At 36.7% G+C, this 72089-nt stretch overlaps 1 protein-coding gene across 4 annotated transcripts; it reads right to left on the reverse strand.

Annotated features, from left to right (window-relative positions):
* Positions 1-25231: 25231 nt before the first annotated feature.
* LOC121997219 (non-structural maintenance of chromosomes element 4 homolog A-like) lies at positions 25232-29425 on the reverse strand. Of its 4 annotated transcripts, none has more exons than XM_042551516.1 (7): positions 29023-29425; positions 28857-28937; positions 27445-27676; positions 27210-27300; positions 26452-26668; positions 26274-26365; positions 25232-25789 (listed from the first exon to the last, which is right to left on the reverse strand). In XM_042551516.1, exons 1-7 carry the CDS (start codon positions 29198-29200, stop codon positions 25550-25552), a joined length of 1131 nt encoding a protein of 376 aa, XP_042407450.1. In that variant the 5' UTR covers positions 29201-29425; the 3' UTR covers positions 25232-25549. The 4 variants fall into 4 exon arrangements, with proteins under 4 accessions (XP_042407450.1, XP_042407453.1, XP_042407451.1 ...); XM_042551519.1 differs by having other exon boundaries at positions 26327-26365; positions 29023-29424; XM_042551517.1 differs by having other exon boundaries at positions 25584-25775; positions 29023-29422.
* Positions 29426-72089: the final 42664 nt, after the last annotated feature.

Consider the following 72089-nt stretch of genomic DNA (forward strand, 5'->3'; position numbering starts at 1 on the left):
TGAAGACCCAAGCAGTGTGTCTCAACGAAGCCTTCTCAATCGCGAGGTGCCCTTCAATTCTAAAATCTCAACTACCTACTGATTGATTGACCTCATGGTCTGATCTAACCTTTTAGTGAGACATTTTGCGGCTTTTCCCAAGGAGGCTTAGCTCCAACAAAGCATGAGATGATCTTTCCTATTAGGTGTGGAGCTCATCCAGACACCCTGAGCAGTTACCTTTTCAATGCAGCTTTAAATCCCTAATTGCTCCTAGAAACTCATTTTCTTTGTCACTAGATTTCATGTTTGTGCAATGGTCATCATTCTTGTGTTGTTTAGTCTTATCATTGATGTTGGTATGTGTTTGAGATCAGTAATGGATATTCTATGCCTTTTATTTGTTTATCGAAAGAAAACTGGTTGTATTATCTTTCAAGCTGTTTGTTTGTTTATCCTAAGGAGCTCACAGAGAATGCTGAAGATTATTGATTGAAAAGTTAAATCACAGACTAGAGTATCTATAGATATTATATATAGTTTTAATGTAATATATCGAAAATAATAAACATAAATAGGGTCATAGAGATAAACCAACAACACTTGTCTTGCTGATTTTCAAAGATTAGCAACAAGAAAAATCAGCAACACCGTATTGCTGATTTTTGAAAATCAATAGCAATATAGAGTTGTTGATTTCTAAAAATTAGCAACACCTTTGTTGTCGGTCCCGAAAATCAGCCATGTGCTGCTAATTTTCAGAAGCTGAAAGTTATGGTTTCTAAAAATTACATCGGCAACATGTAAAAAACTAGCAAGACTGTGTTGCTGATTTTCAAAAAGTAGTACCATAACATTGGCTTTTGAAAATCAGCAATACCATGTTGCTGATTTCCAAAAATCAGTAACACAATGTTGTTGACTTAAACTTTAAGGGACTGTAACTTTTGACTTGTATTAAACCATGGGACGCATAATATACCAAATCAAAGATTGTTCAAATATCTTCAATTTGATATATTGTGCGTCTTGTAGTTTAATCCGGGTCAAAAGTTATCATCTCTCAAAGTTTATAACAACAACACATTGTTGCTAATTTTATGCTGCTGAAAAATCAGTAACACAATAAATTGTGTTGATGATCTTCAAAAGATCATAACTTTTGACTAGAATTAAACCACAGGATGCATAATATATCAAATCGAAGCTTGTTCAAAGATCTTCGGTTTGATATATTGTGTATCTCATGATTCAATCTCAGTTAAAAGTTATGGTCTCTCAAAATTTAAGTTAGCAATAAGGTTCTTGTTGGTCTTTGAAGATCAGCAACATGTTGTAGCTGATCTTTTGAAGATCAGCTATGATTTTGTAGCTGCTACACCATACTGTTGATCTTTGAATGACCAGCTACAATGTTATTGCTGACTTAAATTTTGTGAAATCATAACTTTTGACTGAGATTGAATCACAAGACACATAATATATCAAATCGAAGATCTCTGAACGAGATTAGATTTGATATATTGCGTGTCTCATGAATTAATCTTAGTCAAAAGTTATGATCTTTTAAATATTAGTAATAAAATCAGCAACACAATGTATTTATAGCTGAGATTAAACCATGGGGCATACAATATATCAAATATAATCTAGTTCAAAGATCTTCAATTTGATATATTATGCATTTCATGATGCAATCCAAATTAAAAGTTATGATCTCTCAAATTTTAAGTCAACAACACGTTGTTGCTGATTTTAAAAAAAAACAACACAATGTATTATGTTGATGGTTTTTCTATTCATCCTCAAATGACCATAACTTTTGACTAGTATTAAACCACGGAATGCATAATATATCAAATCAAAACTCATTCAAAGATCTTTAATTTTATATATTGTGTGTCTCATAATTTAATCTCAATCAAAAGTTATGGTATCTCAAAGTGTACATTAGTAATAACGTTGTTGTTGGTCGTTCGAAGATCGGCAACACGATGTAGTAGATACAAAATCGTAACTGCTACAACTACAAGTTATAACTTTGAGATGTCATTGTAGGACCGTTGGCGGCCGGCTAGAAGGGGGGGTTGGATAGCCTGCAAACACAAAATAAAAACCAACCCTTCTCGAACTGTTAAACTAATACTTGCATAAAGAATAAACAGAAAGTAAATAGAGCATTAAAAGAAGAGGCACAAGTATTTACTTGGTTACAACCAATGTGGTTGTTAATCCAAGGAAGTTGAAGTACTAAATACTCCTTCAGGCGAATAAGCCTCTTACAACATTGAAGGGCAGAAAACAGAAGTTTAACTCTAAATTACAACACACAAGCGTTGGAAGTGAATTTCTGAGTTCGTTGAAAAGCTTCTGACCAAGGCTATATTTATAGTCTTGATCGGGGCGCCTGGAAGGGTTCCAGGTACCCTAGGGGATAAAACTTTATCCCCAATGTTCAGATCGAGTCAAAGCTCAATCCTGTGAGAAAGTCAACTACGGGCGCCCCGGTACGTTCCGAGCGCCCCGGTACGTTCTAGGCGCCCCGGAGGGGTCCGAGCGCCCCAGTCAGTTTCGGGCACCCTGGACCCAAAAGTTAACTCTAGTTGACTTTTTCGGTCTGGGTCCTCTGCTCCGGCTCTGGTCGCCTCGGTCCGGGTTTTCAACTTCGGATCCGCTTGCCTAGATGCTCTCGGACATCCGGAAAAGGGCTCACCCGAACCCAACTTCCGATCTTCTCGAGCAGGCTTCCGCTCTGGCTTCTCGTCCCTCGGAATCGCTGCGTGCATCCTTCTCGTCCGCCAGCGTACTCATCCGCAGTCTTCGTCCCTCGGTCGCACCCCGTGCCGACCTTCTCGCTTGCTGCGTCTCTTGCTCCCCGAGCAATCTTCCGCTCCGGCTTTCGTCCCTCGGAACCACCGCACCCTTCCTTCTCGTCCGCCGGTGTACTCTTCCGCAGCGCCTCATCCCTCGGACGCACCGCGTGCTGTCCTTCTCGGTAGTTGCATCTTCCGCTCGACTACCTGTGCTCCTAAACTCCTGCACACTTAGACACAAGGTTAGAAACACACAGGACCTAACTTAACTTGTCGATCACACCAAAACAACCTTGGAGTTCCAACAACTATAACTTTTGATTCGGATTTACTTACAAGATGTATTATATATCAAATCAAAGCACATTCAAATATCTTTATTTGTTTCTATAACTTTTTTTAATATCAAATTGCTTTATATTGTTAATTGTTGCTGGGTCAAAATTATTGTGTCTTCTAGTGTATTATTGTTGTAAAACTTAATAAAACTATTATTGTAATTTTATGGTATAACTGTCAAACATCATCTCAAATTATTCAGAGAACTTCAATTTGATATATTATGTATCCAATAGTTTATATTGTTCGAGTGTATACTAAAAGTCTAGCTTTTGGTATAAATATTTATCTAGTTATAAGAATCACATTGGTCAAGTGTCTACATTTATATATACCAAATGTAGATGTTCAATTAATTTATATTGTAGATAACATAGTGTGTGGTGTCACACACAGAAGATCGTGTTATCGGTTCTTTATAAATTATAAACAGTAGCTCACGACTAAGATGGAAAGGAACAAACCATTGGAATAGTCGTAGTGTAATTAGGTATTAGTTTATCTTGACTAATAGATTACACTAGTACACTCTAAGTGTATTGAGTAGGACCATTTAAGGTAAGCTCTTTTTATACTGATTTAATAAAAGAACTAGACCTTAGTTATTATGGAAGTGTGTGCTCTTAATCCTAATATAATAACAAGCACATATATTTAATATTTATTTCTTTGACTTATCAAAGGGTGAGATTTAGCTCGATAAATCAAAATGCCCGATAAGTTGGGAAATGATGTTACTTATAGTGTGACTTGTTGATTATAGAAGGAAACTGTGTCCTAGTAATCTAGGTTGATAATGTCCCCAAGAGGAGCTTATAAAGATTGTCATGTTAAACCCTGCAGGTGGACTTAGTCCGACATGACGATAAGGTTGAGTGGTACTACTCTTGGACTAAGATATTAATTAAATGAGTTGTCAGTAACTCACTTAATTAGTGGGCATTCGACATCTTAAACACAGGGAGACTAACACACTCATAATAAGAAGGAGCCCAAAAATGTAATTTGGGATTGGTGTGGTAGTTCAATAATAGTTTTTTAGTGGAATGAATTATTATTGATAAAATTAAGTTGTGTGTTCGGGGCGAACACTGGATGCTTAATTTCATCGGGAGACCAAAACCAATTCCTCCTCTCGGTCCCTATCGTAGCCTCTTGTATATAGAGATTTATATCCACCACATACCCACCTTCTTACCCATCCGAATGGGGTCGGCCAAGCTAGCTTGGAACCCAAGCTAGGGCCGGCCAAGACCAAGTGGATGAGCCAAGTTGGTGGCCGGCCAAAGCTTGGGTCTCAAGCTTAGGTGACCGACCACTAGAATATTAAAAAAGATTTTTATTAAAATTATTTCTTATGTGGATATCATGGTTTTAAAAGAGAGTTTAAAATTTAAAATTTTTCTTTTATAGCTTTCTACAAAATATTAAGAAAAGATTTGAAATCTTTCCTTATTTGTAGATTGAAAGGAGATTTTAATTTTGAGAAAATTTTCCTTTTTAACCATGATCATAATTTAAAAGAGAGTTTTAAAAATTAAATATTCTCTTTTATTAGTTTCTACAAAAGATTAAGAAAAGATTTGATATCTTTCCTTATTTGTAGATTGAAAAGATATTTTAATTTTTAGAGATAACTTTCATTTTTGGAAATTATCCACATGTTTAAAAGAAAAATTTTAATTTATAAAATTTCCTTTTTATAACCCACCATGAAGGGAAAAATTATTGGAAATTTTTTTTATAAATTTCCGGAAACAATTAGGAAGTTTTAATTTTTGTTTTAATTAAAACTCTCCTTGTTTTGGGGAAATAAGTGGTCGGCCATTGATATTAAGAAAAGAAAATTATTTTTTAATTAAATAATTTTTTCTTTTTCATGGCAAAGGAATTAAGGAAGTTTTTATTAAAATTTCCTTATTTGCCAAGACCAAGGAATATAAAAGAGGGGGTAGAGGTGCCTTCTACATGAACAACTCTATTCTTTTCTTCCTCTCTTTTTCTCCTTGGTGTGGTCGGCCCTTAGAGGTTCTCCCTCTCCTCTTCTCTTCTTCTCTAGTGGCCGGTTTTATCCCCTCTTGGAGCTCTTGATGGTGGCCAATTCAAGCTAGGAGAAGAATGAGAGAAAGGAGGTTTTTGTTTCTTGCATCCCTTGGAGCTTGGTGGTGGTGGCCGGACCTCTACTTCTCATGGAGAATTCTTGGTGGCCGAATCTAGCTTGAAGAAGAAGGAGCTTGGTGGTTCTCGTCTCGGAAGATCGTTGCCCACATAACGTTCGAGATAAGAAGAGGAATACGGTAGAAGATCAAGAGGTTATTTTACTTACAAACAAAGGTATAACTAGTAATTGTTTTCTGCATCATACTAGTTTTTCTTTGTATAGTTATTTATGGAAATACCAAACACAAGAGGCATATGATTCTAGAGTTTTTGAAATAGTTTTTTCGAGTTTGTGTTTTCTTCTTTTTCGAATTTGTGATTTGATTGTTCCTTTTGGTTAACCTAGAGTTATTTAAGGAAATAAATATTAGCTTTCCTTAAAAGGCTTTGCCTATGCGGTGGTGGTTGCTCTCATATCCAAGAAGGTCATGTGCCTCGCCATGCAGTCCTGGAAGCCAATTTTGGAAATTAATATTTATGGAATTAATAACCTAGGTAGATTTGAATCAATAGTGTTAAGTTCCGCTTGCGATTCAAATCTAAACCATTAAGAACAGATAAGTTAAATTTGGAATCAATGATGTTAAGTTCCGTTTGCGATTCCTAATTTAACTTCTAAAGAACACAATAGGTTATTTAAAGAAATGTTCAACACTTGTACAAAAATATTTTATACAGTGGAACCGGTATGATTTTCTTAGGACTGACCAACAATTGGTATCAGAGCTAGGGTTTGCCTCTGTGTGTTTGGTTTTCAAATTAGGTTATGCACATGTCATACATAATTTAGGCAGGATAATAGTAGGATGTGCTAATTTTTTGGTTGCAGGCTCCAACTATTATGGCATATTTTTATTGTGTGTGATTGGACCCTTGGACAAGTCAAGGGCATTTAATTGTGTGTGCATGATTGTAAAATTAAATACAGCAAGAGTTGTATTAGTTATTAGGATTTTTACATTTTTTGTTCGATCTAGAATATATGTACATTCCTTTATGGAATATAGGATTGATGTATGTAAAATTCTATATTTGTCGTGGATCGTATCCTTGCGAGGCGTGGTGCTATCGGAGGACCAGAGGTGCAACGGAACAAGAAGCAAGATAGATGCGACAACTCGACCCGATGGCGGTGGCTAAAGATGGCAGCAGCTAGGGTTGGAGCACACGGAGGACAGTGATAAAAATGCCATAATAGTTGGAAAATTAATTTCCATGTTTATTACTTTTATTTACTGTGATGTGTGTGTATGCATGTGTTATATGCTAGCATAGGTTAAAATTCCTCACCTTAAATAACTAAGTGGGAGAGGGATTAGTATATTAATCCCACGATCTCCATTACTGGTTTGTAAGTGATGCAATAAGCTTGCGTGTTGGCTCTGAGTGCCTCCCTCCACAACGGATGAGTTTATTTGCGGATCACTAGATCAAACTTCCTTAATGGATGGTTATAGGAAGTTATTTAGGATGTGTGTGATCTTCTCCAACTGAAGGGCACAATTCTATTTAATGGACTTAGTATCAAGTAATGGTATACACTTAGACACATTTAATAGTATCCTCCCCAACAGAGTCACTGCTATCACTTGTGTGACCAAAGGGAAACCAACTATTAATTTGTCATAAAACTAGGGTGACAAGATAATAAAATTAATGGGTTAAAATCCCTCTTACAAATGATTGATTTTGTATACGTCCACACTAACGTGGCATATAAAATTAACGGTGTTTGAGATAATTTTATTTGTCATAAAGTTAGGTTGACAAGATAGTTAATGGGTAAAACCCTCCTCTTACAAATGATGATTTTGTATACGTCCACACTAACGTGGCATGCAAAATTCATGGTGTTTTGATGTGTTGGTAAATTTAAATAGTATTATTAGAGGAATCAATATTATTTTAAATTTAGAGTCTTGACCAAATATTTGATCAAAGACAGATCAACTATTAATTTTATTTTTCATAGGTTAACAAGATAATAAAATTAATGGATAAAATCTCTTTTTAGAATTTGTATACGTCCACACTAACGTGGCATACAAAATTCATGGGGATTTTGAAATGTTGGTCTTGACCAAATAATTTTGTGATTCTTAGGTTTTCAAATGTTAGTCAATCCCCTAGCTATTATACTATAGAATAGACTTAGTAGTCCCAATTGTAATGATTAGAAAACTTGGACATTAAGGTAGACTGTCCTCATAAAACTGAGAACAATAACGGTGTATTTTATTAGTTGTTGAAACATATTTAGTGGTGTTATCTACCAGTACCTGGTGTGTAGATACAGGAACCACTGATTATGTCTGCAATTCATTGCAGGGGTTCCAGGAAATCCGACAACTATATAAATCACTGTCCACATGGGCACTACTGTAAAAGTAGCAGCTGTTGCAGTGGTAGATTTTTATCATTTGATAGGAATAAAATATGGATTATTAGAAATTGTCTTTACGTACTAAGTTTAGAAAGAACTTGATTTCAGTTTCTAAACTATTAAAGAATAGATATTCTGTCTATTTTGATAAAAAAACTTGTTATCAAGAAAAATAGGGAAGTTATCTGTTCTGGTATGTTGGTTGACCATTTATAATCCAATAACTCCTACGATGCAATAAATGGAAATTAATAACACATTTTCTAACTTTAAGAGAAAGTAACCTTCGAAAATGAACCAATCATATTTTTTGGCATCCAAGGCTAGGTTATATTAACTTGAGTAGGATTCAAAGGATAATAACCAATGAACTCTTGAGTTCATTGGTAGTGAAAATCTTTCCAACCTGCGAGTCTTACTTGGAAGGAAAAATAACCAAGAAGCTTTTAAAGGGGTATAGAGCCAAAGATATGTTGGAATTGGTTCATTCTGATTTGTGTAGACCTTTGACTATCCAGGGAAGAGGTTGTTTCAAATATTTCGTCTCTTTTATAGACGACTATTCGAGATAAGGATACATTTACTTAACTCACCACAAGTCTAAAGTGCTTTGATTAGTTCAAAGAATACTAGGCTGATGTAGAGTAACGTCAAAGTAAAAGTATCAAGATACTACGGTGAAATCGTAGTAACAAGTACCTCTTAGGAGAGTTTAGGAGTCACTTATCAGAAGTCGGGATTCAATCCCAACTAGCTGCACCTGGTACACCCCAACTAGTTGCACCTGGTGCTCCGGCTCTGGTCGCCTCGGTCCGGGTTTTCAACTCCGGATCCGCTTACCTGGATGATGTCGGACATCCGGAAAAGGGCTCAACCGAACCCAACTTCCGATCTTCTCGAGCAAGCTTCCTCTCTGGCTTCTCGTCCCTCGGAATCGCTGCGTGCATCCTTCTCGTCCGCCAGCGTACTCATCCGCAGTCTTCGTCCCTCGGTCGCACCCCGTGCCGACCTTCTCGCTTGCTGCATCTCTTGCTCCCCAAGCAATCTTCCGCTCCTGCTTTCGTCCCTCGGAACCACCGCACCCTTCCTTTCGTCCGCCGGTGTACTCTTCCGCAGCGCCTCATCCCTCGGACGCGCCGCGTGTTGTACTTCTCGATATTTGCATCTTCCGCTCGACTACCTATGCTCCTAAACTCCTGCACACTTAGACTCAAGGTTAGAAACACACAGGACCTAACTTAACTTGTCGATCACACCAAAACAACCTTGGAGTTCCAACAACTATAACTTTTGATTCGGATTTACTTACAAGATGTATTATATATCAAATCAAAGAACATTCAAATATCTTTATTTGTTTCTATAACTTTTTTTAATATCAAATTGCTTTATATTGTAAATTGTTGCTGGGTCAAAATTATTGTGTCTTCTAGTGTATTATTGTTGTAAAACTTAATAAAACTATTATTGTAATTTTATGGTATAACTGTCAAACATCATCTCAAATTATTCAAAGAACTTCAATTTGATATATTAAGTATCCAATAGTTTATACTGTTCGAGTGTATACTAAAAGTCTAGCTTTTGGTATAAACATTTATCTAGTTATAAGAATCACATTGGTCAAGTGTCTACATTTATATATACCAAATGTAGATGTTCAATTAATTTATATTGTAGATAACATAGTGTGTGGTGTCACACACAGAAGATCGTGTTATCGGTTCTTTATAAATTATAAACAGTAGCTCACGACTAAGATGGAAAGGAGCAAACCATTGGAATAGTCGTAGTGTAATTAGGTATTAGTTTATCTTGACTAATAGATTACACTAGTACACTCTAAGTGTATTGAGTAGGACCATTTAAGGTAAGTTCTTTTTATACTGATTTAATAAAAGAACTAGACCTTAGTTATTATGGAAGTGTGTGCTCTTAATCCTAATATAATAACAAGCGCATATATTTAATATTTATTTCTTTGACTTATCAAAGGGTGAGATTTAGCTCGATAAATCAAAATGCCCGATAAGTTGGGAAATGATGTTACTTATAGTGTGACTTGTTGATTATAGAAGGAAACTGTGTCCTAGTAATCTAGGTTGATAATGTCCCCAAGAGGAGCTTATAAAGATTGTCATGTTAAACCCTGCAGGTGGACTTAGTCCGACATGACGATAAGGTTGAGTGGTACTACTCTTGGACTAAGATATTAATTAAATGAGTTGTCAGTAACTCACTTAATTAGTGGGCATTCGACATCTTAAACACAGGGAGACTAACACACTCATAATAAGAAGGAGCCCAAAAATGTAATTTGGGATTGGTGTGGTAGTTCAATAATAGTTCTTTAGTGGAATGAATTATTATTGATGAAATTAAGTTATGTGTTCGGGGCGAACACGGGATGCTTAATTTCATCGGGAGACCAAAACCAATTCCTCCTCTCGGTCCCTATCGTAGCCTCTTGTATATAGAGATTTATATCCACCACATACCCACCTTCTTACCCATCCTAATGGGGCCGGCCAAGATAGCTTGGAACCCAAGCTAGGGCCGGCCAAGACCAAGTGGATGAGCCAAGTTGGTGGCCGACCAAAGCTTGGGTCCCAAGCTTAGGTGGCCGACCACTAGAATATTAAAAAAGATTTTTATTAAAATTATTTCTTATGTGGATATCATGGTTTTAAAAGAGAGTTTAAAATTTAAAATTTTTCTTTTATAGCTTTCTACAAAAGATTAAGAAAAGATTTGAAATCTTTCCTTATTTGTAGATTGAAAGGAGATTTTAATTTTGAGAAAATTTTCCTTTTTAACCATGATCATAATTTAAAAGAGAGTTTTAAAAATTAAATATTCTCTTTTATTAGTTTCTACAAAAGATTAAGAAAAGATTTGATATCTTTACTAGATTGAAAAGAGATTTTAATTTTTAGAGATAACTTCCATTTTTGGAAATTATCCACATGTTTAAAAGAAAGATTTTAATTTATAAAATTTCCTTTTTATAACCCACCATGATGGGAAAAATTATTGGAAAATTTTTTTATAAATTTCCGGAAACAATTAGGAAGTTTTAATTTTTGTTTTAATTAAAACTCTCCTTGTTTTGGGGAAATAAGTGGTCGGCCATTGATATTAAGAAAAGAAAATTATTTTTTAATTAAATAATTTTTCCTTTTTCATGGCAAAGGAATTAAGGAAGTTTTTATTAAAATTTCCTTATTTGCCAAGACCAAGGAATATAAAAGAGGGGGTAGAGGTGCCTTCATGATGAACAACTCTATTCTTTTCTTCCTCTCTTTTTCTCCTTGGTGTGGTCGGCCCTTAGAGGTTCTCCCTCTCCTCTTCTCTTCTTCTCTAGTGGCCGGTTTTATCCCCTCTTGGAGCTCTTGATGGTGGCCGGTTCAAGCTAGGAGAAGGAGAGAAAGGAGGTTTTTGTTTCTTGCATCCCTTGGAGCTTGGTGGTGGTGGCCAGACCTCTACTTCTCATGGAGAATTCTTGGTGGCCGAATCTAGCTTGAAGAAGAAGGAGCTTGGTGGTTCTCGTCTCGGAAGATCATTGCCCACACAACGTCCGAGATAAGAAGAGGAATACGATAGAAGATCAAGAGGTTATTTTCTTACAAAGAAAGGTATAACTAATAATTATTTTCTGCATCATACTAGTTTTTCTTTGTATAGTTATTTATGGAAATACCAAACACAAGAGGCATATGATTCTAGAGTTTTCGAAATAGTTTTTTCGAGTTTGTGTTTTCTTCTTTTTCGAATTTGTGATTCGATTGTTCTTTTTGGTTAAACTAGAGTTATTTAAGGAAATAAATATTAGCTTTCCTTAAAAGGCTTTGCCTAGGCGGTGGTGGTTGCTCCCATATCCAAGAAGGACATGTGCCTCGCCATACAGTCCTGGAAGCCAATTTTGGAAATTAATATTTATGGAATTAATAACTTAGGTAGATTTGAATCAATAGTGTTAAGTTCCGCTTGCGATTCAAATCTAAACCATTAAGAACAGATAAGTTAAATTTGGAATCAATGATGTTAAGTTCCGTCTGCGATTCCTAATTTAACTTCTAAAGAACACAATAGGTTATTTTAGGAAAGGTTCGACACTTGTACAAAAAAAATTTATACAGTGGAACCGGTACGATTTTCTTAGGACTAACCAACATATACATCCAATGTTTAAGTCAGAAATAATGTGTTGTTATTCTTCAGAAGACCAAAAACTCTTCTTGTTGTTGATCTTTAGAATACTAGCAACATGTTATAGTAGCTATGAAATTGTAACTATTACAATTATAAGTTATAGCTTCAAGAGGTCATAACCTTTTATTCAAGTTAAATTATAGAATGCATAATATATTAAATTTAAGTTCTCTGAACAAGCTTCGATTGATAAATTGTGCATCTCGTGGTTCAATCTCAATCAAAAGTTATGATCCCCTAAAGTTTATGGTTTAACACCTTGCTGCTGGTCTTTGTTGCTAAATTTCTGAAGACCAACAACACATTATTGTTGATCTTCTAAAGATCAGCAACACATTGTAGCAGCTACAAAATTGTAGTTGTTATAATTATAAGTTATAACTTTGAGAAGCTATAACTTTTGATTCGGATTGAATTACAAAATGCATAATATATAAATCAAATATCTCTGAATAAGTTTTGATTTGATATATTGTACGTCTCATGATTCAATACAGACAAAAGTTATGACCTCTCAAAGTTTACGCTTCAACACTTTATTGTTATTCTTTGTTGTTGAATTTTTGAAGACTGACAACACGTTGTAATAGCTACTAAATCGTAGCTAGTACAACTACAAGTTATTACTTCGAGAAATTATAACTTTTGATTCAGGTTAAACTACAGAATGTATAATATATCAAATTGAAGATTTATGAATAAATTTTGATTTAATATATTGTGTGTCTTGTAGTTTAATCTTAATCAAAAGTTAAAAGGTCTTAAAGATGAACTTGTAGTTGCAGTAGTTATGGTTTCATAGTTTCTACAACGTATATGCTGCGTAAACTTTGAGAGGTCATAAGTTTTGACTCAAATTGAATAATGGAACACAATACATAAATCAAAAATCCTTGAATGAGGTTCAATTTAATATATTATGTGATCAATAATTCAACCCTAATCAAAAGTTATAATCTCTCAAAGTTATAACTTGTAAATGTAGCAACTATGATTTTATAACTGCCACAACGAGTTGTTGATCTTCTAAAGACTAGCAACACAGTCTTCTGCAGACTAACAACCATTAGCTAGTTTTGTCCCAAAAGTGGTTGATGGACTTCTAAATGTCAGATTCGCTCTAAACAAACTCTTATGTACTCAGCTCAGTCTCTTGATTACGCTAATGTTGTCAAACACCATCGTGATACACTATATTGAGAGCAATAATTTTTTAAAACTTAAATCATGTATGATAAATGATGTCAAAAGCGTATTATAAGGGTCATGACGAACATACTTAATGACCGACATCAGAAATGAGTTCATTGGACATTTATTTTTCCGAAGATATCAAATTTTTTATTTTTTTAATATCAAATTGGTGTATACTGTTAATTATTGCTTTGTATAAATTATTGTGCTCTTCTAGTGTATTATTGTTGTAAAATTCAATAACTATTATTGTAATTTTATATTATGACCATCAAACACCATTTCAAATTGTTTAGAGATCTTCGATTTGTTATATTATGTGTTCAATGGTTTATGCGTCCAATGGTTAAGTCATCAATAATGTGTTGTTGATCTTCAAGAGACAAAAAACTATTCATTTTGTTGATCCTAAGAAACTAGCAACACGTTGTAGCTGTTACAAAATTGTAGCTGCTGCCCCCAGGGTGTGGCGCAGACGGTGGGCGCATAGCATCTCTGGTGTAATGGTAGGAGTCGATTCTTAAGAACTGATGACCTGGGATTTACCCCACCATGCGCGTATGCCCTATGTACCTGTATTTACCTCCCTCTATATCCATGGGGCCAGCACTAGGGGAGTCGCTAAGCTAGCGGATCTACCTTTTTTTTACAAAATCATAGCTGCTATAAAATTGTAGCTGCTACAACTACAAGTTATAACTTTGAGAGATAATAACTTTTGCTTCAGATTGAACTCTGAGACACATAATATATCAAATTGAAGTACGTTCAAATATCTTCGATTTGATATATTGGTTATTCAATAGTTTAGTCTAAATCAAAAGTTATATCCTCTTAAAGTTAAACTTATAGTTATAGCTGTTATGGTTTCATAGCTGCTATAACGTGTATATTGGATAAATTTGAGATGTCATAACTTTTGTCTCAAATTAAATCATAGGATGCATAATATATTAAATCAAAGAACTCTGAATGAGCTTTGATTTGATCTATTGTGCATCCCGTGCTTCAATCGCAGTTAAAAGCTATGGTATCTCAAAATTTAAGCCAATAATAATGTGTTACTGATCTTCAGAAGACCATTAGACTCTTCGTGTTGCTAAACTTAAGAAATCAGTAACACGTTTAGCAGCTACAAAATTATAGCTGCCACAACTGCAATTTATAATTTTGAAAAGTCATATCTTTTTATTATGGTTAAACTACATGACACATAATATATAAAATCGAAGCTCTTTTAGAGATCTTCAATTTGATATATTATGCATCAAACAGTTTGGTCTGAATTAAAAGTCATACCCTCTTAAAGTTAAACTTATAGTTGTAGCAGCTATAATTTTATAGTTGTTGCGTGTATGCTGGATAAATTTTAAGAGGGCATAACTTTTGGCTCATATTTAATCATAGGATGCACAATATATCTAATCGAAGATCTCTGAATAAGCTTCGATTTAATATATTTTGTATCTTGTGGTTTAATCTTAGTCAAAATTTATAGTCTCTCAAAATTTAACTCAGCAACAATGTTACTATTGGTCAATGTGCTGAAAAAAAATTATCACTGAATCGAATTGAAAAATATGGCTCCTCTCAATATAGTGTATCATGATGATATTTGATGGCATGGATGTAATAAGGAGACTGAGTCGAGCATATATGACTTTATGAATCAAACATCTCTAAATCTATCAGCCACTTTTGAAACAAAACTAGTTGATGGTTGTTGGTTTGTAGAAGACTGTGTTGTTGGTCTTCAGAAGTTCAACAACATGTTGCTGGTCTTCTGAAGATCAACAATACATTGTAGCGGATACGAAATAGTAGCCGCTATAACTACAAGTTATAACTTTAAGAGATCATAACTTTTAATTCGGGTTGAGCTATAAGACGCACAATATATCAAATTGAAGCTCATTCAAATATCTTTGATTGATATATTATGTGTCCCATGATTCAATCTGAAACAAAAGTTATGACCTTTTAAAATTAAACTTGTAGTTATATGATATTCGATTTCATATATTGTGTATCTCATGATTCAATCCTAGTGAAAAGTTATAACCTCTCAAAATGTATCCAGCATACACATTGTTGCAGCTACAAAATCGTAGATGCTACAACTATAAGTTTAAATTTAATAGGACATAACTTTTGATTTAGACTAAATCATTGGATGTACAATATATCAAATCGAAGATCTTTGAACAAGCTTTGATTTGATATATTGTGTCTCTTAGTTCAATCTAAATTAAAATATATGACTTCTCAAAGTTATAACTTATAATTATAGTAGCTACGATTTCGTAGCTGCTACAACATGTTTCTAGTTTCTTAAGATCAGCAAAACAAAGAGTTTAATGGTCCACATTATTGCTAACTTAAATTTTGAGATACCATAATTTTTAACTGAGATTAAACCATGGTACTCACAATTATCAAATTGAATCTCATTTAGAGATCTTCAATTTTATATATTATTCATCACATGATTCAATCTAAGTCAAAAATTATGACCTCTTAAAATTTATTCAACATATACGTTGTAGTAACTATAAAATCGTAGCTGCTACAAGTATAAATTTATCTTTAAGAGGGTATAACTTTTGATTTAGACTAAACCATTAGATATATAATATATCAAATCGAAGATCTTTGAATAAGATTTGATTTGATATATTATGTGTCTAGTAGTTCAATCCGAATCAAAAGTTATGGTCTCTCAAAGTTATAATTTGTAGTTGTAGTAGCGACGATTTCGTAGCTGTTACAACGTGTTGGTGCATTTTACACTAATAATCAAATTCAAGTTTTGATATATGACAAAAGGTTAAAATTAGATATTATGTTTGTCTACCTTTTTATCAAGTATGCAGGATTGAAAGGCTTACGACTTGACACCAGGTTAAAGCCCAAGTAGGTTGATACCTGGCAAGAAGTCTAGTTGAGTCTGCGGGGCTTGACAACTAGTTGAAGCTCAAGTAGGTAAATACCTGGCAGGAAGTCTAGTTGGGTCTGAGAGACATGATAGCCAGCTAAAGTCCATATGGGGCATCTAGCAAGAAGATCTAGTGGGCCAAAGAAGTTAAGTAAAGACTACAATTGGTAAGTGAAGGTAAGTCACTAGAGGAGAGAGATCCAATGAGGATGAGTCCCACTGGAACTATAGGTGATGGACAGCTGGTCCAGCTTAGATCCATGTTGGAAGTCTAATATGAGATCATGACTAGATCTTGATCATGGTAAGACATGATCTAATTAATTATTTTACATATTATTACTTGTTGTGCTAACTCTACAGTGTAGGAGAGCAAAAGCTGGAAAAAATGATTCCAAGCGCCCGAACACTAAGCGCTCAAAGGTCAACGCGTCTGGATTGGCCCGAACCTAGCCAAACATGTAGATGAGTTGGCACACTTAGATTAGTCGGCACACGCCAGGATCCAAGCGCCCTGGGTGGTCTAGGCGCCCGGAGTTGGATAGACTTTCCACAGATAAAGCTTTGCCAAGGAACGACCATGTTAGCGGTCCAGGCGCTTGAGAGTGGTTTAGGTGCCTGAAGGTGGATAAGTCAAGGAAGTCTCAGGATCAGATAGGCCTCACTGGATGCCCCAAGGGTGGTCTAAGAGCCTGGAAAGGGTCTATATAAGGGACTTTGACCAGCACTTTTAGATCAGTTTCTCTACGCTAATATGTGACCTTCCGGCTTCTATAACATCATCCTACTGTTATGTTGCAACGTGCTACTGCTCAACTATGACCAACCGCTGCCAAAAAATAGACACCTATACACGAGCGCTGCCACTTTTACATATTGTGTTGGTAACATTTATTTTAAAAGTCATTTACTTTATTGCTAAAGAAAGTGTAGGGTTGTTACACTTTACTATTTCTCTATTTGTACTCGATTACTCTATCGAAAGTTTACAAGTAGAAAATTTATTAAATTGCCAATCAATAGGTCCAAGAGACCTAGGTCTTGGAGAAGAAGTCTCCGAAGGTTCCAAACCAAGTAAATTGAATCGCTTTTGGTTTACTTAATTATTTATTTTGTCGCTGCGCACTTGCACTTTTTCTAAGTTTAAAAAAGAACGAGTTTTCAAAATCATGTGATTCCCCCCCCCCCCCCCCCCCCCCCCCTCCTCTCACTTGTCTTGAGCCTACACAACGCGTTGGCAGTGGCGAATCTAGTAATTCAACTATGGAGGGGCGATTTTTACACGGAACAAGAAGTGGTATCCTCTATCTGGATTCACCCCTACGTGTTACTGGTCTTTTAAAGATCAACAACACGAAGAGTTTTTGGTCTTCTGAAGAACAGAGTACATTATTGCTGATTTAACCATTGGATACATAAATCATTGGACGCATAATATATTAAATTGAAGATCTTTGAACAATTTGAGATGGTGTTTGGCAGTCATATCATAAAATTATAATAATAATGTTATTAAGATTTACAACAATAATACACTAGAAGAGCACAATAATTTTACAAAGCAACAATTAACAGTATAAAATAATTTAATATTAAAAAAAATATAGTAACCATTAAAGATCTTTGCAGGAACTTTGATTTGATATATTATGCGTCCTATAATTCAATCCAAATCAAAAGTTATACCATCTCAAAGTTATAACTTATATTTTAGCAGATAAGAAATAGGCGCTACAACGTATTGTTGAACTTCAAAAGACCAGCAACAATGTTGTTGCTGACTTAAACTTTGAAATATCATAATTTTTTACTGAGATTATATCACGCGATACACAACATATCAAATCAAAAATCTATGGATGAGCTCCAATTTGATATATTATATGTTCTATGATTTAATCATAGTCAAAAGTTACGGTCTTTGACGATTAGTAGCAAAATCAGCAATACAATATATTGTGTTGCTGATTTTTTGAAATCAGCAACAAAGTGTTGCTAACTTAAACTTTGAGAGATTATAACTTTTGATTTAGATTCAACTACAAGATACATAATATATCATCAAATCAAAGATATCTGAACGAGTTTCAATTTGATATATTGTGTGTCTCGTGATTTAATTTCAGTCAAAAGTTATGGTCTTTTAAAGATTAGGTTATCAACAATGTTGTTGTTGGTCTTTCGAAGACTGACAACACATTGTTGATGATTTAAACTTTGAAATTTATAACTTGTGATTGAGATTGAATCATGAGATGCACACTATATCATGTAACGACCCAATTTTCCCTATTTCAAGTTCTGAAAGTCTATAAAAATGTTTGGAAATACTTTTAAAATATTCTAGAGATTTCTAGGAATTTTTAGAGTATTTTTACGTAATTTTTGGAGGTCGTTTAGTATGTTTACAAAAAGAAAGAAGTTTTGACAAAAATAATCGTTGAAGGTGAGACTTGAACCCAAGACCCCCGATCGAACCTGACCGTAACTGAACCAGCCAGCCAACTGGTCTGCTGGAGTTTTGTTAAATAAATACGGAACAAAATATAGTTAAGCTGAAGTTGGAACCGGAAATAACTTAAGGGATAAGTTGATGTTTTCTTTTCCCGTGACCTAAAAAACTCTCGATTCCTCTCCTCTTCTCACACGACGGCGCGACATCTCTGCTGTTTGGGTGAAAACGAAGACGATGAAGCCCTAGTTTTGTCTCCGGCGCCGGCAAAAGGTTTTTCCAGCCGGTTTTCACCCGTGCGTGACCACCTCGACGAGGGGAGCTCAGAAACGGGAAGAAGAGCCGAGATCTCAAGTTTCACCCGAACCCTAGATCTCTTCCTTCCGGTTGTAAGTCCTAAAAGCAAGAGTAAGTACTACTCACCTGCAGTAGGATAGTTCCGGATTCCTATTTCTTTTGTGTTCCGAATTTTTCTGTGAAGAAGGTTAGTCTAGGGTTTGCTGCCGTGACCTTCAAAGGAAGAACAGGATGGGTAAAGTTCAAGCATGTGGGATTATTGTGGCTTGTGATGGGTTTGGTCAGGTAGTTAGTAATACGAGTTCAATGCGATTTTGATTCTCATGTTGGCTTTAGATTTTGTTCTGTGAGAAGGTAGCAGGATCGTGAATATATTTTTGTGGTGCTCTTATACTTCGGTGAGGGCAATCAGGTGCTAGTTGTAGAATTGGTTTCAAATAAGTGCAAGGTACAGAATTCGGTTTTCTTCTAACCACTATGGTTTAGCTATGGAGCTTCAGTATTAAATACACTAACATGAGTTTGATGGGATTTAAGTTTTCCAGGTTAGTTTAATTCTTGTGAACCTCGCATTGATAAATGTATAGGTCCTGAATTCTCTTCCTGTAGCTCTCCCCCATGCATGCAAGCATTTAGTTGTTTCTTACCAGCATTCTTATAAGTTGGGTGCAAAATATGATATGTGTGGGTCATGTCTACTGAGTAAGGATATGGAAAGTTCAAGTTTCAGATTTAGTTCTCTTTGGTTTTCCTTTTTGTTAACCTTGCATCTAAGTATAAGATTTCAGTTTCAGATTTAGTTTCTTATGCTTTCTTAACTAGTTGGAACAACCCTTATATTTAGCATACAAGTTTAGATCTTTTTGTGCCATTAATGGGCACGAACAGCCCTATGAATAGCCTTTTCTGCAAGCACGATCAGCTCTTTTGGAGCTTAGAACAGCCCTTTAATTAGTTAGAATGGTTTAGCATTTTCCTTGCTACTCAAAAAGGCAAGAACATCCCTCTAATTAGTTGGAATGGTTTAGCATTTTCCTTGCTACTCAAAAAGGCAAGAACAACCCTTTAATTAGTTAGAATGGTTTAGTCTTCCTTGCCACTTAATGAGCATGCACAACTTAGTATACTAGTATGTTTGGATAGATTGTGTATTGCTGTTTTTAAAGGCAAGAACAACCTTGTTATAACAATTCAGAGTTAGCTTACTTTGCTACCCTATCCAGCATTTTAGTGATTGATTTTGCTTTATTTTATAGCATGCTTAGAAAGTTCAAATTTGCTTTCTTTTGCTTTATTTTATAGCATGTTTAGAGAGTTCAGATTTATTTTCCTTTGCTTTGTGTTATAATATGCTTAGAGAGTTCAGATCTGCTCCCCCTGTGTTATTTTTATATAGCCTGCTTGGTTAGTTGTAATCCTATACTTGTTAGATATATCTACAGGATTCTAATAAGCTCTAATAAAAGAGTATGAGAAGTATGAGTAAAGAAAAGACTAGAGTCTAGTTAAAAAGAGATAACAAGTAAATTAAAGTAAGAGGCTAGTACCCGACTTCCGAGGTAGTCGTTAAACAAATCCAGGTGACCGTTTCCGAGGTCTCGCCCTGGTAAGACCGAGGTCTTTACCCTGTGGGACTACAGCAGTCTCTATTAGGGAGCGCACATAAGATGGTACTAAGCCTGGGCCCAAAGAAGAAAAGAAAAGAGTAAAAGAAGAAAAGAAGAAGAAAGAAAAAGGAAAATTAAAAGATTAATTTCTGGTATAAAGATATAAGAAAATGAAACAAGTATTATGCTTAGAATCAATAGAAGTTAGTTTCTTTAATTCTGAGCCTACAGTAGTAGTTTCATTATTTTCCTATCAGTTAGTGAGCATGTTTAGTATTCAGTTTTATTTCTGTATACCATGAGTACATGCAGCTTTGCTTTTAGCATTTCAGTTTTAGTATTGTTGCATTCTTTTTATGCACTTCGAGTTTTTGTGAGATAGATTAGTACTTACTAAGCGTTTCGCTTATAGATCTATTTTTTTCCTCCTACTGCAGATAAAGGAAAAGCTAAAATATGAAAGGAAGGCGACAAGGTGGTGGTGATGGAAGTGTGTGATGACTGGACTATGGAGAGATCCAGAATGAGCTGGCAAATTGCCAAGACTTTTCTGTTTAGTTCTTTTAGTTCTCTTTTAATATTATTATGCAATTGGGATTGTAGTTGAGTTTATTCCGCACTTGTAATTAGTTTTCTTTTATTATTCATGGAGTGATATAGTTGTTTACTATTGCTAGAGTAGTTTCTTTCTTCCTATTGTGGTTTTTATCACTGCGTGATTGTGAAAAATATGTTCCAGCCGCCTGTGGCTGTGTATACATTGTTTGTATTATTGATTTGGTCACCGGTATAGGGGAGACTCTGTCGAAATTTTTCGGTAGGAATTCCTCTGAGCCGTGATAAATCTAACTGATGCTAATATTAGCATAAGTGACACTAGTAAGTAGAGTAGTAGTTAGGTAACGGTCGCCCTTAGAGAGTAGTAGTAAGAAGGGTGGTTGTTACATATTGTGTTGTTGATTTTATGCTACTCAAAAATTAGCAACAACGATTGCTGACTTAAACTTTAAGACCACAACTTTTGACTCATATTGAATCACGAGATGCACAATATATCAAATCACAAATCTATGAACGATGATCTTCGATTTGATATATTGTGCATCCTGTGGTTTAATTCCATTCAAATGTTATGATCTTTTGAAGATCAGTAATACAATGTATTGTGCTAATAATTTTTCAATAGCATAAAATCATAACAACATGTTATTGACTTAAACTTTGAGACATCATAGCTTTTGAGTCGGATTAAACTATAGGACACATAATATATCAAATCAAAGATCTCTGAACGATTTTTTATTTATATATTGTGCAAAGATCTTCGATTTGATATATTGTGTATCTCGTGGTTTAATTTCAGTCAAAAGTGTAGGGGATCGGTGGTCGGCTAGTAGGGGGTTGGATAGACGGCCCCCCAAATCGATTGCTTCCTACGTATGTTAGCTTGCGCAGTGGAATAATACAAAACAAACAAGCTAAACACTAAAGAAAACACAAAGACTAAGAAAGAGAAGACAAACCAATACATGTTGATGTAACGTGGTTCGGAGATAGCTTGCTACTACTCCACGACTGCCCGTAAGGTGGACAACCCCTCAATCCATCGGTGGATTAGTCCCCAGAAACTTCGGCTAGCTCAAACCTCCTTATGGGTGGAGAAACCTCACCACAACACGCACCAAGGATCACTTGGACACAAGGGAAACCTTGAGCACTAGTAGACTACTAATTAGGGTTTGTCATTACTAATTTCGTCAGCCTTAACCAAGCTCCAAAGCCTTGGTTATAAGTCACAGTTTGGAAAACTCCGCCGACCAGTAGACTGCCAAAACTATCAATCGACTGCCCTCTATGGAAATTCAACTGTTACATCTCAACGGCTCGATACTAATCGGCTGGTAAAAGTACCAGTCGACTGCTCCACACTGGTCGAATGAACAGAAGCATTCTGTTCATTTCCAGTCAACTGCCCAGTCGACTGATGAAACCACCAGTCGACTGGTACCCGAGTATAATATCTCAGTACTCGGACTCTCACCCTTACGACTCATTTGACTCTTCGTTGCAGCTTTGACCTCTTGCCTTCAAGTCTACTTTCTTAGGCTCTCGTCCCTCGAATGCACCCAAGCCCGCGGCTAGTCCTAATGTCATTCTTCGCGTATGCCTCGAAGTCGCTTCCCTCGGTCCTTGTCCTTGTTGCTTTGTCCACGGTCCCTCGGATGCTCCATCCTTCACCGGACCCGAAGCCATTAACCTGAGTCATATTTGTATCCTGCAAAGCTGCACACTCATATACACATATCAAATACAAGAGTGAATCTAACTTAAACCCTTTGCCCAAATACCAAAACACATGATCACACGAACTATTGGGATTACTCCAACAAAAGGTTATAAACTCTTAAAGTTTAAGTCAACAACATTGTGTTGCTAATTTTTGAAAATTAGCATTGTGTTGCTAATTTTCAAAAATCAGTGTTATGTTGCTGATTTTTGAAAATCAACAACACAGTCTTGCTTATTTTAAAATTCCAACAACAATGTGTTGCAGACTTAAATTTTTAGAAATCATAACTTTTAGTTTCCGAAAATCAGTAACCCAAGGCTGATTTTCGGAAACCAACAACACAGGTGTTGCTAATTTTTAAAAATCAACAACGTCATATTGCTTATGATTTTTAGAAATCAACATGTTGTTGCTAATTTTCCTCGTTCTTGATTTTCGAAAACCAACAATACAAGTCTTGTTGGTTTATCTTTATGACTCTGTTTATGTTTATTATTTTTTCTATGTTACATTGAAACTTTGTACAATATCTGAAGATAATCTAGTCTATGATTTAACTTTTCAATCAATAATCTTCAGTATTCTCTGTGAGCTCCTTAATATAAACAAACAAACTACTCGAAAGATAATACAATCAATCTTCTTTTGATAAATAGATAAAAAAATCACAGAATATCTATTACTGATCTCCAACATAAACCAACATCAACGATAAGACTAAACAACATAAGGAAGACGACCATTGCACAAGCATAAAACATAGTGACAAAGAAAATGAATTTCTTGGAGCAATTAGGGACTCAGAGCTTCCTTGAAAAAGTAACTACTTAGGGTGTCTGGATGAACTCCACAACTAATAAGAAAAATTAACTCATGCCTTGTTGGAAGCAACTCTCCTTGGGTGAAACCATACTAGAGATTAGAACTGATCATGAAGTCAATCCGCCAACAGGCAGTTGAGATTTTAGAATTGAAAGGCCCTTCACGATCGAGAAGGCTTCGTTGAGATGCACTGCTTTGGTCTTCAACTGAGACTAAAGTGACTTCTACGGAGAGGAACAAGTATTAAAAGAGAGTTCTTAACATTTTACCTAACATTTGTTTAGTAATGAACTCTGATAGTAACATAATAACAATGGAATAACTTCAAGGGAAAAAATTTGATAGATAATAAGTTGCAAAACACAGAACTTTAGAAGCTCAAACGGAAGCTTCCGCTAAGCCATCACTTTCTTCTCTCATCCTTTAACCAAATTACTCTGCAAGCCAATGTCCTCAATCTCCACATATTCTTCACACCCTTCTTCCTCAAACTTCTGAATATCCCTTTTCATGGTATCCACTATTTCTTCACCCTCCTCATCTTCATTTATCTTCTCAATAATTTTCAATGCTTTAGCACCACTAAGTTCGTCCTTTTGGCTACCATAGGTGATCTTTTCTCCTCCGACTCATCAAACCTACAACCATCTGAATCGATACTCGCCTCCGAAAAATCAACATCATTCCCCCTCACCTCCGAAAAATCAACATCATTCCCCTTCGTGTCTAGGTTAACCCAATTAGGATTTTTCGAATCATCCATCGTCTCCGCCTCAACCATCTCCTCATCATGGACATTTCCAGCAAAGGAGACTCTTTTATAGCGTTCCTCCTGCAAATCTAATACAAAATAGTCGAGCATGATGACTCTATCATCAAAGTTGTGCTCCTGCCAAGGTTTCCAATCATCCTCATCGACATCATGGCCATCAGTATCTATAGTCACGAAATTTGAGATGACCTTTCATGACCGGTGCAATGCTCAAGAGTAAAAAGACAAAGCAAAGAGAGAGGAGATGGAGAGAGGAGAATGAGGCTAACATGATATTATTGTAGTACTGATTTTAAAATAAGAAAAACACAAATTTGCCGTTAAACTATTGCTCTGACGTTTTTGACCAAGCAAGTGAGAATGTAAGAATTTGCACGAGCAACTTGAGAAGGGTATTTACAGATAAAGGATTATCAAAATAAAATACTCTTTTGGCAATTCAATAAAAAAAACACCATTCCTAAATTTGCCCATAAAACTACCCAATACTAAAGAAATAACATTTGTGTTGAATATGAAAAATTCAATAATCAACAAAAAATAATAATATCCAAACAATTGAATAATCAAAGTTTTTATCAAACCTACCCAAATTTTACAAGAACATTCAAGCCACACCATAGTGATAAAAATTACTTCATTCCAGTAATCTAACAAAAGATGCGCAATACAAAAACCTTTTATCAATAAAGAACTGCATTTATTGCTTTCCAACCTTTTAGCAAAAAGGAATTTAAAAATGGTTGTGTTTGAAAACACAAGATATATTGGTTCAAATAAACTAGACTGCTCATTAAAGAACACTATCCAGAGTTCTAGAGCATGGATTAAAAGTGTCAATACAAATTAATAAGTCAATAACATTTGAGCTTGGATTAGTTTAGTCAATAACATTCTGGATAAAATCCAACTAAATTAATAAGTCATCAAAACATAGATTTGAATATTAACTACAGGCTCCATTGCACTATCAAGATTGAAAGCTAATATATCTATAACAATAAGTTTCAACAAAGTAACATCATACTAGAACTATGTTTCAACAAGGTTATGTCAGACTAGGCATAGAACATTTGCCCGAAAACACATACTCCATGCCTAGATTGTATCTGCCACTGCTGCTGCATAAACAAGATTCTGACTGATACATCTCTTGGCTGACAAATCAATTACCTGCAAAAATTCTAATGCCTAAATTAGACATCACTGCATTCAAGCAGTCCACATTAGTCGTAAGAAATCATCCACAGTACAGCTGAAACACTTCCAACTCAATACTCCCATCAGCATAAATCTATGCAAATATATGTTTTCTCTTGCCAGTTTTGGTGGCACCAGCAGTTTCCATTGATTCATCAACAACAGAAGCTTCTTGTATGATCAGACCCTGATTTCTAGTCAGCTTTCTGATGGGTGTTGCAGGGGCATGTGATTCCTCACCAGCAATGCTCGATTTGGATGCACTTTTACCATCACCACAACTGTTTCTGTGTGGCATCAGTTCTTCCCCAATGGCAACACTGTCAATCATCAGCTACAAATACATAAATATTAAAATGTAAAGTTATGCAAGAAAACTTATAAGAAACTACACAAAATCATATAACAAATCAATTGGCATTGATACTACAACAAAGCTAGTTAAATTTATAATCTGTTTGTTGATGTAACATCTCAGAGTTAATAAAAGTTCTCTGGAGAAGAATTTTTTTTTCTATGTTAAGCTGATACATGATGGCATATGATTACCAAAATCATGATAAGTTTTAATTCTAGAAATATTTGATAACACAAAGATATCAAGAATAAGACCATGTCAATTAAAGATATCCTTTCCTATGGCCCTTTTTTGTTCTCTAATTACTACCAGGAACCTGATGAACTATCTGAATATTAATGAAAGAAATGTGTCACAATTGATGCTTTAGAATAAAAAGATTTGTTTATCCATATAAGGTATAAAAATATTCATATAGCAAAAGACAAAGAAAGTTGCAAATGTCATAAGAACTGCTTACCTTCCAGTCCTTGAAATCAAATCTGAAAACAAAATGACTGTATGAGACTTCACCTGATGCAACAGCAGAAGCTGCAGGAGCATTTCTTGGAGCTGATAAAAGAAATTAAAGTCCATCAGAAGCACCGCAAAGGATAACAAAGACCAATAAAAATCCTAGACTGCCAAAGAGAACTTACAAATAATATGATGCCCATTGATATTCACAGTCATCTCTGCTCTTCCCTCTTTTACCAGAAATGACAAGGCAAAAATATTTTCTACAGTCTGTGCAAATGATTCTCTATTTAGCACCAGGTTCTCCAGCCTTATACTTTTCTTTCTTCTTAAGATGCCAAACATGATTGTCATATTCTTGTCAGTCTCAGTTTTAACCTCAGTCCCAGAATTGACAAGCTACATATCAACAAAACAGAGAACATAGAATGTCAAAGTTAACAGCTACTAGTAAGATCATCCTTCACTCACGGAATAGATGTTAAAAATCAGGATTTTTGTCTATAGATATGCAATAATATTTCCAAGAATATTCATTCTACAGAAGCTTAATACTAAATAGTAGAGATTCCAGCTATCATAAGAGGGTTTCCTCTGGAACACTTGCAATATAGAAATAATAAAACAAGGAGATCAAGCAGCTTTACGTGCCACAGTTTAAACAAGTACAACTAATTAGAAACATGGTCTGAAACTATGGCACTGATGCAAGCATTAAAAACTGGGCAATAAATGAAGGGCAGAGGCAAAGTTAAGAGAGACCCTATGGTAAAAATTCATTAATGTATTACAATATATTTCAACAACACTTTTGGACCTGAAATGTTGCTGAATAATATTATACTAAGCATACAAGAACCTTCAATGTTTAAGCAGTTTCAAATAAAAAATGGAGAAATATCCTAGCTAAAATAAGTTAACAAGAATAAATAATCCTAACCTCTTCTGGCTGAGTGTTTTCAGTTGGTTTTGTCCTTTTTCTCTGAACAACAACCTTACGTTGCTTCAATTCATTGCCCATAGGACCAATCCTGGCAACATTATAATACACAAGAATGACAGACAGAACATTTCAGTTTATTATTAACATGAGTCTGGTGCAATATTTTAAGAATGATAAATATAAAATATATATACAGTCAATTCAAACACTAAATAATTTACAAGAACCATACATTGTGGAGCATCCAAAGGCATTCCTGCAAATATGAGCAACATTATGGCCAAGATCTGACCATTGGATAATGTTTCCTCCTCCAGTTACTTCTCCATATCTCTTTAGAAGAGCATTTACAAAATCTGAAGGGGTTACTCCTTCATTTGCTTGAGACTTAACAGATGTTACCAAGGTGCTGGTAATGTCTAAAAGAGCCTCTGCGTCTGCCACCTGCTCCCTAGGCTTCTGAACTGTATTATATGCATGAGAGGAAAGTTAATTGATTCTCTCTAATTTTTTCTGAAAAATTAATTATTATAGGCAAGTAAACAGACAAAAGAGGGGATGAAATAATTAAAATATAAAGATTCTATTTGTGGATGGAAATGACAAACAAATATATCTACACCAGCAAAAAAGAAGAAAAGTGGTAGTGGAAGAATTCACAATTACATGCTACTTTGCAATACCACAGTTAAACTCTGGAGGAATGAAACAAACTATCAGTTTTTTTTAAGTATGATCAAACCAAAACTAAAAGTTGTTGAGTATACAGGCAAAACAACAGTTCAGGACATAATAATCACAAAGAATAATTGAAACTTGGCACTGTATATGCACACATCTAAATTACTAATAGCTCAAGGAACAAAAAAAAAAAAGTAATGTTGCATTTGTACTTGGAAATGAGGAAGTAAAAAAGGGTGTGAAAAAGTTTTAATAAAAAAAATGAATTGTGCATTATTTCCAAAATATGTCTTTTATCTTATTCATTTAAACAGAATTGAGGCATCTCACTTGTTTATGTTGATGAGGTGTGTAAATTTTATTTCCATCCAGTTTCATTTGTCTTAAACAGAAATAACCTAGATATTAATTATCTTATTTCTTTTCTTTCCATTTCTCTTAGTATTGCTCAAGAAAAGGAAACACTGTCTGTATACACTCATATAGGAGTATAAAAATAAAGGAAACAGTACTAATAAAAAAAGATTAATTAAATAGTAGAAGATTATTCTTTGGTGCTGAAAATAGAAATGACAGTTATCACGAAAAGAATCCATGATATCAATGCCATCTTGATTACATCATGGAGGTTGACTCAGAAAGAAAACTAGACCAATATGAACTATATTCTGTACATTCAAGTCTATCATCTTTCTCTTAGACAGCAGAACATAAAATGGGCAATGAAAAGTAATCATTTTGTCTAGTCCATATTGTTGCTCGAGCATAAGCAACTACAACGCTCACTGGATCCATGCCCATGTGAGCGAAGCAGCTTTGCATCTGATAGGGAGTTGGAACGAGCAAGTGCGCTAGGAACATGAGAACCGAATTCGCAGAGCTTTGTTATGGCATGGTATTCGAAAACGAAGGTACACGAGACATGAGATAGAGCAAGATTTATGATCATTCAACTACTCATACCGAGCTCGTGCAAGCTTTCAACCTCCGTAATGATCGAGTTGAAATTGTCGGAATCAGCTCCCGTAATATCCTCCCTCTTATCTGAAACATACGCCCAAAAGCGAAGAAAACCCTAATCAGTCAGAGAACTACAAGGCCCTGCGAAATCAGTGAATTTAATACCGACCGCTGATCAGGTTCTTGACCGCCAGATAACGGGATCGAAGAACTCGACGCTCAGCTGCTCCTTGGCCAGTTGACGGTGCGACTCCGACATCGCTCTCCTGACCGTTTTTTCTACCACAGCGCTCCGCTGGGTCGCCTCTATTGGTTGCTACATCTCGCTGACTTGCGGGTCTGACCATCCTGTCTAGCGGCGGTGGGAGATCAGTGGAATCTGCAGAGGTGATGGAAAATAGGGATTGAGGAGAGGCGAAATGAGCGGGTAGGGTTTTGATGGGAGAAAACAGGAGAAGAGAGGGATCGGCTAATCGGGTGAGAGAAGATAAAGAGGGCCGCAGCGGATTTGAGAATTCGAATCCCGCGCGTTCCCAATTCCAAATCCCTTCCCTCCCTCCCTCCCTCCCTCGAGTGATGGAATTGGAGAAGAGAGAGAGAATCCACCGCGAAATACGAATTTTAGAATGTCTTTTCTCGCTGTCGATACAACTAAAAAAGATGTCGTTTTTTTATACTCTTATTTACAAAAGGAAAAAAAAAACTTCTTAAATTTGTCAAACAAATATTTATTTTCAAAACCATTAAAAAATATCCCATCGCATAATTTATACTAAAAATATCTTAAATTTGAACCAATGTGGTATGAGAATAGATCTTATCTACTGATTTTTTATGATCTCCTTATGAATTTTTTTTTATAATTATGGTTGGATCGTGGTTAGAATCTAGTCGTAATTGATTATGATCTTTTTTATATTTATATTTCTATCCAGATTATAATTTGGATCAGGATAGGTGACTAGAGGTCGTCTCTCGGCATCTAGTTGTCTATCTATCGTCGATAACGTCCGACCACATATCCTGATTCAAATTATAATCTAGATGAAAATGTGAAAAAAAAATCATAATCAATTCCAACTAGATTCTAATTAGAATCCAACCGCAATTATAGAAGGGAACATTAAAAAAAAAAAGGGGACCAAAAAATTTAGGCTCTATGATAAATTTAATACAATAGAATAGGATCCACTTCAGAGGACGCATATTTGGAAAAAAAAAAAAATCCAGTACATAATATTGTATTAATTGTTATACTTTATAACAATTATTATGTAGCTACGTATTATAATAACAAGTCGTACAATAGCATTAAAATATAAAAGTATTTTTGGGATAAAAAATATAATGGACGTCTTTTGTTTTTCTTCGTTTTTGGAAAAAGGACTTTCGATTTACATAATTTGGATCCCTTTTAATTTTTGTCCAATATCATTCAAAAGTACACTTAAACTAGATTTTTCTTTAATTAGTTTTCTTTACTTGGCCAAGCCAACAAGTGTAACTCAAGTTAATTGCTTAAATAAACCGACCGAATTTTTAATAGATTAAAGGGTGAGTCATTTCCTCTAGCTCTTCGATCGATTGTCCCCTCGTTATTCATATCGATTGTCATGCTTTTTGATTACTAAGGGTGTGTTTAGTATACGCATTTTTTATTTTCATTTTCTTGAAAAATGCACGTTTTCTGAAAAATGATATTTGATTTGTATTTTTCGTGCTTGTTTTCTAAAAAAATAGCTAGCGTTTTCTAGAAAAACAGAAAATGATAAAAAATCGTTTTCTGTTTTCTAGAAAATGCACGTTTTCAAGAAAATGAAAATGAAAAATGTGCGTACCAAACGCATCCTAATCTTTGGCGAAAACCTATACAAAGATATAAAAAGGTAGGTTAATTTGATTTAATAGACAATGTTACGTTTTAGGGTTTATTGGACTCTATAACTATTACATGTGGCACAAGGCGATTTGCTCACCCACAATGTCCTTGTCAATCTGTCCTTAGGCCAACACGAAGAAGATAAATCACAAATGGATGTCTACTAGCCATTAGTACAAGTAGCATAACATGGGAGGAGGCATACTTAGACACATCGAATATCGACCCTAAGTTTAATGTTTATATCATTAATAAATAATTAATGTTTATTTGGGTCGACTTTAAACAATTAATTTCTCATTCATCTTTAATCGGTTTTGAGCAAATTAATAGTCTAAATTTATCTACTCGAAACGTATATTTCAATTTAAAGTCAATTACGACTTTTATCTATTGATGGCATTCCGATTTTTCCACAAAACCGTATTGGTCCATTAAGGCCCCAATATCCAACAATCCCCCACATGAATGGGAATTAATGCAATGCATGTATGCATGCTGACACTTTACAAGAGTCTAATCGATAAGTCACTCATTGGGAGAGGTAGCTTGTGGCTTTGAACCTTCCGTAGTGGAATGCTATCGAGTATACTAGGCTGCGCAGTGAACGTGATGTCTTGAACTGCTCAGCTGTTGGTGTATACTAAGACAATAACACTCACACAGAGACCTATCTCACCTACTTTAGGTTCTCATGGTTGGTTTCATTTCGGCCATGGACACCATCTTGGATTCATAAGTGTTTCATTGAAGCGGCCTGTCTTCACACTCATATAGGTGACACTTCTATCAGGAGTATCCTACCATACTCCACCTTATAAGGTATAGAAGTCACTAAAAGCATAAGCTTTACCTCACTACATGAGGTAGGACAACACAAATTTATCCTAGGATTGGGATAGAGATAAAATATATCATGTGCTGTAACACAACTTCTGTAACTTCGTTGTCTCATTGAACCAAGATCTTGGGATCTCCAGTCAACAAGGTTGGGTTACCGCTACAGTCGTTTTTAGTTGTAGATTTTTAATGTCATTCCTCTTGATGAGCAGTATACTTGATCTCGACTCAATCCTTTCGTAAGAGGATCTGCCAAATTATCTTTGGACTTAACATAGTCTATTGCAATCACTCCATTCGAGATCAACTGCCTAATGGTATTATGTCTACGACGTATATGTCGTGACTTCTCATTGTACATATTACTCTGTGCCCTTCCAATTGTTGATTGACTATCACAGTGGATGATCAGTACGACAGACACATGTTTCGTCCAGCTCGGAATATCTTCCAAGAAATTCCGCAGCCATTCAGCTTCCTCAGCTGCTTTGTCTAGTGCTATAAACTCGGATTCCATAGTTGACCGAGCAATGCACGTCTGCTTAGTGGATTTCCAAGATACTACTCCCCCACCGATCGTGAAAATATATCCACTAGTGGATTTGGAGTCTTTTGTATCTGATATCCAATTAACATCACAATATCCCTCCAGCACAACGGGATATTTTCCATAATGTAATCCATAGTTCATAGTATATTTCAAATATCTAAGAACTTGCATCAATGTTTTCCAATGGGTGTCATTTGGATAGTCGTAAAATGACTCAGCTTGTTGACCGCACAGACAATATCCGGACGTGTGCAGTTTGTGAGATACATCAAACTGCCTATTATCCGAGAATATTCCAACTGCGATAAGGTCTCACCATGGTTTTTCGCTAAGTGTTGACTTAGATCCATAGGTGTTTTTACTGTAGAGAGATTGTACGCATTGAATCTTTTCAATACTGACTCTACATAATGGGATTGTGTCAGAACTATCCCTTCTGATGTCCTGAGAATTTTAATTCCCAATATAACATTTGCTTGACCCATATCTTTCATATCGAAATTTTTGGTCAACATTTTCTTTGTAGTCATGATTATATCATGATTACTACCCATTATTAGCATGTCATCTACGTATAGACAGACGATTACATAACCTTTAGGTGTGTCTTTGACATAAATGCATTTGTCACATTCATTTATTCTGAATTTGTTTGACAGCATTACTTTATCAAATTTTTCGTGTCATTGTTTAGGCGCTTGCTTAAGTCCGTATAATGACTTAACAAGTCGACACACCTTTTTCTCATTTCTTGGAGCCACGAACCCCTCGGGTTGCTCCATATAAATTTCTTCTTCCAACTCACCATTTAAGAACACAGTCTTAACATCCATTTGATGTATTTCAAGGTCATACAGTGTTGCAATGGCTATTAGCACTCGTATGGACGTAATCATTGTCACCGGTGAGTAGGTATCGAAGTAATCAAGGTCTTCCTCTTGCTTGTACCCCTTGGCTACAAGTCTAGCATTATTCTTGTCAATTGATCCATCAGCTTTATACTTGTGTTTTAGTATCCACTTACAACCTAATGGTTTATTACCAGAAGGAAGGTTTACTAATTCCCAAGTATGATTATTCATGATGGATTCGATTTCACTATTGATAGCTTCTTTCCACATTGGAGCATTGGGACTAGAGAGAGCTTCACTTAATGTTCTTGGGTCCATTTCTGACATGAAAATCATGAAATCTGGCCCGAACGATTTCTCAGCTCTAGCCCGTTTGCTACGACGTGGCCCTTCTCTTTGATCGTCAATAGTCCTTTTATAACAGCTAAGTTCGATAACGTTATTTTCGTTTGAACTTTCGTTATTATCATTTTCAACGTTTTCCTTCTTATTTGGGAATTCGTTTTCAAAGAATATCGCATTCCGAGATTCTATGGTTGTTTCCACATGAATATCAGAAATGTCTGATTTGCGAACTAGGAAACGATATGCACTAATATTATGAGCATATCCGACAGATACCACATCGAACGTTTTAGGTCCGATCTTTATTTGCTTTGGTTTAGGTACTTCGACCTTTGCCAAGCACCTCCACACTTTCAGGTATTTGTACGATGGCTTACGGCCTTTCCATAGTTCGTATGGAGTTTTATCACTTTTCTTATGAGGGATTTTGTTGAGAATGTGATTTGCCGATAATATTGCTTCCCCCACAAGTTTTGAGGTAAGCCTGAATTTATCAACAAGGCATTCATCATCTCTTTTAGTGTCTGATTTTTACGTTCAGCAACACCATTCGATTGAGGTGAGTAAGGCGTCGTTGTTTGATGGATAATGCCAGAATCTGAACAAAATTCATCAAACGGTGCACCATATTCTCCACCTCTATCGTTACGAATTATCTTAATTCGTTTATCAAGTTGATTTTCAACTTCTGTTTTATAGGTTCTGAACGCCTCTAAGGCTTCGTCTTTACTTCTTAAAAGAAAGACATAACAGAACCTCGTGCAATCATCGATAAAAGTAATGAAATACTTTTTACCTCCTCTAGTTTGCACAAATTTCAAGTCACATAGATCACTATGTATTAACTCTAGAGGAGTCGTTGACATTTCCACCGAATGAAAGGTAGTTTCGTCATTGTAGCTTCTACACACACTTCGCATTTGTGTGTTTCGTCAACATTGACGTTCGGTAATAAATTTAGTTTGACGAGACGTTTTAGAGTATTATTATGCACATGTCCGAGTCGATCATGCCACAAATTGAAACACTCAACCATATAGCTGGAAGCAATTATTTTATTACCATCAAATTTTCGGAGTACAGTCATTACAACCATTTTGAATAGACTTTGTTCTAAGTACCCCTTTCCTACGAAAACATCATTCTTCGTAAGGACAAAGTTGTTAGACTGGAACACTAGTCTAAACCCGGTCTTAACAAGTGTCGATCCAGAAACTAGGTTCTTTCTGATGTCGGGAACATGGAGCATATCAATCAGAGTTAGCTCCTTTCCAGACGTCATCTTCAGAACAACTTTTTCGAGTTCGACGATCGGAGATGTCGTGGAATTGCCCATATAGAGCTTCCTTCTATTTATCGGAGTATACTTGGAGAACATCGCTTTATCTGAACAAATATGATGAGTTGCTCCAATATCGATGCACCACTGCTTCGGGTTATCCTCCACTGTATTGGATTCAAACATGACCGCAGTGAGATCCAAGTCCTCAAGAGAGGTTGTAACGTTGTTTGCAGCATGTTTTGGCCCCTTGGTTAGCTTCTTCGGGTGTCTGCAGTCCTTTGACATGTGTCCTGACTTTCCACAGTTGTAGCAAGAGCCCTTGAACTTCTTTACTTGAGCCTTCTTCTTAAACTGCTTCGGCTTTTTGGCATTTGGCTCAACCAGGTTGAACATTTCGTCAATAGTCTGCTTGGTTCCTCTAGAGTCGGATAATTTTCGATTATCCTCCTCTATTCGTAGCCTCAGGATCAGGTCTTCCAGTCTCATCTCTTTTTGCTTGTGCTTGAGGTAATTCTTGAAGTCCTTCTATGACGGAGGGAGCTTCTCAATTACCGCAACTACTGCGAATGACTCGTTCAGCTTCATGCCTTCGGCGTCCAAATCATGCAGTATTAATTGCATATCTTGGACTTGAGATGAGACGCTCTTAGAGTCCACCATCTTGAAATCCATAAACCGGTCGACGATGAATTTCTTCAATCTGACATTTTTGGTCTTGTATTGCTTCTCAAGTGATTCCCACAAAGATTTCGTTGTCTCCAATGAACAATACACGTTATACAGTGTGTTGTCCAAGGCGTTGAGAATATAATTGCGGCACAGGAAATCTCCGTGTGGCCACGCATAGCAAGCAGCCTTACTACCTTCCGTAGCGGCTGGCGGGTTTTCCTGCAAAAACTGTACAAGGTTTAGCGTTGTTAGATAAAACAGCATTTTCTGCTGCTATCTTTTGAAGTCGGCTCCGCTGAATTTCTCCGGCTTTTCTCCGTGCGGAATTGATGTTGGCGGAATGGCGGACGGAACGACCGTCGGAACGTCGTTGGAAGTAGTCATATCAGTTTGCAAAATATCGTTTACGACTGTTGGAACCGGTATCTCCCTGAGTGCGCAAACTGATACTGATCGTCGAGGCTAGTATTCAACACTATCTCCGTAAACGATATTGCTCCGCTACGGTGCTAATAGATAGCAGCAATTCGTTCCCAAGATACAACGACGAACGTCTCAGAATCGTAGCACTCCGAATTCCGAGACCAGCGAACCTTCTCGTAGGCTTTTTGAACTCTTAAATGCACAAGATGAGATGAATGCACAAGATGATTCGTGCGAAGTGCAAAGTGCGCCTACAAAGCGCCCATTGCGCACGTGGCGGGCTCACAGGTGCTCGCCCCTGAGAAGAGAACACTTGGTCTTTTTTCTGAGTTAACTCCATTAACACAACATCATTAATAAGCAAAGAATGCACATCGAAAAATTCCGATGTGGGACTATTCTCTCATGCATTTCCTTATATCATTAATGAATAATTAATGTTTATTTGGGCCGACTTTAAACAATTAATTTCTCATTCACTTTTAATTGATTTTGAACAAATTAATAGTCTAAATTTATCTACTCTAAATTTTAATTTTGAAGTCAATTACGATTTTTTATCTATTAATGGCATTCTATTTTTTTTAAAAAATTATATTGGTCTATTAAGACCTCAATATCCAATAGAATATTCAATATGTAGAAGATTAATGCATCTTATGCGGGTCTAGAGATGACGTGGGAGTTAAAATTAACAGTGAGTTAACGATTAAAGTCATGTTGATGTGATAATTTGAGTCAGAGTATACGTAGCTAAATCCCCGATTAAGCCCCCCAATGTTAAAGCCTACAGTATAAAGCCAGTGAATACTCCGCATCTCCATAAGTACGTATTTATTATTATCATTATTATTCAATTGAATTCTATCCATGCATAATCCTTAGAGAAAAAATTGGAAATCGTGTAGATTAATAGAATGTCACAATATTCAACGGTTATGGTAATTACAGTGTAAAAATTCTGTACATGTTCTATATTTATGAATAATTTTATGCCTCATATAATTTAAGTATGCATTCACTGAAAAACTGTGAATATTAGTAAATCATGCAAAGAGCTTCGTCGAGAATCGGACATTCTGTGTTAATAGCCTTTTGATGTTTAAAAAACTTGTTCATACAAAGTCATGCACATAATTTACAAAATTCCTACTGCACAAAAATCGAAGATGCATATCATTCAATCATGCATGTCAAGTATAGCTTGATACCAATCTTCATTATATATGCATGAACAATTGCAGTAAATAAATGGAAACACTTACGAACGATGTTTATGCACGTCTTCTAAAGGATGATTGCAGTCGCCAAGTAATTGGATCCTTGGTAGCTAGTGATAAGTTCTGACAAGATAAATTGACGGAATGCCATATTAAGAGGTAGTCCTATAAGAGTCGCCACTAGACAAATGAAAGTCTTGATAAGTCATCAACTTTGACTTGTGTTTGGGCCGGTGAAAGTCTTAGGGGCTCAAGATTGATATGAGGTAGAGCAAAGGATGAATTCCCGAATTAGGCTAGAACTCTAGGCATCAAAAGTCCTTCTAAGTCAAGGTCTACTAGTAACTAGGAAATACATAAAGTCTTAAAGAAATGATCTCTAGTATTAGAAGTCTTAATAAATCAAGATCAACTTTCTAAAATAGATGAGGAAATCCAAGAGACCTTATATGTCTCTTGGCATGACACTGCTTCAATTTAAAACTGTCTAAATTTTTAGTAGGCTAAATAACTTTAAATCCTCTTATATTTTCCTTCCAAAAATAGTTTGTCCCTTTATATTTAAAAAATGACACTTAGTCTCCCTATATTTAAAAAAAAAAAGATAAAAAAAAATAAATGACCAAAATAATCCTTACTTTACTATTTAAATATTAAATTATGGCTAAATAAATTTAAGTCCCTTTTATTTTTCATCAAAAAATAATTTCCCCTTGTATTTAAAAAATGACACTTAGTCCCCTATGTTTTAAAGAAAAAAATAATAAATGATCAAAATAACTCCTTTACTATTCTAAATGTTAAAATTATTCTAACTAAAACATCCTTATTCAAGGTAACCTTAGATTTTTAGACAAAAAGAAAAGTAAAAATAAAAAATCTCACATAATCGTTGAAAACTTAATCTTAACCAAACCTGATTGATATATAGGTAAAAAATTTTACTTGTTCCTAAAAAAACTCTCATAAAATTTATACATGCACTGGTATAAACAATAGATAAGCAGCAACTTTAAAAGAAATAACTATTCAAAAACTCATTCCACCACCCTTACCAAATAAAAAAAACTAAAATTTTAAATTAATGAACCAAAATCAAATAAAGATGGAATAAAGTTCATAATTAAAAATCCCTTTCTCATTATCAAATGTGACATACAATAAAACAACAATGTAAGTGTTAGTGTGACAAAATTGCACCAATACAAAAATAAGGGTAACCTCATATTTCTAGAAACAAAAGAAATATAAAAATAAAAAATCTTACATGATCGTTGAAAGTTTAACGTTAACCTAAACATTTTGGAAGGTAAAGTTGTTGAAGTCTTATACTTCTTCTTATATTTCTTCCATCCACTAGAAGAACTCACATCTACTATTTTTCTGCATGCAAATATAGTTGATATCCATTATATGTTAATAATTTTGAGTTTATATGATATATTAAGATGTTTGAGTGTTAACCTTATAGTCACAACAACCTATAAATTTCCTTCTTGGATTTTGTAATGTTCTTGATGTGCGTATTGGTGTAATTTTGTCACACCAACACTTCATTGTTGCTTTATTGTATGCCATATTTGATAATGAGAAAGAGATTTTTAATTATGAACTTTATTCCATCTTTATTTGATTTTTATTCATCAATTAATTTTTTTTTATTTAGTAAAGGTGGTGGAATGAGTTTTTGAATAGTTATTTCTTTTAGAGTTGTCTATTATTTTTACTAGTGCATGTATAAATTTTGTGAGAGTTTTTTTAGGAATAAGTGAAAATTTTGAGCTATATATAAATCAGGCTTGATTAAGATTAAGCTTTCAATGATTATGTGAGTTTTTTTATTTTTACTTTTCTTTTTGTCTAAAAATCTAAGATTACCTTGAATAAAGATGTTTCAGTTAGAATAATTTTAACATTTAGAATAGTAAAGAAGTTATTTTTGTCATTTACTATTTTTTTCTTTTTTTCTTTAAAATATAGGGGGCTAAGTGTCATTTTTTCAATACATGAGGGAAATTGTTTTTGGAGAGAAAATAAAAGGGGCTTAAAGTTATTTAGCCATAATTTTAACATTTAAATAAAAGTAAGGGTTATTTTGGTCATTTATTATTATTTTTCTTTTTTCTTTAAAACATAGGGGAGCTAAATGTCATTTTTTTTAAATATAAGGGGTAAGCTGTTTTTGGATGGAAAACACATAGGGTTGAAAGGTATTTAGCCTTTATAGTATGAGGAAGATTAGTTGACTGAAGTTTCTGTAGGAATTCAAGCTAAGTTTTTTATTATATAAGGTTGTAATCAACAATTAAATTCTTAAATACTATAATGAATCAGTCAATTGAATGGAATATTAGTTGACTTAAGTAGTCGATATCGTAGACCTAGGAAATAAATTATATGCAGGTTCAGAACATTCAATCAATTGAATTAAGTTAACAGTCAATTGATAGGATGTATTCTAAAAAACAACAAGTATCCTATAAAAATAGGAAAATTTAGGGATTTTGGCAACTGGACCTTCAGCAAGTGGTAGTGTACTCCGGAGTTAACTTGAGCAATCCAAAGCAAAATAAAACAAGTCAATGTAAAGGTTGCAATTCATTATATATATATATATATATTATCTTGTATTTTTAAGTAATAAATATTGTAAGAGCACCAGAATGAGAAAATAGAGAAAATTTGAAGAGTGATCCACGAACGTATTATAGTATTATAGGTCATGAAATAGGAGTTAGGATGGTCAAAATTGTAAGTACCTCATGGTAATTTTGATATAATCAATCAAATTAAAGTTATGTCTTATTTGTCTTTGACGTCTTAAATATGTAGAAACTTAGGAGTACAAAAAGTCGAGCGGAAAATACAGATAGCGAGAAGGATGATACGGGAAAAGAGTTGACGGACTCGGTGCATCCGAGGAACGAGGTGCTACAGAAAAGTACATCGGTGAACCAGAAGGACGTGCGCAACGTTCGAGGGACGAGAAGCTAGGAAGGAAACCTACTCGAGGAGAAGGTCAGAGTTGGGTTCCGGTGAACTCAACTCCAGTTGACTGGAGCATCATCCATGTGAAAAAGATCGGCTAAGGAGCTGATCTGTCTTAGGGAAGGAGCCTTCAATGGCTTGGAAGGTGTCTTTTCATGAACAATGTCGAAAGCGTTTTCCAACCTGTTGGAGACACCTTCCATGACCCTTAGCCGAAGATAGACTTTTATCATCAGTGGATAAAATTTATCATGTTGGAGGCGCCTTAGACCCAATGGAAGACGTCTTCAAGTTTTAGATAGAGTTTTTCAGAGGCTATAAAAATACCCCTAGAGTTAGGAAATAAATAATAACTTCTGTATTCAATTTCTAACTAATACCTGAGCTTTTCAAAGAGCGTAAGAAATTTCTCCGTCTTTAATAAAGGAGATATTTTCAATGGAGCTTTGTAACTATTTTGGATTAATAATCACTCGGGTTGTAACTAAGTAAAAAATTCTAACTTTTACTTATAGTTTTTTTATAAGTTATTATTTTTTATGTTAATTATTTTAGTTATTTAATTATGTTTACTAATCAAAGTCTAAAGAACGAGAAAGAGATTATTTGATTTCTTGTAAGCAATTCAACCCCTCCTATTGATGGTCGCATCGGGACCAACAAAACCATATAAAATCGATTTATTTGTATTGTGTACTTATATTTTTGTGCTTCTTGTTTGTATTTTTTTTTCCGTTACATACTAATCATTTGTAAACATGAGCATGATTCAAATGAGCATCTATTCACCCCTCTAGTCACTTCTCCAATGTTCTAGGAAAACACACATTAAATCAAGATGCAAGTTTAACCTAAACTCTCTGCACAAACATTGAAACTTAAAATTGAATGCAACCACTTAATGCATCATTTGCACCAACGCATGTGTCATGGAAAAGTATATGCTTGCAAGGGAGACTTTTTCGACTTGTTAAAAGGGAAGAGCTTCATCTTTATATAAAAGTTCAACTCAAGGACGCAATTTCATTCCCGAATAGCCCAAATCAAGAGGATTCAATGGCAACTAGCCTATATTGAGTGAACTCGAGCCTAATAGTTTGCATCAAGAAGTTATTAGATTGAAGGGAGTTTCAAGCTCTTCAAATGAAAATAAGTTTTAGAGTTAAGCCTTTTTTATTTTCTTATTTATCATATCTATTTATTTCTAACTGAAATTAGTTGTCAAATATATATATCTTAGTTACCCTTTTATAATTAAATGATAATTATATATATATATATATATATATATATATATATATATATATATATATATATATATATCTTAGTTACCCTTTTATAATTAAATGATAATTATATTACTTTGATGTTTAATTACTGTATTTAAATTTATTATTATTATTTGACAAGCTTGACGTTGAATGCGCAACGTTAGATTTTATCACACTCATAAGGATATGACGTACTAGACCTTGTTATGGGTTAGATGTGAATGACATTGTGCCAAGCTGTCATTCCAATTATGAGCATATCAAGCATAGAGATTCATCACCATGCATTAAATTGTTTTTTTTCAAAGTCTTATTTAATATAAAAAAGATTTCTGTATTTTCTGAATTATTACCACAGATTTGTAATTATGATTTCATCCAGTCCGAAAATGAAAATGAAAAGATAAAAAATCAGAAATATTACTATGCTGACTAACTGTAGATCACTCTCCATTTTATAAAACAAATAATGTTAATATCGAGTCAGGAAAGAGATCTCTAGCGTTGACCCTCCGACGCTCAGTCATCAGAATTGTAGAGAAAAGCAGAGTAACAATAACGCAAGCACAAACAGTGAATGACGTGTACCTCTGTCGGTACTTGGACCTTCTTTATATAGAGCCCTGGTGGACTGTTGGTTGCTACTCGGAAAATCTAATGGTTCTACTGTACAAAAATTTTGTACAAAGGTTTGAACCTTTTCCTATCTACCATGTGTTCTTTTAAATTAAACTTGGATCGCCTGCGGAACTTAACACGTTTGATCCAAAGTTTAATCTATTTGTTCTTTTAGGTTTAGACTTGGATCTCCTGCGGAACTTAACATGTTCGATCCAAATCACCTAGATTATTAATTCCATTAAATATTAATTTCCAAAATTGGCTTCCAGGACTGCATGGCGAGGCACATGACCTTCTTGGATATGAGAACAACCGCCACCGACTAGACAAAGCCTTTTAAGGAAAGCTAATATTTAATTTCCTTAAATAACTTTAGGTCAACCAAAAAGAACAATCAAATCACAAGGAAAAGAAAAACAAAGAACACAACATCGAAAATAAATTCGAAATACTAGAATCGCATGCCTCTTGTATTTGGTATTTTTTACATGAAGATGAAACTAGTATGATGCGGAAATAAAATACTAGTATACCTTTTCTTTTGCAAGCAAAAACCTCTAGATCTTCTACCGTATTCCTCTTCTAACCTCGGACGTTGTGTGGGCAACGATCTTTCGAGATGAGAAACCACCAAAGCACCTTCTTCTCCTCCTTGCAAGGTTCGGCCAAATCAAGTGCACCTCCAAAGAAGAAGAGAAACCACCACCAATGCTCCAAGGGATGAAAGCTTTCTCTCCGTCTTCTCCAAGCTAGAAAACCGGTCACCACTTGATCTCCAAGAGGAAGAAGAGGTTCGGCCACAACAAGGAGAAGAGAGATCTTGAAGGGGCCGACCACACCAAGGAAGAAAAGAGGGAGAAGAATAATAAAGTTGTGTATCATGAAGGCACCCCAACCCTTTCTTTTATATTCTTTAGCTTTGGTAAATAAGGAAATTTAATTACAATAAAATTTCCTTAATTTTCCTTAACATGAATTAATTAAGAAAAATTAAACAAAATTTCCTATTCCTTCATGTCATGGCCGGCCGCATCATTAAGAGCAAACAAGGCTATTTCAATCAACAATTAAAATTTCTTATTTGTCTTTGGAAATTTTAAAAAATAAAATTTCCCTTTAAAATCCCTTCATGGTTGATAAAAAGAAATTTCTATAATTTTAATTTTTCAACATGTGAATAATTTACAAAGAAGAAAAATAAAATATTTTTCCAATCTACAAATAAGGAAAGAGATCTAATCTCTTTCTTTAATCTTTTGTAGATCCTTTTAAAATAGATATTTTAATTTTTAATCTCTTCAATAAATTATATCTTTCACATAAGAAAATTTTAAAATTAAAATTCTTTTAAATTTAATGGGGGCCGGCCACCTAAGCTTGGGTTCAAGCTAGGGCCGGCCACCAAGGCTTGGCCGACCCTAGCTTGATCCACAAGCTAGCTTGGCCGACCCCTACATCATGGGTATGAAGGTGGGTATAGGTGGATATAGTACTCTATAAATAAGAGGCTACGATAGGGACCGAGAGGAGGAATTGGTTTTGATCTCCCGATAAAATTAAGCATCCCGTGTTCGCCTCGAACACACAACTTAATTTTATCAATAATAATTCATTCCACTAGAGAACTATTATTGAACTACCGCACCAATCCCAAATTACATTTTTGGGCACCTTCTTATTATGAGTGTGTTAGTCTCCCTGTGTTTAAGATGCCAAATGTCTACTAATTAAGTGAGTTACTGACAACTCATTTAATTAGTATCTTAGTCCAAGAATAGTATCACTCAACCTTATCGCCATGTCGGACTAAGTCCACCTGCAGGGTTTAACATGACAATCCTAATGAGCTCATATTGGGGACATTATCAACCTAGATTACTAGGACACAATTTCCTTTTATAATCAACAACACACACTATAAGTGATATCATTTCCCAACTTATCGGGCTTATTGATTTATCGAACTAAATCTCACTCATTGATAAATTAAAGAAATAAATATCAAATATATGTGCTTGTTATTATATTAGGATTAAGAGCACACACTTCCATAATAACTGAGGTCTTTGTTCCTTTATAATTTCAGTATAAAAGTGTAACGCCCGAAAATTCTCAAAACTGTTTTAGAAATATAGTATGATTTTTTTGGAATTTTTAGATATTTTTCCGGAATTTTCCGAGTAGCGGAAGTAGCAAAAATAAATATAAACGAAAACGGTCTAAGCGGGAATCGAACCCGAGACCTATCGTGTAGAGGATAATGTTAGTAACCAGTTGAACCCAGCAGGGCCGTGCTGAAAGGAAAGGGAGACAATTAAATTTATATTAGAGTTGGTTCGGGTTACCCACTTAATATAAATAGAGGGTTTAAGTGGGGTTTGGTTTATTTTAGTTTTGGTTCGGCAACTTCCTTCTCCTCACCCTAACTCACGCCGATCCTCTCCAAACCCTCACCGCCGCCCACTCCTCTTCCTCTTCCTCTTCCTCACGCACGCACACCAAGGCAAGGGTCCATAGGTTCACTTTCCGACGACTCCAACACAAAGAGGTTCTTCTCCGCGAGAGGAACGCCAAGACGTGATCGGATCATCGAGAGGATCATCTCCACCGAACTCTAGCGAATAGAATCGTAAGAAATTAAGATCGGAGGTAAGAAACCCTCACCTGCAATAGCTCCGTTCGCTTATATGCATTAGTTATTAGCTATATGTGTAGTTTCCGGCACCTAGGATGTGTTTTAACCCTTCTCAAGATTAGGAATTTAGTTAGCACCTTTAGATGGGCCGACACGCTTATTCTCCTTCAGTTGGAGATCATAGACGCGGTTGGGTGCCTAGAGGTGTCTTTCCTAATGCAGAGAGGGGTTGAAGCACACCAAGTGTTCGAAAAAGGGGTTAGTTTAGCTAATTACCCTTCAGTTATGTTTATTAGCCCAGTTAAATGCATTAGTAGCATTTAAATTAGTAACTTTGCTCACTACAGCTTATATGGGACTATGGTCCAATGGGTAGGCTCCCACAGTCGCCTCTAGGTTCAGATAACCTAGCTCTAGGTTCAGATAACCTAGAATCAGCATGTTATATCAGTTAGCTAAAGATATTAGTATTTTATTTTCAGTGGCACTGTACTGGATTAGATATCCATTGGGTTGGACTCCCACAGTCGTCCCTAGGTTCAGACAACCTAGTAAACCCTGCTAAATTCGGGACTTGCAACCCCGGGTCTAGTAGGGATGCGCGCACAGCAAGTACAGTTGCCGGGCCCAACAGCATGTTTATTATTTTCACTTATTATGTATTAGTTTCAAACTCAAAATCAGATATGCTAGTGGAGTTTGTTTTCAGTTACAGCTTTAGTTCCAGTTAGCTTAACTTATGATTAGCTTAGTGTTATTACTTGCTATGCCATGATTCCAGTGTATATGCCATGCTTATATGTTATGCCATTAGATTTCAGTATGCCATGGTTTAGCTTTTCAGTGCATGTTTTCAAATAGCATGATTTAAATCCATGATTGCATCGTTGCATGTTTTTGTGAGGTAGATGGTTTCTTACTAAGCTTTAAGCTTACAGATTCTATTTTTCCTTATACTGCAGATAAGGGTAAAGGAAAGATGGACTAGCAGAGGAAGCTGGAGGGCAATGCGAAGATGGTGTGTGTGGCAGGAACTGGAATGAAAGATCTTAGGGATCTAACGAGCTTCATTTATACATTAGAACTCTTTAGCATTTACTTTCAGCACTTTCAGTTTATTAGTTTGATACTGTCGTTTTCATGCACGTTAAGTTGTTAAAATGTGTTTTAGTGAGTGAAATGCCATGAACCAGTTTAGAATTGCCACTACACGTTATTAGAATAGTTTATTATGCAGTAGGTAGTTGTTGGATTGTATTTTGGCACAGAAGAAGACTCTAGATCGGTCGGCTGACCGATCAGCAAGCCATCTCGCTGCTGTATGCGGCCGGATCGGTCCACCGACCGATCCAGGAGATAAGAGATATCAGATCCTCCCGGATCGGTCACCGACCGATCCAAAGACGATACAAGAGCCTCAAGAGATTAGTACCGGATCGGCCACCGACCGATCCAGCTTATACCGATCGGTCGCCGACCGATTCAGCTGCTCGGATCGGTCTCGCCGACCGATCCAGACCTGCAAGAGCGAACCGCAGACCTTGTGTAAGGATCGGTCACCGACCGATCCAAAGTAACAAGAGACTGAAGCCACCGATCGTCTACCGACCGATCAGGCACTCGATCGGCCTCAGACCGATCCAACCAGAATGTAAGCAATGAAGTCAGATCGGACAGCAGATCGATCTGTGGTCTTGTGACCGTATCAAGACGTGAGATCGGTCTGTAAGGCGATTAGTTTATAAGAATCAATTAGTTAGCAAAATTTTAATTAGCCCGCCTTTTCCGCGCAAAGATAGCTTAGCAAGATAGAGCGATTCGCCTACGACTTAGTACCCGTATATGCGGTCGTTACAGAGTGGGATCGAGCCGTGTTCCATACTTCCTACACACATCAACATTGTACCTGCAACTCCCAAGTAAGGATACCTCTACTCTCCTTAATGTTCTTGTTTATAGCTACGCTCATGTTATATGTTTCTTGCTTATAATTACAGTTCATGTTATATGCTTGTGCTTGTTAGTACATGGTAGTTTAATCATGATATCGTAAATTTTATAACCGTGATAGTATTAGTTATACATATGTTCTCTATGTCATTAGAAATGGCACGAGGACGCCCAAAAAGGGCACTAGCTGCTGAGCCCAAAGAAGAGGCGTGCGCTGCCTCCTCCGATCTTACAAAGATTAGTGGCTCACGCAGCCAATGAATTGAACAGAAATAGCCACCTTAAAGGCTAATCACAGAACACCCCACAGCCACCCCGAGCCAAACCCGACGACTCCAAGAGTTTTAGAGGTTCCACCACCAAAAGACCAAAGACCAAGCCCCAAAGAATGAGCCAAGGAAGGAAGCCTATCCGATCCAAAGCGAGTCAAGCCGAGAACTTTTCAGACACTAGTGAACCATGGGATGCACAAGCATGGTTCAAAACACCGGAGAGCACGATGGAGCTTCCGGATCGCCGTAACACGAGAAGGTGAAGTGTGCCTCCTTCGCCTGACAGAGACGCACGCATGTGGTGGGAAAGAATCGAACGAAGCGCCCAGTGAATCGATGTCATGGGGGACTTCGAGAAGGAATTCTTCGAGGAGTTCTTTCACATGCGGGTTACAAACCGCCACTACGACGAGTTCACTGAGTTTCGCTGGCAACCTTTCCTGGAGGAAGCCGTGAAGAAATTCAACAGTTGGCTCGCCTATGTCCGAGTTAGTCAAGACTGAGAAGGAACGAGTCCGGTTGATGCTCAAGATGCCGAGGCCCGAGATCGCAGTGAACGTGGCCGGTGGCATTCATAGCCATGCACTACCTGAGGAGCTAGTGAGCAAGGCCTTGACCACGAGCATTACCGTAACGCATGAAGCAATGTAAGCAAGTCTCCCGTAGTTCAAAGGCCAAGGAAGCTCTCACACTCGGAAACAGGGCCACAGCCCAACCGGAAAGGGAACTCCAACAACAAGCGCAAATCGTGGAGTGACTCAAAAGGAGGACCATCTAGCAAGCGACCCAGTTATCCAAAGTGTGTCACTTGTGGGAAATTCCACCTGTGGGTTTGTCGCAAGGGCACACGAGGATGCTTTGAATGTGGACAAGAAGGGCACATGGTTAAGCAGTGCCCGAGCAAGACCAGTCTTCCTCACCACAGCAGATTCAGATGCAGGCCGCTCTAGAACATCGATGCAGCCGCTCTAGAAGGTCCACTTATCACCAAGGCATTAGAAGCCCTCCAGCCTTTAGCGACGCGAGGATCTACGACTTACCGTAGAGGACGAGCAATGCCTCGACGGTTGTCACAGTCGATTAGCATTTTTCAAGATAGTGCTACTGTTCTATTTGACATGGGGCAACCCATTCAAATATAGCCGGATGTTCTCCGAAAATTAGAGGTACCTCCGCAGATACTCGCCGCTGACGACGCTACCTTCAGAGAGATCATGGCGCCACGCACCGGCTCAGCAAAGGCGGTCATTATAGCATAGGAGCTCTTTTGCGATCCGATAGTGCTAGAAATGACCGACTATGACATTATCTTCTGAATGGACTTTGGTCAAACACGGTGCTCTATCGAGTCAGAAATGTAAAGTCACGCCCAACTGCGGAAGCACGAATTGGCTTGGGAACCAAGGAGAAAGGCCAAGAGGTTTCTCTCAGCTATGAAGAAGTTACTGGATTCAGGATGCACGGATTCCTAGCACACGAGTCAAGACTACAGACAGTGGACCAACACCAGCAGAGGTCCGAGTCGCTTAGGACTACCAATAGCCTTCCTCAAGAGCTACTGTGCTTAGCACCGCATGTGAGATTGAATTTGAGATAGAGCTTATTCCCGGCACAAATCCAATTTCCAAGGCACCATACCGCATGGCTCCAGCAGAATCAAGGAACTTCAGGAATTGCTTGACAAGGGTTTCATACGCCCGAGTCACTCACCATGGGGAGCGCCTGTTGTTCGTGAAGAAGAAGGATGGAAGCATGCGATCGTGTATAGACTACGATCACCGAACCAGTCACAATCAAAAACAGTATCCTCTTCCTGTATTAGATGACCTATTCGATCAAAGGGGGCATCTGTTCTCTAAGGTAGATCTCGATCAGTTATCATCAAGTAAAGGTTAAAGAAGGATATACAAAGACAAAGATTCAGAACCAGATACGGACACTACGAGTTCGTGGTCATGCCCTTTGGCGTGACCAATGCTCCAACTACATTCATGGATCTCATGAATGGAGTATTCAGTGAGTATTTAGATAAGTTTGTTATTGTGTTTATCGATGACATTCTTATCTACTCAGAACTCAGAAGAACATGCAGAGCACCTGAAACTAGTATTGCAGACACTTCAGCAGAACCACTTTTACGCCAAGTTCACGAAATGCGAATTTTGGCTAGACCAGTGTCCTTCCTGGGTCACATCATCTCAAAGGATGGTATTATGGTGGATCCCAACAAGATAGAAGCATGAAGTAACTCGAAGCACCAAGAACGCCAGTGAAATCGGGAGCTCGGGATTAGCAGGATATTACAGGAAGTTTGTAGAGGATTTCCCAGGTAGCCTCCCCACCGACAGCTCTTACCGGAAAGAACAGGAAATTCCAGTGGACAGAGGACTGTGAGAACACTTCACGAGCTAAAAAGGAGATTGACCAAGCTTCTATTTTGGCTCGCCAGATAACACCAGCAGCTTTGACATCTATAGTGATGCCTCTAAGTTGGGACTAGGAGCAGTATCGATGCAAAACGGCAAGGTGATCGCCTATGCCTCCGCACAACTCAAGGATTATGAGAAGAATTACCCTACTCATGACCTTGAGCTTGCAGCACTGTCTTCTCTCTCAAAATTGGAGACATTACTTATATGGAGCTCAAGCAGAGTGTATATGATCATCGAATCAAGTACTTCTTCACCGTAAGGATCTGAATATGCGACAATACAGATGGCTTGAGCTGGTCAAGGACTACGATATAGACATCCTCTACCATCCGTGGAAAGCCAATAAGGTAGCAGATGCACTTAGCAGAAATCCAGTGCTACCTTATTGTCTCTAGACCATGTCGCCCCTACTGAAGGAGATCGTGGATTTCGGTCTCGAGCTCATCGTGGGACATCTCTACTATGACCTTAGAGTCTACCTTGCTTGGTGATATTCACTCAGCTCAGGATCGGGACCCCGAGATTCGAAAATCAAGCAGGGCCAGCGGAATCGAAAGTAGAGAATTCAGAGTGTCCGATAGCGGGTGTTGTATTTTGGCGATGGACTTTGTTCCGATCGGGAGGAGCTACGAGACAGATTTTAGATGAGGCTCACAGACTCCTTACGCGATGCATCCGTGCTCCACCAAATGTATCAAGACCAAGAAACGTTTTGGTGGCCCGGGATGAAGCGAGACATCGCCAGATATGTTAGCATCCGCCTCACCGTCAGAGGGTCAAGGCGTAACATCGCGACTGTGGGAGTTCTGCACCATACAGATTCCGAATGGAAGTGGGAGGATATCTCCATGGATTTCATAGTGGACTACCCGTAACCACGAATGGTTTTGACGCCATCCGGGTAATAGTTGACAGTTGACTAAATCACCCCACTTCTTAGCTATCAAGGTATCCTATTCCATGGAGAAGCTAGCTCAGTTATATCTCCGGGAGATCGTCAGACTACATGGAGTCCCACGAACCATCATTTCAGACAGAGACAAGAGATTCACATCACACTCCGGGAGTGTGTACAACAAGATTGGGCACGGTTAAAATTCAAGATGCCTTTCCATCCTCGCATGGATGGTCGACTGAGCGAGTAAATCGTGCATCAAGATATGCCCGAGCCAGGCCCTAGATTTCAGGAAGTTGGTGCAAATATCCGAGTCTAGCAGAATTTGCATACAAACCAGGCCACTATCCAGATGGCACCTTATGAGGCACTCTATGGGCGGAGGTGCAGATCACCAATCTGCTGGTAAGAGTGGTGAATGAAGGAACTAGAGCTCAGACAGATCTAGTAGCAGACCACAAAGCCATACAGCAGATTCGCAGAGGATAGAGACAGCGACAGAAGAGCTATGCCGACACACGGCGCAGCCCTAGAGTAATTGGGGATACAGTCTTCCTCGAGTAGCTCCCATGAAGGGAGTCATGCTTGGAAAGAAGGGCAAGCTAGCCCCCGATATGTGGGACCATACCTTATCACGAGGAGAGTGGGCAAGGTAGCATACGAGCTAGAGCTACCTCAGAAATGTCACCGTCCACAACGATTTCACGCTCCATGTCAAGAAGCATATTCCAGACGCCACCCAGTGATTGAGCCCCGGTTGGTACAGTCCGTGATGATCTCAGATAGCCGGCCTATTCAGATAATAGACCGAGCAATAAAGAAATTATGAACAAGGAAGTACCATTAGTTAAAGTCACCGCAAAATCACACAGCAGCAGAGGCGACTTGGGAGATAGAAGCCAGCATGAGACAGAAGTGTTCTAAGTTCGAGGACTAACTTTTATAAGGTATGGGGATTGTAACGCCCGAAAATTCTCAAAACTGTTTTAGAAATATAGTATGATTTTTCTGGAATTTTTAGATATTTTTCCGGAATTTTCCGAGTAGCGGAAGTAGCAAAAATAAATATAAACGAAAACGGTCTAAGCGGGAATCGAACCCGAGACCTATCGTGTAGAGGATAATGTTAGTAACCAGTTGAACCCAGCAGGGTCGTGCTGAAAGGAAAGGGAGACAATTAAATTTATATTAGAGTTGGTTCGGGTTACCCACTTAATATAAATAGAGGGTTTAAGTGGGGTTTGGTTTATTTTAGTTTTGGTTCGGCAACTTCCTTCTCCTCACCCTAACTCACGCCGATCCTCTCCAAACCCTCACCGCCGCCCACTCCTCTTCCTCTTCCTCTTCCTCACGCACGGCACACCAAGGCAAGGGTCCATAGGTTCACTTTCCGGCGACGACTCCAACACGAAAGAGGTTCTTCTCCGCGAGAGGAACGCGAAGACGTGATCGGATCATCGAGAGGATCATCTCCACCGGAACTCTAGCGAATAGAATCGTAAGAAATTAAGATCAGGAGGTAAGAAACCCCTCACTTGCGGTATAATAGCTCCGTTCGTTTATATGCATTAGTTATTAGCTATATGTGTAGTTTCCGGCACCTAGGATGTGTTTTAACCCTTCTCGAAGATTAGGAATTTAGTTAGCACCTTTAGATGGGCCGGACACGTTTATTCTCCTTCAGTTGGAGATCATAGACGCGGTTGGGTGCCTAGAGGTGTCTTTCCTAATGCAGAGAGGGGTTGAAGCACACCAAGTGTTCGAAAAAGGGGTTAGTTTAGCTAATTACCCTTCAGTTATGTTTATTAGCCCAGTTAAATGCATTAGTAGCATTTAAATTAGTAACTTTGCTCACTACAGCTTATATGGGACTATGGTCCAATGGGTAGGCTCCCACAGTCGCCTCTAGGTTCAGATAACCTAGCTCTAGGTTTAGATAACCTAGAATCAGCATGTTATATCAGTTAGCTAAAGATATTAGTATTTTATTTTCAGTGGCACTGTACTGGATTAGATATCCATTGGGTTGGACTCCCACAGTCGTCCCTAGGTTCAGACAACCTAGTAAACCCTCGCTAAATTCGGGACTTGCAACCCCGGGTCTAGTAGGGACGCAAAGTGGTACAATATCGGGCCCAAACAAGATGTTTATTATTTTCACTTATTATGTATTAGTTTCAAACTCAAAATCAGATATGCTAGTGGAGTTTGTTTTCAGTTCTAGCTTTAGTTCCAGTTAGCTTAACTTATGATTAGCTTAGTGTTATTACTTGCTATGCCATGATTCCAGTGTATATGCCATGCTTATATGTTATGCCATTAGATTTCAGTATGCCATGGTTTAGCTTTTCAGTGCATGTTTTCAAATAGCATGATTTAAATCCATGATTGCATCGTTGCATGTTTTTGTGAGGTAGATGGTTTCTTACTAAGCTTTAAGCTTACAGATTCTATTTTTCCTTATACTGCAGATAAGGGTAAAGGAAAGATGGACTAGCAGAGGAAGCTGGAGGGCAATGCGAAGATGGTGTGTGTGGTAGGAACTGGAATGAAAGATCTTAGGGATCTAACGAGCTTCATTTATACATTAGAACTCTTTAGCATTTACTTTCAGCACTTTCAGTTTATTAGTTTGATACTGTTGTTTTCATGCACGTTAAGTTGTTAAAATGTGTTTTAGTGAGTGAAATGCCATGAACCGGTTTAGAATTGCCACTACCCGTTATTAGAATAGTTTATTATGCAGAGGTAGTTGTTGGATTGTATTTTGGCACACCGGAGTCCCGAAATCGAGTTCCCGGCTGAAATCAGAACTCGACGGCCTCCGCACCGATCGCTGCTCGAAGTAGCATCGGATCGGCCACCGACCGATCCAGGAGATACAGAATATATCAGATTCTCCCGGATCGGTCACCGACCGATCCAAAGACGATACAAGAGCCTCAAGAGATTAGTACTGATCGGCCACCGACCGATCCAGTTTATACCGATCGGTCGCCGACCGATTCAGCTGCTCGATCGGCCGCCGACCGATCCAAAGACGGACAAGAGCGAACCCAGATTCGCAGGTTTAAGGATCGGTCACCGACCGATCCAATGCCTTAGAGCACGAAAGCATCGATCGGCCCACCGACCGATCAGCACTCGATCGGGTTCAGACCGATCCAGCAGAATGTAGCAATGAAGCTTCAGATCGGATGCAGACCGATCCAGTGGTCTTGTGACCGCATCAAGACGAGATCGTCTCGTAAGGCGATTAGTTTATAAGAATCAATTAGTTAGCAAAAATTTTAATTAGCCGCTTTCTGAGATGTAGCTAGGAAATATTCGCTTTTTAGTACCTGAAAGGTAAATTTGTATGGAACACAAAAGAAACGAATAATAATCATACACAGTGTAGTAATATTAAGATACATTCTAAATTTATCGACCATTTCCATTATTTTGGTCGTAAGCTTCTGTTTATAATTTATAAGGTATTGATAACATCATCTTCTGTATGTGACACCACATATTATGTTATTTACAATATAAATTAATTGAACAACTACAAACAAATGTAGATAATTTGACCAAATGTGATTCTTTATTCAAAATAAATGTTTACAAAAGCTTAGGCTTTCAGTATACACTCTAACAATCTCCCACTTATACTAATGACTAAGCTGTCATATCTTCTGCCATACATCTGATTCCCATTCTCTCCACATGCCGATCGAAAGTTTTTGCCGGAAGGGCCTTAGTGAAAGAATCTGCCAGGTTATCTGCTGATGCAATCTTGGCGATGACAACTTCTCCTCGCTTCACGATATCTCGTATCAGGTGGTATTTGCGCTCTATATGTTTACTCGCCTTATGGGCTCGTGGTTCCTTCGAGTTTGCAACTGCACCGCTATTATCACAATAAATTGTGATGATTTTGGGCAAACCAGGAATCACATCTAAGTCCATTAGAAAGTTCCTGAGCCATACTGCTTCTTTAGCTGCCTCAGAGGCTGCTACATACTCAGCTTCCATGGTTGAGTCCGAAACGTATTTCTGCTTAACACTCCTCCATGCAATGGCTCCACCTCCTAAAGTAAACACATAGCCTGATGTAGACTTACTGTTGTCCCTATCTGATTGGAAATCTGAATCCGTGTAACCCACAGGGAGCAAATTGTCTGCTTGGTAAACTAGCATATAATCTTTAGTCCTTCTGAGGTACTTTAATATATGCTTTACCGCAGTCCAATGTCCTTATCCAGGGTTACTCTGATATTTGCTAATCATGCCCATGGCAAAACAGATATCAGGTCTCGTACATAGCATTGCATACATTAGGATTCCTACAGCCGAAGCATAAGGAACTGTTTTCATGTCCTTTATCTCCTTTGATGTCTTCGGAGACATCTCTTTAGATAGAGCTACTCCATGCCTAAAAGGTAAGAAACCTTTCTTGGAATCCTGCATGCTAAAACGAGCAAGGATTGTATCTATATATGAGCTTGGTGTTAGAGTGTATACTAAAAGCCTAGCTTTTGGTATAAACATTTATCTAGAAATAAGAATCACATTGGTCAAATGTCTACATTTATGATAAATGTAGTTGTTCAATTAATTTATATTGTAGATAACATGGTGTGTGGTGTCACACACAGAAGATTATGTTATCGGTTTCCTTATAAATTATAAATAGTAGCTCACGACTAAGATGGAAAGGAACAAACCATTGGAAAGTCGTAGTGTAATTAGGTATTAGTTTATCTTAACTATATAATTACACTAATACACTTAGAGTGTATTGAGTAGGACCATTTGAGGTCGTTTCTTTTATACTGACTTTATAAAGAAACAAAGACCTCGGTTATTATGGAAGTGTGTGCTCTTAATCCTGATATAATAACAAGCATATATATTTGATATTTATTTCTTTAATTTATCAATGGGTGAGATTTAGTTTGATGAATCAATAAGCCCGATAAGTTGGGAAATAATATCACTTATAGTGTGTGTTGTTGATTATAAAAGGAAACTGTGTCCTAGAGATACTATGTTGATAATGTCCTCAAGAGGAGCTTATAAGGATTGTCATGTTAAACCCTGCAGGTGGACTTAGTCCGACATGATAATAAGGTTGAGTGGTACTACTCTTGGACTAAGATATTAATTAAATGAGTTGTCAGTAACTCACTTAATTAGTGGACATTCGATATCTTAAACACAGGGAGACTAACACACTCATAATAAGAAGGAGCCCAAAAATGTAATTTGGGATTGGTGCGGTAGTTCAATAATAGTTCTCTAGTGGAATGAATTATTATTGATAAAATTAAGTTGTGTGTTCGGGGCGAGCACGGGATGCTTAATTTTATCGGGAGACCAAAACCAATTCCTCCTCTCGGTCCCTATCGTAGCCTCTTAATTATAGGGGCCGGCCAAGCTAGCTTGGAGACCAAGCTAGGGCCGGCCATGGGTATGTTCATGGGTGAATTCATGTGGCCGACCCTATTAAATAAAAAGGAATTTTAATTTTAAAATTTTTCTTATGTGGATAATATAATTTAAAAGAGAGTTTAAAAATTTAAATCCTTCCTTTTATAAGATTCTACAAAAGATTAAGAAAAGAGTTAAAATCTCTTTCCTTATTTGTAGATTAAAAGGTTGATTTTAATTTTGGTAAAAACTTTCCTTTTAATTATATTCATGATTTAAAAGAATGTTTAAAAATTAAAAATTCTCTTTTATTAGTTTTTACAAAAGATTAAGAAAAGATTTAATATCTTTCCTTATTTGTAGATTGAAAGGAGATTTTAATTTTTAGAGATAACTTTCTTTTTTGGAAATTATCCACATGTTTAAAAGAAATATTTTAATTTATAAAATTTCTTTTTATTAACCAATCATGAAGGGATTAAAATTATTGGAGAAATTTTTATAAATTTCTATAAACAAATTAGGAAGTTTTAATTTTTGTTTTAATTAAAACTCTCCTTGTTTTGTGGAGAAGAGTGGCCGGCCATTATAATTTGAAAAGAGAAAATTATTTTAATTAAATAAATTTTCCTTTTCAATGAAAAAAGAATTAAGGAAGTTTTTATTAAATTTTCCTTATTTGCCAAGATCAAGGATTATAAAAGAGGGGGTAGAGGAGGCTTCAAGGCTAACGACTCTATTCTATTTTTCCTCTCTTTTCTCCTTGGGTGTGGCCGGCCCTTTCTTTCCTCTCCTCTCCTTTGTGTGGCCGAAACCTTCTCATGGTGGAGATAGCTTTGGTGGCCGGATCTAAGAAGGAGAAGAAGGAGAGAAAAGAAGCCTCTTTTATAGCATCCCTTGGAGCATGGTGGTGGTGGCCGAACCTCTTCATCCTAGGAGAAGTTTTGATGGCCGAAACTTGTAAGGAAGAAGAAGGTGCTTGGTGGTTCTCATCTCGGAAGATCGTTGCCCACACAACGTCCGAGGTTAGAAGAGGAATACGGTAGAAGATCAAGAGGTTTTTCTACAAGGTATAACTAGTAATTTTTCTTTCCGCATCATACTAGTTATTTATGGAAATAATACCAAATACAAGAGGCTTACGATTCTAGAATTTCGAATATATTTTTCGATGTTGTGTTCTTTTGTTTTTTCTTTTCCTTGTGATTTGATTGTTCTTTTCGGTTAATCTAAAGTTATTTTAGGAAATTAAATATTAGCTTTCTATAAAAGGTTTTGTCTAGTCGGTGGTGGTTGCTCCCATATCCAAGAAGGTTATGTGCCTCGCCACGTCAGTACTGGGAACCAATTATGGAAATTAATATTTAATGAAATTAATAACTTAAGGTGATTTGGGTCGAACGTGTTAAGTTCCGCAGGAGACCCAAGTCAAAACCTAAAAGAACGAATAAATTAAGTTTTGGATCAAACGTGTTAAGTTCCACAGGCGATCCAAAATTTAATTTAAAAGAACACATGGTAGCTAGGAAAAGGTTCAGACCTTTGTACAAAATTTTTGTACAGTGGAACCTCTAGGTTTTCCGAGTAGCAACCAACAATTGGTATCAGAGTTAGGGTTTTGCCTCTGTGTATTTGGTATTAGTTTAATTATGCACATGTCATACATAATTTAGGCAGGATAATAGTAGGATGTGCTAACTTTATGGATGCAGGATCCAACTATTATGGATTATAGTTTTATGTGTGTGATTGAACCCTTGGACATGTCAAGGGCATTTATATATGTGTGCATGATTGTATTAAAATACAGCAGGAGCTATATTTAGTTTTATTAGGATTTTATTTTTGATCTAGTTACATGTACATTCCTTTTATGGAATATAGGATCGATGGATGTAAATTTTATTTTATGTTCAATCTAGTTTACATGTACATTCCTTCGAGGAATATAGGATCAAAATGTAAAATTCTATTTATGTCGCGGATCGAATCTTGCAAAGCGTGGAACCTTCTAAGGACCAGAGGCGCAGCGGAACTAGGAGCAAGATGGATGCGACAGCTAGACCAAATATGGCAGCAGCTTGGGATGACAACACACGGAGGACAACAAGAGATAAAAGTCATAATAGTTGAAAATTAGATTTTCTATTTATTGCTTTTATTTTGTGCTGTGTGTGCATGTTAGTTTACATATTTAGTAGGCTAGCATAGTTAAAATTCCTCATTTATAAATAACTAAGTGGGAGAGGGATTTTTAAATAAATCCCATGGTCTCCATTACTGGTTTGTAAGTGATGCAAGCGCGTTGGCTCTGAGTACCTTCCTCCATAACGGATGAGCTTGTTTGTGGATCACTAGAACAAACTTCCATTTTTGGATGACTATAGGAAGTTAATTAAGAGCGTGTGATCTTCCCCAACGGAAGGGGCATAATCTTATTAATGGGCTTAGTGTCAAGTAATGGTATACACTTAGACACATCTAATAGTATCCTCCCCATCGGAGTCACTGCTATTATTTGTGCGACCAAATGATACCAACTATTAATTTTATTTGTCAAAAAGTTAGGTTGACAAGATAATAAAATTAATGGGTTAAAACCCTCCTTTTACAAATGTTGAATTTGTATACGTCCACACTAACGTGGCATGCAAAATTCACGGTGTTTGAGGTGTTGGTGGATTTAAATAATATTGTTTGAGGAATCAATATTTTTTAAATTCAAAAGTTTTTGACCAAATATTTGATCAAAGACAGATCAACTATTAATTTTATTCGTCATAAAGTAAAGTTGACGAGATAATAAAATTAATGGATAAAATCTCCTCTTTGATTTTGTATACGTCCACACTAACGTGGCATACAAAATTCATGGGGATTTTTAAGGAGTTGATCTTGACCAAGTATTTTTGTGATTCTTAGGATTTAAATATTTGTCAATCCCCTAGTAGTCATACTATAGAAAAGGCTTAGTAGTCCCAATTGTAATGATTGGAAATAGGACTTGGACATTAAGGTAGACTGTCTTCTTAGAACTAAGAACAACATAGGTGTAGGTAATTCATTAGTTGAAACATGTTTAGTGGTGTTATCTACCAGAACCTAGAGTGTAGATACAAGATGCCATTAGTCATGTCTGCAATTCGCAACAGGGTTCCAGGAAACCCGACAACTAAATGAAAGATAAATCACCGTCCACATGGGCACTACTGTAAAAGTGGTAGCTGTTGCAGTGGGAGATGTTTATCTTTTGATAAGAATAAAACATGGATTTTTGAGTAATTGTCTTTATGCACTAAGTTTAGAAAGAACTAGTTTTCAGTTTCTAAACTATTCAAAGAACTTGATATTCTGCCTCTTTTAATAACAAAGTTGTTATTAAGAAATAGAGGGAAGTTATCTGTTCTGGTACGTTGGTTGTCAATTTATAAATCCAATAACTCTCACGATGCAACAAATGGAAATTAGTAACACATCTTCTAACTTTAAGAGGAAGTAACCTTCGGAAATGAACCAATTATATCTTTGGCATCTAAAGCTAGGTTATATTAACTTGAGTAGGATTCATCGATAGCTGATGAACTTTTGGGTTCATTAGTAGTGGAAATCTTTCCAACCTGCGAGTCTTACTTGGAAGGAAAAATAACCAAGAAGCTTTTAAGTCTAAGGGGTATAGAATCAAAGATATGTTGAAATTGGTTCATTCTGATTTGTGTGATCCTATGACTATCCAAACAAGAGGTAGTATTGAATATTTCGTCTATTTTATAGACAACTATTCAAGATACAAATAAATTTACTTAATGTACCACAAGACTAAGTACTTTGATTAGTTCAAAGAGTACTAGGCTGATGTGGAGAAACAACAAAGTAAAAAGACACTATGGTGAGATCATAGTGGCAAGTACCTCTTGGGAGAATTTAGGAGTCACTTATCAGAAGTAGGGATTCAATCCCAACTAACTGCATCTGGTACACCCCAACAGAATGGTGTAGTAGAAAGAAGGTAAATGACTCTTATGGAATAATTAGATAGATGATGAGTTATTCAGAGAATTACCAAGTTTGTTTTAAGGATAAAACTCTGAAAACGAAAGTGAACATAGTACCTTCCAAGTTAGAACTCTCTACTCATATAGAATTGCTGAATAGGCGTAAGCCTATTTTGAAGCATATTCGGATTCGGGTAATCCAGCACATATGTTAAAGAGAGATAATGATAAGTTGGATAGGAGTTCACTTGTTTGTAAGTTATCCTAGATAAACAAAAGTAGGTTTATAGTCTTAAAAATCAGAAGGTCATTGTTAGCATCAATGACTGATTTTAAAAGGACTATATAATGAACCACGTGCTCATAAGTAAATTTGTTCTTAAGGAAATAATAAAAGACATGTCTAATCTAGTACCAACTGTACAAGATGAGATACCACAAGAAAACTGTAACACGTATCACAAATGATACACAATTGCAGAAAATGCCTTGTCGTAGTGGGAGGGTTGTTAAGCAACCTTAAAAGATTCATGTTTTGGGAGAGTTTTTGAACTCGATCCCTGAAGGACATGAACCTGATCTCCGGACATATGACGAAGCACTCCAAGATAAATATGCAGCATCTTGGCAAAGAGTAATGAATAATAGAATTAGAATATATGTATTCTAATAAAATCTGGAAGCTTGTAGAACCACCAAGTGGTGTAAAAGCCTTTGGGTGTAAAAGGTCTATAATAGGAAAAGAGGGATAGACAGGGAGGTAGAAACCTTCAAAGCAAGGCTTGATGAAAAAGAAAACTTTTTTCACTGATAGCCATGCTTAAGTCTATCAGGATTCTTGTATCTATTTAGCAAGCGGATGTCAAGACAGCATTCCTTAATGGAAGTCTTGAAGAAAGCATCCATATAAAGCAACCAGAAGGGTTCATTGCAAAGGGCTAAGAGCATCTTGTGTAAAGCTCAATTAGTCTATGGACTGAGGCAAAGCTTCAAGGTCTTGGAACATCCGGTTTATCAAAGTAATTCAGACATATGGATTTATTTAGTAACCGGATAAGTCTTGTGTATACAAAAGGTGTGATGGAAGCGTGGTGGTATTTCTTGTACTATACGTAGATAACATTTTTGGTAGTTGGAAATAATATCAAAATGTTGTCAGAAGTAAGGGTATGGTTGTCCAAACAATTCGATATGAAGGACTTGGGAGAATGTATATATTCTTGAGATCAAAGTAATAAGGGATCGCAAGGAAAGAATATTTTACTTATCCCAAGCTTCATACATCGGAAAAAATCCTTGCTCGTTTTAAAGCATGCAAAACTCCAAGAAAGGTTTCTTACCTTTTCAGCATGGAGTAACTTTATCTAAAGATATGTCTCTATAGACATCAAAGGAGATAAAGGAAATAAAGGTAGTTCTTTATGCTTCGGCTGTCGGAAGCCTAATGTATGATATGCACGAGATCATAAATCTGTTTGTCAAGGGCATAGTTAGCAGATATCAAAGTAACCCAGGACAAGGACAGTGGACTGCAGTAAAGCATATATTGAAGTACCTTAGAGGCACTAGAGATTATATGCTAGCTTACAAGGCAGTTAATTTGGTCCTTGTGAGTTGCATGAATTTTGACTTCCAATCGGATAGGGACAATAATAAGTCAACCTCGGGGTTTTGTGTTTACTTTAGGAGGTAAAGTCATAACTATGGAAGAGTGATAAGCATAGGTATTTTTCTGGACTCCACCATAGAAGCTTAGCATATGGCAAGCCTCTGAGGTAGCCATAAAAGCTGAATGACTCAATAACCTCAAGATAGACTTAGATATGATTTCTGGTTTGTCCAAAGATTATTACAATTTATTGTAATAATGTTGGTGCAGTAGCAGACTCGAAGAAACCATAAGTCTATAAGGCAAGTAAACACAATAAAGCGCAAGTACCACCCAATATGAGAAATCGTATAAACGAGGAGAAGTTGTTGCCGCCTAGATTGCATCAGGTGATGACCTATAGATCCTTTCACTAAGGTCCTTAAGGCAAGAGCTTTTGATGAGCATGTTGAAGGGTTGGGAATCAGATGTATGGCAGCAGATATGACAACTTAGTCTTTTAGTATAAGTGGGAGATTGTTAGAGTGTATACTAAAAGCCTAGCTTTTGGTATAAACATTTATCTAGAAATAAGAATCACATTGGTCAAATGTCTACATTTATGATAAATGTAGTTGTTCAATTAATTTATATTGTAGATAACATGGTGTGTGGTGTCACACACAGAAGATTATGTTATCGGTTTCCTTATAAATTATAAATAGTAGCTCACGACTAAGATGGAAAGGAACAAACCATTGGAAAGTCGTAGTGTAATTAGGTATTAGTTTGTCTTAACTATATAATTACACTAATACACTTAGAGTGTATTGAGTAGGACCATTTGAGGTCGTTTCTTTTATACTGACTTTATAAAGAAACAAAGACCTCGGTTATTATGGAAGTGTGTGCTCTTAATCCTGATATAATAACAAGCATATATATTTGATATTTATTTCTTTAATTTATCAATGGGTGAGATTTAGTTCGATGAATCAATAAGCCCGATAAGTTGGGAAATAATATCACTTATAGTGTGTGTTGTTGATTATAAAAGGAAACTGTGTCCTAGAGATACTAGGTTGATAATGTCCTCAAGAGGAGCTCATAAGGATTGTCATGTTAAACCCTGCAGGTGGACTTAGTCCGACATGATAATAAGGTTGAGTGGTACTACTCTTGGACTAAGATATTAATTAAATGAGTTGTCAGTAACTCACTTAATTAGTGGACATTCGATATCTTAAATACAGGGAGACTAACACACTCATAATAAGAAGGAGCCCAAAAATGTAATTTGGGATTGGTGCGGTAGTTCAATAATAGTTCTCTAGTGGAATGAATTATTATTGATAAAATTAAGTTGTGTGTTCGGGGCGAGCACGGGATGCTTAATTTTATCGGGAGACCAAAACCAATTCCTCCTCTCGGTCCCTATCGTAGCTTCTTAATTATAGAGTACTATACCCACCTATACCCACCTTCTTACCCATCCTATAGGGGCCGGCCAAGCTAGCTTGGAGACCAAGCTAGGGCCGGCCATGGGTATGTTCATGGGTGAATTCATGTGGCCGACCCTATTAAATAAAAAAGAATTTTAATTTTAAAATTTTTCTTATGTGGATAATATAATTTAAAAGAGAGTTTAAAAATTTAAATCCTTCCTTTTATAAGATTCTACAAAAGATTAAGAGAAGAGTTAAAATCTCTTTCCTTATTTGTAGATTAAAAGGTTGATTTTAATTTTGGTAAAAACTTTCCTTTTAATTATATTCATGATTTAAAAGAAAGTTTAAAAATTAAAAATTCTCTTTTATTAGTTTTTATAAAAGATTAAGAAAAGATTTAATATCTTTCCTTATTTGTAGATTGAAAGGAGATTTTAATTTTTAGAGATAACTTTCCTTTTTGAAAATTATCCACATGTTTAAAAGAAATATTTTAATTTATAAAATTTCTTTTTATTAACCAATCATGAAGGGATTAAAATTATTGGAGAAATTTTTATAAATTTCTATAAACAAATTAGGAAGTTTTAATTTTTGTTTTAATTAAAACTCTCCTTGTTTTGTGGAGAAGAGTGGCCGACCATTATAATTTGAAAAGAGAAAATTATTTTAATTAAATAAATTTTCCTTTTCAATGACAAAAGAATTAAGGAAGTTTTTATTAAATTTTCCTTATTTGCCAAGATCAAGGATTATAAAAGAGGGGGTAGAGGAGGCTTCAAGGCTAACGACTCTATTCTATTTTTCCTCTCTTTTCTCCTTGGGTGTGGCCGGCCCTTTCTTTCCTCTCCTCTCCTTTGTGTGGCCGAAACCTTCTCATGGTGGAGATAGCTTTGGTGGCCGGATCTAAGAAGGAGAAGAAGGAGAAGCCTCTTTTATAGCATCCCTTGGAGCATGGTGGTGGTGGCCGAACCTCTTCATCCTAGGAGAAGTTTTGATGGCCGAAACTTGTAAGGAAGAAGAAGGTGCTTGGTGGTTCTCATCTCGGAAGATCGTTGCCCACACAACGTCCGAGGTTAGAAGAGGAATACGGTAGAAGATCAAGAGGTTTTTCTACAAGGTATAACTAGTAATTTTTCTTTCCGCATCATACTAGTTATTTATGGAAATAATACCAAATACAAGAGGCTTACGATTCTAGAATTTCGAATATATTTTTCGATGTTGTGTTCTTTTGTTTTTTCTTTTCCTTGTGATTTGATTGTTCTTTTCGGTTAACCTAAAGTTATTTTAGGAAATTAAATATTAGCTTTCTATAAAAGGTTTTGTCTAGTCGGTGGTGGTTGCTCCCATATCCAAGAAGGTCATGTGCCTCGCCACGTCAGTACTGGGAACCTTTTATGGAAATTAATATTTAATGGAATTAATAACTTAAGGTGATTTGGGTCGAACGTGTTAAGTTCCGCAGGAGACCCAAGTCAAAACCTAAAAGAACGAATAGATTAAGTTTTGGATCAAACGTGTTAAGTTCCGCAGGCGATCCAAAATTTAATTTAAAAGAACACATGGTAGCTAGGAAAAGGTTCAGACCTTTGTACAAAATTTTTGTACAGTGGAACCTCTAGGTTTTCCGAGTAGCAACCAACACTTGGGACAGACACAACATTCTTTTCTTGCGATCCCTTATAACTTTGATCCCAAGAATGTGTGCACAATCTCCTATGTCCTTCATACCAAATTGTTTGGACAACCATACCCTTACGTCCGATAATACCTTGACATTGTTGCCAATTAACAAAATATCATCTACGTATAGTACAAGAAATACCACCACATTTCCGTTACACTTCTTGTATACACAAGATTCATCCGGACACTAAATAAATCCATATGACTGGATCACTTCATTAAACCGGATGTTCCAAGACCTTGAAGCTTGCTTCAGTCCATAAATGGACCGATTGAGCTTGCACACTAGATGCTCTTTGCCTTTTTCAATGAACCCTTCTGGTTGCTTCATATGAATGTTCTCTTCAAGACTTCCATTAAGGAAAACTGTCTTGACATTTGTTTGCCAAATCTCATAATCCATATGAGCAGCAATGGATAAGAGTATCCGGATAGACTTAAGCATGGCTACCGGTGAAAAGGTTTTTTCATAATCGATTCCCTCTTTCTGAGTGTACCCTTTCGCCACAAGCCTAGCTTTGAAGATTTCTACCTTCCCGTCTGTCCCTCTTTTCCTTTTGTAAATCCACTTGCATCCAATGACTTTTACACCATCGGGTGGTTCTACAAGCTCCCAGACCTTATTAGAGTACATAGACTCTATTTCAGAATTCATTGCTTTTTGCCAAGATACTGCATCTATATCTTGGAGTGCTTCAATATATGTCGGGATCGGGTTCATGTTTACCGGGATCAAGTCCCAAGACTCTCCCAAAACATGAATCTTCTGTTCCCTCACCACTCTCCCACTACGACGAGGCATCGTCTGGTTGTGTATCATGTGTGACACATGTTGCGTCTCTTGTGGTACTTCATCTTGTATCTTGTTGGTACTAAAGTAGACGTGTCCTCTAAGTTCTTCTAAAACAACTTTGCTCGGGCTTGTGATCCATTATATAATCTTCTTCTAAAACGGGCATTGGTGCTAACAATGACCTTCGTCTTTAGGACTATAAAATAAACCACCTTCGTTCCTCGGGATAACCCACAAACACGCAAACTTCTACGAGATTCTAACTTATCAAGATCTGGTTTTCAAGACATGTGCCGGACTACCCCAAATCAGATATGTCTTAGACTGGTTTTCGCCCATTCCATAATTCAGTAGGAGTAAGAAACCGATTTAGAAGGTACTAAGTTCGTAATGTACACTGCTTCCAGGCGTATCCCTAAAACAAATTTGGTAATTCAATAACTCATCATCGATCTAACCATCTCCATAAGAGTCCTATTCTTCGTTCGCCACACCATTCTATTGGGGTGTACCAGTGCAGTTAGTTGAATCACGACCTCCGATAAGTAATTTCTAAACTCTCCTAAGAGGTATTCGCCACCACGATCGCGTAGTGTCTTAATACTTTACCTAGTCGTTTCTCCACATCAGCCTTGTATTCTTTGAACTTATCAAAGCACCTAGACGGTACATTAGGTAAATGTATCCGTATCTTGAATAATCATCTATAAAAGAGACAAAATATTCAAAACCACCTCTTGCCTGGACAGACATAGGACCACACAAATCAGAATGAACCAATTCTAACACTTCTTTGGCTCTATACCCCTTGGCCTTGAAAGGCCTCTTGGTCATTTTACCTTCCAAGCAAGATTCATAAGTTGGAAAATTTTCCAACTCTAATGAACCCAAAAGTCCATCGGCTATAAGCCTCTGAATCCTACTTAAGTTAATATGACCAAGTCTTAGATGCCAAAGATATGCTTGGTTCATTTCCGAAGGTTCTTTTCTCTTATTTGAGTTAGAAGATGTATTATTAATTTCCATATTATACTTTGTGGGAGAAATTGGATTTAAAGTATACAAATTGTCAACTAATGCACCAGAATAGATAATCACTTTATTTCTCTTAATAAGTACATCGTTACTAAAGGAAACTGAATATCCATCCAAAAATAGTTTAAAAACTGAAATTAAATTTTTTTTAAAATTGGGTACATAAAGACAATTTCTTAAAACCAAATTTCTATTTCTATTAAAAGATAAGTAGACGTCTCCCACTGCAACAACCGCCACCTTAGTAGCATTGCCCATGTAGACTGTAATATCTCCTTCAGTTAGTCGTCGGGTTTCCTGGAACCCCTGCAAGGAATTGCAGACATGATCAGTGGCTCCCGTATCTACACACCAGGTGCTGGTAGATAACACCGCTAAACATGTTTCAACAACTAGAGCATGAGATATACCTTTGTTGTTTTGATTCCTACGAGGACAGTCCGCCTTCCAATGCCCTGACTGCTTGCAGATGAAGCACTTGCCCTTCGGCTTCTTCATTCCAGCTTTAGGTCTTGTACTCTGAGATTTATTCACTTTCTTTGCTGAGCTAACTTGTTTCTTCTTCTTCTTTCCTTTCGGTTTAGAAGTAGAACCATTTTCAGCATAGTAAATATGAGAATTATGACGGAACAAACCTTCTGCTGCCTGAAGTTCTGTCAGTAATTCTGCCAATGAATATATCCTTTTATTCATATTATCATTCAGGCGGAATTGCTCAAAACTTCTAGGTAGTGTTTGGAGGATTATATCGATCTGGGGTTCCCCATCAATTTCTCCTCCAAGGATTTGTATTTCATTTAGATAAGCCATCATCTTTAGGATATGATCCCTCACGGGAGTACCCTCTTGCATGGTGGCTGTCATTATCTTTCTCATGGCTTCTTGTCTAGAAGCCCGATCCTGATGACCAAAGAGTTCCTTGAGATTGTTCATAATATCATAAGCTGTTGGTAAATCTTGATGCTGATGTTGCAATACATTTGACATTGAAGCCAAAATGTAACACCGCGCCATCTCATCTGCTTTTACCCATTTCCTATGATATTCAATCTCCTCTTGGGTAGATTCACCAGTGGGTGCATCAGGGTAAGGCTCAGTCAGTAACTTTTAGCAGCAAGAACAATGTCCAGGTTCCTTTTCCAATCTATGTAGTTAGGACCAGTAAGTCTATTCTCTTTTAGTATGATGGCCAGTGGGTTGAAAGTCATCCTAAGAATCACAAATAACTTTTGGTCAGAACTCTAAATTTAGAATAATATTGATTCCTCAAATAATACTATTTTAAATTAACCAACACCTCAAAACACCGAGAATTTTGTATGCCACGATAGTGTGGACGTATACAAATTCAACATTTGTAAAAGGAGGGTTTAACCCGTTAATTTTATTATCTTGTCAACCTAACTTTTTGAAAAATAAAATTAATAGTTGGTTTCCTTTGGTTACACGAATAATAGCAGTGACTCCGATGGGGAGGATACTATTAGACGTGCCTAAGTGTATACCATTACTTGACACTAAGTCCATTAATAAGATTGTGCCCCTTCCGATGGGGAAGATCACACGCTCTTAATTAACTTCCTATAGTCATCCAAAATGGAAGTTTGTTCTAGTGATCCACAAACAAGTTCATCCGATATGGAGGAAGGCACTCAGAGCCAATGCGCAAGCTTGTCTGCATCACTTACAAACCAGTAATGGAGACCGTGGAATTTATTTAAAATCTCTCTCCCACTTAGTTATTTAAAAATGAGGAATTTTGACTATGCTAGCCTACTTAACATGCATACTAACAAGCACACACAGTCACAGCATAAAAAGCAATAAATAGAAAAACTAATTTTCAACTATTATGGCTTTTATCTATTGCTGTCCTCCGTGTGTCGCCAACCCTAGCTGCTGCCATCTTTGGCCACCGCCACCGGGTCTAGATGTCGCATCCATCTTACTCCTTGTTCCGCTGCGTCTCTGGTCCTCAAAAAGTTCCACGCCTTGCAAGATTCGATCCGCGACATAAATAGAATTTTACATTTTCGATCCTATATTTCTCGAAGGAATGTACATGTGAACTAGATCGAACATAAAATAAAAATTTACATCCATCGATCCTATATTCCATAAAAGGAATGTACATGTAACTAGATCAAAAATAAAATCCTAATAAAACTAAATACAGCTCCTGCTGTATTTTATATTACAATCATGCACACACATAAATGCCCTTGACATGTCCAAGGGTCCAATCACACTCATAAAAACTATAAGCCATAATAGTTGGATCCTGCATCCACAAAATTAACACATCCTACTATTAACCTGCCTAAATTATGTATGACATGTACATAATTAAACTAATACTAAATACACAGAGGCAAAACCCTAGCTCTGATACCAATTGTTGGTTGTTACTCAGAAAACCTAATGGTTCCACTGTACAAAAATTTTGTACAAAGGTCTGAACCTTTTCCTAGCTACCATGTGTTCTTTTAAATTAAACTTGGATCGCCTGCGGAACTTAACACGTTTGATCCAAAGTTTAATCTATTTGTTCTTTTAGGTTTAGACTTGGATCTCCTACGTCACTTAACACGTTCGATCCAAATCACCTAGGTTATTAATTCCATTAAATATTAATTTCCAAAATTGACTTCCAGGACTGCATGGCGAGGCACATGGCCTTCTTGGATATGGGAACAACCACCACCGCCTAGACAAAGCCTTTTAAGGAAAGCTAATATTTAATTTCCTTAAATAACTTTAGGTCAACCGAAAAGAACAATCAAATCACAAGGAAAAGAAAAACAAAGAACACAACATCGAAAATAAATTCGAAATACTAAAATCGCATGTCTCTTATATTTGGTATTTTTTATATGAAGATGAAACTAGTATGATGCGGAAATAAAATACTAGTATACCTTTTCTTTTGCAAGCAAAAACCTCTAGGTCTTCTACCGTATTCCTCTTCTAACCTCGGACGTTGTGTGGGCAACGATCTTTCGAGATGAGAAACCACCAAAGCACCTTCTTCTCCTCCTTGCAAGGTTTGGCCAAATCAAGTGCACCTCCAAGGAAGAAGAGAAACCACCACCAATTCTCCAAGGGATGAAAGCTTTCTCTCCTTCTTCTCCAAGCTAGAAAATCGGCCACCACTTAATCTCCAAGAGGAAGAAGAGGTTCGGCCACAACAAGGAGAAGAGAGATCTTGAAGGGGCCGACCACACCAAGGAAGAAAAGAGGGAGAAGAATATAAATTTGTGTATCATGAAGGCACCCCAACCCCCTCTTTTATATTCCTTAGCTTTGGTAAATAAGGAAATTTAATTACAATAAAATTTCCTTAATTTTCCTTGACATGAATTAATTAATAAAAATTAAACAAAATTTCCTATTCCTTCATGTCATGGCCGGCCACATCATTAAGAGCAAACAAGGCTATTTCAATCAACAATTAAAATTCCTTATTTGTCTTTGGAAATTTTAAAAAATAAAATTTCTCTTTAAAATCCCTTCATGGTTGATAAAAAGAAATTTCTATAAATTTAATTTTTCAACATGTGAATAATTTACAAAGAAGAAAAATAAAATATCTTTCCAATATACAAATAAGGAAAGAGATCTAATCTCTTTCTTTAATCTTTTGTAGATCCTTTTAAAAGAGATATTTTAATTTTTAATCTTTCCAATAAATTATATCTTTCACATAAGAAAAATTTAAAATTAAAATTCTTTTAAATTTAATGGGGGTCGGCCACCTAAGCTTGGGTTCAAGCTAGGGCCGGCCACCCATGAACCAAGGCTTGGCCGACCCTAGCTTGATCCACAAGCTAGCTTGGTCGGCCCCTACATCATGGGTATGAAGGTGGGTATAATACTCTATAAATAAGAGGCTACGATAGGGACCGAGAGGAGGAATTGGTTTTGGTCTCCCGATAAAATTAAGCATCCCGTGTTCGCCCCGAACACACAACTTAATTTTATCAATAATAATTCATTCCACTAGAGAACTATTATTGAACTACCGCACCAATCCCAAATTACATTTTTAGGCTCCTTCTTATTATGAGTGGATTAGTCTCCGTGTTTAAGATGTCAAATGTCCACTAATTAAGTGAGTTACTGACAACTCATTTAATTAGTATCTTAGTCCAAGAATAGTACCACTCAACCTTATCGTCATGTCGGACTAAGTCCACCTGCAGGGTTTAACATGACAATCCTTATGAGCTCATCTTGGGGACATTATCAACCTAGATCACTAGGACACAGTTTTCTTTTATAATCAACAACACACACTATAAGTGATATCATTTCCCAACTTATCGGGCTTATTGATTTATCGAACTAAATCTCACCCATTGATAAATTAAAGAAATAAATATCAAATATATGTGCTTGTTATTATATTAGGATTAAGAGCACACACTTCCATAATAACTGAGGTCTTTGTTCCTTTATAAAGTCAGTATAAAAGAAACGACCTCAAATGGTCCTACTCAATACACTCTAAGTGTACTAGTGTAATTATATAGTTAAGATAAACTAATTCCTAATTACACTACGACCTTCCAATGGTTTGTTCCTTTCCATTTTGGTCGTGAGCTGCTGTTTATAATTTATAAGGTACTGATAACATCATCTTCTGTATGTGACACCACATACTATGTTATCTACAATATAAATTAATTGAACAACTACAAACAAATGTAGATAATTTGACCAAATGTGATTTTTTATTCAAAATAAATGTTTACAAAAGCTTAGGCTTTCAGTATACACTCTAACATGGGCGACATGCACGCTCCTCGAGATGTGGACACGTTCTCCAATGTGCCTTATGAAAGGACCTGTCAGAAAAGTGCCTCTGATACCATACCTTAACAGGGCATGCATACCCCCTGACAAGATAGTAGAAGTGTTTGTCGTACAATCCACATATTGGTCATGCTTAGTGTTAGAGATATGACATTGAGCTCGTTACTTGGCTGAGCGGGGTTGCCGCTTGGCCAAGACCCCTTCGTTCTATCGGCTTCAGCTGCTCTTCCTTGTGGTGATTGGGCGTAGTAGCTTGTCCCTCCCGATCGGACAAGCTCTTCGGTCTCCTCAGCGTCCTGCCGTTCTGCACTGAGTGTCTGATCGTCTTATCGTATTATCTCGAGCTGGATGGGTGGTCAGTGTTGGTTGCTACTCGAAAAACCTAGTGGTTCCACTGTACAAAAATTTTGTACAAAGGTCTGAACCTTTTCCTAGCTACCATGTGTTCTTTTAAATTAAATTTTGGATCGCCTGCGGAACTTAACACGTTTGATCCAAAACTTAATCTATTCGTTCTTTTAGGTTTTGACTTGGGTCTCCTGCGGAACTTAACACGTTCGACCCAAATCACCTTAAGTTATTAATTCCATTAAATATTAATTTCCATAATTGGTTCCCAGTACTGACGTGGCGAGGCACATGGCCTTCTTGGATATGGGAGCAACCACCACCGACTAGACAAAACCTTTTATGGAAAGCTAATATTTAATTTCCTAAAATAACTTTAGGTTAACCGAAAAGAACAATCAAATCACAAGGGGAAAAAAAACAAAACAAAAGAACACTATATCGAAAACAAATTCGAAACTCTAGAATCGTATGCCTCTTGTATTTGGTATTATTTCCAAAAATAACTAGTATGATGCGGAAAGAAAAATTACTAGTTATACCTTTTAGAAAGACCTCTTGATCTTCTACCGTATTCCTCTTCTAACCTCGGACGTTGTGTGGGCAACGATCTTCCGAGATGAGAACCACCAAGCACCTTCTTCTTCCTTGCAAGTTTCGGCCATCAAAACTTCTCCTAGGATGAAGAGGTTCGGCCACCACCACCATGCTCCAAGGGATGCTAGAAAAGAGGCTTCTTTTCTCTCCTTCTTCTCCTTCTTAGATCCGGCCACCAAAGCTATCTCCACCATGAGAAAGTTTCGGCCACACAAAGGAGAGGAGAGGAAAGAAAGGGCCGGCCACACCCAAGGAAGAAAAGAGGGAGAAAAATAAATAGAGTCGTTAGCCTTGAAGCCTCCTCTACCCCTCTTTTATAATCCTTGGTCTTGGCAAATAAGGAAAATTTAATAAAAACTTCCTTAATTCTTTTGCCAATGAAAAAGAAAATTT

Source organism: Zingiber officinale, chromosome 6A (genome assembly GCF_018446385.1).
Source record: "Zingiber officinale cultivar Zhangliang chromosome 6A, Zo_v1.1, whole genome shotgun sequence".
In the NCBI taxonomy this organism is placed as follows: domain Eukaryota; kingdom Viridiplantae; phylum Streptophyta; class Magnoliopsida; order Zingiberales; family Zingiberaceae; genus Zingiber; species Zingiber officinale.

Bases quoted from the DNA above. Each gene is read 5' to 3' on its own strand.
- LOC121997219 (XM_042551516.1), bottom strand. From the start codon at position 29,200: ATGGTCAGACCCGCAAGTCAGCGAGATGTAGCAACCAATAGAGGCGAC. The intron at 28,938-29,022 runs GTCGGTATTAAA...CGTATGTTTCAG, and splicing joins GGTCAAGAACCTGATCAGCG to ATAAGAGGGAGGATATTACG. The intron at 27,677-28,856 runs GTATGAGTAGTT...CATATAATACAG, and splicing joins TGAAAGCTTGCACGAGCTCG to TTCAGAAGCCTAGGGAGCAG.